Source organism: Apium graveolens, chromosome 4 (assembly GCF_009905375.1).
Source record: "Apium graveolens cultivar Ventura chromosome 4, ASM990537v1, whole genome shotgun sequence".
NCBI classification, from domain to species: domain Eukaryota; kingdom Viridiplantae; phylum Streptophyta; class Magnoliopsida; order Apiales; family Apiaceae; genus Apium; species Apium graveolens.
The window spans coordinates 191180924-191253012 of NC_133650.1; the positions used below are offsets into that span (position 1 = coordinate 191180924).

General features: G+C 37.0%; 2 protein-coding genes across 2 annotated transcripts; one reads left to right on the forward strand and one right to left on the reverse strand.

The window, feature by feature from the left end:
• The first annotated feature begins 5626 nt into the window (after window positions 1–5626).
• LOC141716991 (squalene synthase-like) lies at window positions 5627–27878 on the forward strand. The gene is made up of 13 exons (XM_074519122.1): window positions 5627–5812; window positions 5972–6014; window positions 6115–6204; window positions 6373–6448; window positions 6843–6912; window positions 6993–7136; window positions 25741–25845; window positions 26466–26612; window positions 26749–26827; window positions 27109–27197; window positions 27307–27398; window positions 27513–27564; window positions 27710–27878. Exons 1-12 carry the CDS (start codon window positions 5657–5659, stop codon window positions 27550–27552), a joined length of 1131 nt encoding a protein of 376 aa, XP_074375223.1. The 5' UTR covers window positions 5627–5656; the 3' UTR covers window positions 27553–27564; window positions 27710–27878.
• Window positions 27879–29196: 1318 nt separating this feature from the next.
• LOC141720508 (protein DETOXIFICATION 46, chloroplastic-like) lies at window positions 29197–41925 on the reverse strand. Its single transcript, XM_074522948.1, has 14 exons — window positions 41399–41925; window positions 41230–41324; window positions 39172–39280; window positions 38974–39029; window positions 32418–32473; window positions 31925–32063; window positions 31666–31803; window positions 31525–31593; window positions 31316–31426; window positions 30952–31080; window positions 30435–30512; window positions 29973–30044; window positions 29652–29714; window positions 29197–29555 (listed from the first exon to the last, which is right to left on the reverse strand). Exons 1-14 carry the CDS (start codon window positions 41811–41813, stop codon window positions 29454–29456), a joined length of 1632 nt encoding a protein of 543 aa, XP_074379049.1. The 5' UTR covers window positions 41814–41925; the 3' UTR covers window positions 29197–29453.
• Between the last annotated feature and the right edge of the window lie 30164 nt (window positions 41926–72089).

Here is a 72089-nt window from a genome sequence, read left to right on the forward strand (position 1 = left end):
TTTTGCTCTGATACCACTTGTTAAATATGAATACAACACAGAGGGGGGTGAATGTGTTTTGGCTTAAATGTTTACTTTTTGATCGACTTTTGGTTTAGCAGTTGGTTGTTATCAATGATTTTGTAGAATAGATGTTAAACATAAATAATAATGCAAATATGTAAAACAAAGATCTTCAAAACTCACTTAATTTTATATAAAAAATCAACCAGTGTTTTGCTAAAAAATCTCTAAGTTCTTGGTTAAGAACTTAGCTTCTTTCTTGAGAGAGAATACAATTTCTAATCTATTCAGTCCTATCCTAAACAAAGGACCTCAGTTAACTTTATATGATAGTTAACTTTGGTTTACACAGTGAATAATAAAAAGTGCTAATCATTTTTCTAACCTGTCACTAATCACTTCAATTTAAGGTAAAAGTGAGATTTCCATATCTAGATTAGCATATCTTCATCCACTGTGTATTGGTTGATCCTCCTTTATCAGTTAATCTTCACCATTAATCTTTCACATCTCTCAAACTGCTTTTTGTAGACTTGTCAATCCAACTGTGTGAATTGTTTGTTGATTTACAACCTTCGATATTAAACTGTTTTACAATTCTATACTTAGAGAAATTTCTTCACTTCGAGATCTCCAATTAAGCTGTAGAGAACTCGACATCTCGATAGGCATGTTGGCTTGTCGATATCTCTGAAATTTCATTGTTGACTTGACTTATCGACAACTCTGAGTTCTTTAGTGAATTTTGGTTTATCGATAACTCAGAGTTCTCTAATGGACTTTGGCTTATCGATAACTCAGAGTTCTCTAATGAATGTATACTTGTCGATATCTCTGAGTTCTCGAATGGGTATCTGACTTATTGATATCTCCAATAGCATTTCCCGAGTTCTCGATAGACAATTCCTGAGTTCTCGAATGACTTCTCTATAACACTAATTCTGTGACTTGTAGAGATCTTGACTTAGAATGTTTTTCACCAAATAGAATTATTCAACTCCAAGCTTCTTCATAATTCTTCTGAGGCATGACCTTCTTGATCTTCTTCCAGATAGAATTCTTAGGCTGGACACTGTTTAGGGAAAAATGCTCCAGTCTGCTCCATTTACATTTTACAGACATTAAGTGTTAAAAGTATAAATTACAGATTAAGGTTACAATACAACTAATCTTAGGGTTGTCAATATGACTTAGTCTTGTTTATGATACAGGCATGTCTTGCACAACACACCTTATTGTTTCAGTTAAGAAGGAATATGAAACCCATCAGGAATCGAGTGGTAAAGAAGCGGGTCAAGCCTCGGGATCCTCTCATACCCAAGGTGTTGATCCCAATCCAGGAAGAAAGCTTTGAGTTGCCCGAACAGGTGGAGTGTAGATAGTTAATGTGTATGTGTTTTTGAATAAGAGATGAACTTAGTTTAAAACTGATTAGAAAATGGTTTGTAATAAAGAGAGTTTGTGAGATTTTGAATTTGGGTTGAAATAAAAGTAGTTAGTGGTTCTTGTTTTCATACTTCAACCTAAAAAGATCATGGTTAGTGTTAAAGGGGTTTAGATTCATTTCTTTATTATTTATTAATCAGATTGTACTGGTTTGGTGATTAGCTAGTAACCCCCAGACTTATACCCCGGGTCTGGAGGGCGTTACACAAATGCTACCCAATATCTTACAGGGGCTTGCACGATAATAAGCACATGCTACCCAAAAGGCCAAATCATACGCACACTAGCCATGGCTATACGTGTCCCACAACTTTGGCGACACGCCCATACAATTTAATTACACCACATAGGAGGTGCCAAGCACGAGATTATCCACTCATGACAGATCTCTTACAAACTCCCAAGTCATACAAATATTACAATAACTCAAAACACATAATTAAATATCACACTCCCAAATATTTTATATCTTCAAAATCATATATCAATATATCAAAATAACCTCAAAACACTCGAATCAAATATCACAGAACTAAACATCACATAAAATCACTAATTACTGATAATGTCAAATCTGATCAGTTTCAAAGAATACCAAATCAATGCATAAAGAAGAATTCAAATGAAAAACTACGAAACACGAAAGTCGTAGAAAATTCTGAGACCTATGCATAAAGGTAAGACACGTTAAAAATGAATAAGTAACGAATTCAGAAATCATATAAACACGGACTGCAGAACATAATCAGCCCCTAATCAGTTCAGTATTTTACAATTTAAGGCATCTGAATTGTGGAATATGGCAGTGAAATGTAAAACAAATGTTGATGTCGAAAAGAGCTTTCCAGAATGGTACCGCTCATAATTTTGAAGAAATAATCAATTTACAATGAATTTGGGAAGTTAAGACGTACAAGCAGAACTTAACCCACCAAATTATAGAAAAGTCAGATTTCAAGATACTTACAAGCATAATTTTAGAAAACTCAAAGAACGAAAAACAAATATAATCAAATTAGCTTTCCAACGAGTCTAGAATCACAAAAATCCAATAAACATCGAAATAATTACAAATTTTACAAGAATTCAGAATACTAGAACTGAGGCACAAGAATTCGATTAAGTACAACAAGATTGACAAAATAACGAAAATATCCGTACCTCGAGATCTTAGTAACCGAGAATGAAAATCAATAAATTCAGAACCCCAATCACAAAAACCCTAAGGGGTCGTTTGGTTCAGAAGATGGTATGGGTTTGGAATAAGGAATCGGTTTAGGCTGGTATGAGGTTGACGAATCATTCCTCATATCATGTATTTGGTTCGGTGCTGGAATGAAATTTGTTTAATTTAAATATTTTTGATTCATTGATTGAATCAAACTTTTATATATTACATATTTCAAATTTAAGTTGTTATACAACTTACAAACAAAAAATAATTAAATATAAGTGATTAAAAAATTAAAAATTTTAATCTTAATGTTAATTTATAATTTTTAAAATAAATAAAATAAAATATTACTATTTTGTATTAATTAAAAATCAGCACAACTTACTTAAAATTAAACATGATAATTAATATATATGTTTTAAGATTGTATTTAACTTTATAAGTAATGAAATAATTAAATTTATTTTGATATTTCGTATCCCTCTCTCAAACCCACCTCCCCCATAGGGTATCAAATATGATTCCAAATGGGTATAAGGAATGTGTATCAGATTTTAAAAACAGTCTACCAAACACCATGTATAGGTTTGGAATGAACAAAACCCATACCTCAGAATTAGCCGAACCAAACAACCCCTAATTTCTTATAACTCCAAATCCGGAATCTTTGATTAAGCTTTGATAATCATCTCTTTCTCCTTGCTTAACTTCTCGTCTCCTTTTTTTAATCTCTTTCACTCTCTTCTCTTCTCTCCATCACTTTCTCACTTCACCTCCCTCTTTCATAAAAAAATAACGCAAACTCCCTTTTTTACAAACCCTCATTCTCCTCTTTTCTTCCTTTTTTCTCTTTTTTTTAATAAAAGCCTTTACTATTTTTTTAACTAACACTCTTAAAACAATATTCTGATTATAAATATAAAAATAATCTTACACAAATTAATTTAATTACAACACATTAATATTAATAAATAATTAAATCAAATAATCCAACTAAAAATAATTATAATCTATCGGGATGTTACACATGCCATATACGAAATCACGGAATGACTAAATAATATAATCTAACAAATGAGAACTAAATCGTTTTGAAGCACCATTTAGAAAATTCAATTTTATAAAGGTACGGATCACAATTTTTCTGTTTGAAACATTATCAAAACTTTCACGTATAAATCCCTTTAAAAACAAATTACAAATAAATATTTGTATAATATTTCTAAAAAAAATTAAAAAAAGAGTATTAGGTATGTAAATCTTATCAATAACATTCGATTCTAATTTAGTCAAAAAACGAAACATACTTAAACAAGATTATAGTTATATGATAATTAATATTAGAATATATCATCCTTTATAAATTGACAATCTATCATTTACATAAAAAATTAACATAAATTTTGATTTATTTTTTTAAAATTATAAATTTATTGTACTCATGTTATTTATTAAATGAAAATTATGAATTATAAAAATATTTTTTCGCACATTGCATAATTTTTAAGTTTGTAAAATCTACACATGAAATAAAATCGTAAAGTTAAAGTTTTCTTTTTACAATTTTTTGAAGGTATATACTTTCAAATCTATATATTCTTATATATCTTATTTACAAATTAAAGTACTAATTCAATCTTTTTAAATAAGGTATCAGAGTGATTCATTTTGACCAATATCCGATTTTATATCCGAGTAAAATAATTTGATATTATTCAAAAATCTAAATGATATGATTTGAAAATTATCTGAATAAAAAATTAAGTCGAAATACTAGATTTAATAATGACAAGATGTCCATTAAACTCGATTAATAGATTCTCTAACCCGGATATGATTTGAAACACGTTCTATTATAAATATGAATTAGAATAATGGTCAATTAAATATTTGTTTAGTTACGACAATCTTAAAGGATTATAATTCATAATTCATATTCAATTGTTCTTTTTTCATTCACTAAAATCAAGCTATATATCTTTAAGAAAAAATCATTTTAAAAATAAACATAACTGTATAATCAGAACTTAAAAAAACTACCATTTTAGATTAAAAATATTATATGCTTAAAAAACTTAAAAATAATATATTAAATTATAAGAGATTTTTTTTAATCTTACAAATTGAAAATTGAATGAATTAGTGATCGAAAATAAAATCCATCAAATTTGATTTGAACCGAATTCAATTCGATCTAAATACAATTTTCTTTATATTGGGCCTCCAAAATTACATGCAAACATATCACAACAGAAAATTAATCCAATTTTAAATCAATACGAACTGTCTAATCGAATAGCCATGTTTGTACCTGTGAAATTAGAAATGAATTTGAATGAAATTTTAAAAAAGATAGAAATTTGATGGAAAATCTTGGCCAACCAATAATCAAGATACATATCAGTGGGGAAATAAGAATGGTAAAAATAACAATTTTTGGATATTTAATTAACATTCTGTCTTATCCATATCTATGCTATTTATACATATTTAATCAGTAATTCAATCTTTTTCAAAGCAAGGGATCAAAGATTCTGTTTTATACACATTCAAATAAAATTTACAACTGTGAATTACTGCATATCTCTTCATATAACATATATTCCTGTTATATAGAATTAGAAAAGTATTGAGAGTAAAGTTGAATAAAATATTCAAATACTAGAACTGATGTATAATATGCGGGAGTAATTAGTACGCCTAGAGTATAAAACACTAAAAATGAAATATATTAAAAATACAGAAAAAGAAACAAATAAATAAATCTACCTAAAAAGAATACCAACAATATTATTTTAATGTACATATCACATTTTAGAATATTTGCAAATCTATATTTTTATCGAATGTTAAATTCTTAACAATTTCCTCACACGCCCACGCATATATTAGAAGAAGAAGACAATACGGAGAAGCATCAACCGCCAGCCACACTTTGTTTGAGAAAAGAAAATGGTAACCTTAAGCGTAATGGCCATGTCCAACTATTCAACAGCATTGCATAGGAAGATCTATTCCCCAGTAAGTCGTTACATGACCGCAGTGGCTGCATTGGCAAAACCTTCTGGAAAGACACTTTCAACTAGTACTGAGGACCATTGGAATTACTGTCATCAAATGCTTCCAAAGGTTTCGAAAAGCTTTGCTGCTCTTGTGCTGCAAATCCCTCAACCCCAGCTTCGCGATTCGGTAATACAAATTACATCACACATTATATCCCCCCCCCCCTCACTTGTTACACCGTTCTGTTTATAAATTTAATGTTTTGTTTGTCACAAAAGTTTTGTAACTTTTTTTTATCTTCATTCATTTCTAAATTTTCGTAACTATTCTTTTTCTTTTCCGCAGATTTGTAATATGTATCTTTTACTCCGTAATCTAGATACAATTGGTACGTGCCTACTAATCATTTGTTTCGTTAATATACAGTATATGTGTGTATATATAGTTCACTGAGAATTTATATATTAATCATTTTTACCCTTCTGTAGAGGATGATATGCAGATACCAGCTGATGTCAAAACACCTGTTTTGTCTGATTATCATCATTTTCTATCTGATAACGACTGGAAATTTATATGTAAGATATCTTTGCAATTAAGATTGAAAATGCTTATTACATCCTCCAAAGTTTATGTGCCCTAACAATCCCCGTTTATAACTCAAAAAAGATGTAGGAATTTTAGTATGTAAATTTTCTGTATAGTTGTGGTGATTAAATAGTTGTTATTCAATTTTTTGTATAAAGGTGGTACCAATGCAGATAGAGAACTCACACAAGGGCATCATCACATTCAAGCCGCTTTTATGAACCTTGACAGCAGGTGTAATATCAAGATCTTATTTATCTTATATTTTCTTCTTACCATTGAATTATATTCACAGATTTTTTTTCAATACTACTACACGAATTTTAAAGTGAATTTCAAGTATACTTTAATAATTCATTTTTAAAATTTTTAATTTTTATATTAAATTTTAAACATTAAGTTTTTATATAGAATAAAAAACAATTTAAAATAATTTATAAAACTATATTGAAACTTTAAAATAGGTGACAAATCCGGGACCCCAATATAAAAAATTTAATAGGATAGAGAAAGTATATTTTAATTTTAATGATTCATATGTACACAATAATTATAGCTCATAAAGCATGATATTTGATGTAGTTTTTTGAATTTACCCGATGATGTCTCTCTATCCATTATTTTGCAGTTCTCAGGAGATTATTTATGATGTTACAAAGAAAATGAGCCAAGGAATGGCAAAATTTATGCCCAAGGAGGTATACACTTAAAGCTTTGAGTTTATCAAATTTAATTTTATTTTACATATAAGTGTATATATTCTTATTGGTGTGGTCAGATAGAAACAATGAGCGAATATGAAGAATATACAATGTTCGTGCATGGCCTTTTTATGTCTGGGACGTTGAAACTGGGTCATGTCTTGATTGGAGAAGATTTAGCTGATGATTCACTCTCCCTTTCAATGGCTTGCTTGCATCAGGTAAGATTATTTATAATGATATGTGTAGACGACCCCTGTTATGTATTGTCAATATTTTTTTCGAAATATTGATTAGGACATGTGTTTTTTATATGATTCTATTATTTTAAATGGATAGGTTGATATAAATGAAAAGTAATCTGTAAATACATAATTAATACTGAATTAATTGTGTCCTAAAGTTGACTGGTTAAAACCATTGACGCCACGGCCCAAAGTAGGTCGTCACAGTCACGGCCCAATATGAGTTTTAATAATCCGAGCATACTATCACGGCCACGACCCAAACTGGGTCGTGTAACCCACGGCCCGAAATCAGCTACGTGATAAGCCCGCCGAGCAGGGACTGAGGTCCACAAGGAAACCTGCATCGAATCCAACATGTAAACGAACTCTCCTATGAAGGACCCAGAATCCACCGTCTAGGAGAGTCCTACTTACCATCCAAGTAGGATACTTGTCCACCAAGTCTCCTTACCCTAGTCTAACCCTAGACTCAACATCTATATAAAAGGCTCTACCCCCAACCTAGAACTACGTTTTTGGCTTGATTCTCTACAACATAGAGATTCGTAGGCATCTTGCGAGTACAGCTAGTCCCCACCACGAAAACAACCATTAAAGCTCGAATTTCAACAACCCTAACATTAATTATAATCACAACCCTAGTTTTTATTCCACAACATTTGGCGTCGTCTGTGGGAATACAACAACGACCATGATACTTACATGGAGCAGAAACAATGGTGGAACCGACAATCCCATCCCATCACAAACAATCTCATCGATAGTGGAGATACTCCTACACTCAACCTATACCACCACTCAAGGTGGAGGAACCCCCGTAGGGGCATCTGAGGCTTAACCTCAAGGGACGAATCCCTCAATCCAAGATCCTGATGATCCGAATCCACCATTCATTGAAGACATAATGAATGCTCATATCTCAAGAAAGTTCAAGACGACCACCATCAAAGCGTTGATGGTACCGGTGACCCAGCTAATCATGTCAGGTCGTTCTCTAACGCCCTATTGCTACAGCCCGTAGACAACGCTATTAAGTATCGGGCCTTTCCTCAGACCTTGTCGGGTATGGCTCAAAGATGGTACATCCGTCTACCCCCTAACTCAACTAGGTCTTTTAGAGAACTAAGACAAACCTTCATCAAGAAATTTATTAGCGGCAGAGTGCACAAGAAAAGTTCAGCCTCCCTCATGGGTATTGTGCAAGGAGCATAGGAGTTCCTGAGAGATTACCTGAATAGGTTCATGAAAGAAGCCCCGAAGGTCCCGGATCTTGACGACAAAGTAGCTATGATAGCACTACATCAAGGGACTAAAGATGAGTTCTTCAAGATGTCCCTAGCTAACCGCCCTTTTAATGCATGTTACAGCTCCAAAATAGGGCCATAAAATACATCAAGGTGGAGGAAAGCATGAGAAAGACAGTGGTAAACAATGAACCCATTCTCAACAAGAAGCGGAAGACAGACCAAGAGTACGACGCCAAGGAAAAGTTTCTCCTTCCAAAAAATCAAGGACCAAGGTTTACTGAATACACAAGGTTGAATGCGCCAAAGAGCCAAATACTGATGGAAATTAAGAAAGATAAAGATTTCAGATGGTCGAAGCCACTAAGAGGAGACCCCGAGAAGAGAGACAAGAACCAATTTTGTAGGTTCCATAAGGACGTTGGTTATGATACCAACGATTGTAGATAGCTCAAGGACGAGATCAGGTATCTCATTCGAAGAGAAAAATGCGGAAGATTCGTCAAGAACAATGATGGAGGAGGCCCCAAAAGGGATAACGACCAATGGGTAACAACAAAGGTCGAAACCCATAGCCCAGAAGGCCAGTGATCAACATGATCTCCAGAGGGCCTATTGGATTTTAATCGCAGCGGGGGCATGGCAAAACACTTTTACACATATAAAATCCAAATAAAAGCATATAAATCGTGGTAAAAATGAGGGATCGAATCTAACCTTTAAAATAATTCGGAGACAACGATCAGAGATCCTTAGCAGTTGCTCCTCAAGTGTGAAACACTCCACCGGTATCCACCAAGAAAACGATGTTAAGGAGGTGGAGAGAATTGGGTTTTCCAAACTTTTTGGGTTTTGGGGTTCGAATAAAAATAGGGTCTATAATAGTATATTTATAGGCAAAATTTTCAGCTGAAATTTTTCCATAAATAATATTATTATTATCCCATTTATTATTCTCATTAATAATTAAAACACCTTTTAATTATTAATCCTTTTTCTAAACACTTTAGAAATAATTCTCTCACTTGATTTAATTTTCAAAAATTAAATCCTTAATTAATAATATTAAGAACTTTTCTTAATTAATTTATAATCAATTAAATCTCATTTAATTAATTATTACATTTGCCAATTAATTATTTATTTTACAAATAAATAATTATTATCCATTATTAATTAATTCCTCCACCATTAAATCATTCTCTTTTTATGGTGTGACCCTGTAGGTTCAATATTAAGCCGGTAGTAGAAATAAATAATAATAAAACTATTTTATCATTATTTATATAAATTCTCTAATTTATTAAATATGATTAATTAATTAATCACATTTATTCTACATCGTGAGGGATACTTCTCAGCATATCGCGACTATCCGGATAATATGAATTCACTGCTTAGAATACCAAGAACCTATTCAGTGAATAGTTACCGTACAATAAACTCCTTCTACCCTACAATGTCCCAATTAAATACAAGGCATGGATCTCGTGTCAAGCCTATCTAATTTAATCACTTGCTTACCATTTACTATGCGTAGTTCTATGCAAATTAGAAACTCCTTTCTAATTTCATTCACTCTGGCCAGAGATTCCTGAACTAACATAAGTGGATCAGCCTTGAACATTCGCTTCCTTCACTGGAAGGGGTAGATCCTATATTGATCATACATTATCTTCGTGTATAAATTCCTATACCCAGTAGAGCCCTAATAATTGTCCCTGGAGACTAAGAACTAAACCAAAACATAGTTCAGTGTACACAAGATGACTATGATGACCTCAAGTCTAAGGATACTTGTACAACTATCACTATGTGAACAACTGCTGACACGTGAGTGAACTCCATCAGTTGTTCAGCTGTGCGAGTCATGTTCAGTGAACTTATTCTATAATAAGCACCTACATACTAGCTATAGTGTCACCACACAAATGTCTATGAGAACAGACATCCTTCATAATGAAGCAAGCATAGTATGTACCGATCTTTGCGGATTATTAATTACCAGTTAGTAATCCTATGATCAGGAACTATTTAAGTTTAGAGTTATCATCTTTTAGGTCTCACTATTATGATCTCATCATAATCCATAAAAAGCTTTACTCTAAACTATGGTATATCTTATTTAAACACTTAAATAGATAAAGCCTGTAATAAAAACAAAACAAGTCTTTTATTAATATCAATGAAATCAAAACAGATTACATAAAAGTTATTCCTAAATCCTCATACATGATTGGACTTAGGACATATTCCTTTCAATCTCCCACTTGTAATAAAGCCAATCACTCTGGTATCTAATACCCATCTTGTCTTTATGACGATCAAAGTGACTTTCATAAAGTAGCTTTGTGAGTGGGTCTGCTATGTTGTTATGTGTGTCAACTCTAATTCAATACAATACAAGAAATGTTACCGCGCTCCCACTAACCCTTTTGTAGACACATGGTTCATCTTCGTTTTTGATAAAATCAAACTCTTTGATTGTCTCATCAAAACGAATGTTCCATCTTTCGAGAAGCTTGCTTTAAACCACATATGGTTCGTAGCAGCTTACACACTAGGTTTTCATTTCTCTTGGAAAGAAAACCATCTGGCTATTTGCCAGATCTCATAGTCGTAGTAAGCAGCAATCGCAAGCAAAATCCGAACTGATTTTAACAGGGCTATAGGTAAAAAGTTTCATCAAAGTCAATCCATTGCCTTTGTTTGAATCCTTTTGCCAAAAGCCTGGCCTTAAAGGTCTCCACCTGGCCATCTGCTATAATCTATATTTTGTATACCTTATACATAGATTCCATTTCGGATTTCATGGCACTATGCCATTTCTCTGAGTCAACAATACTCATAGCCTCATTATAGGTTACAGGGTCGTCATCATCAATGATCGACAACTCATTGTCATTCTCAATGACAAGGCCATATTACCTCTCAGGTTGGCGAGACACTCTCCCTGATCTATGAATGGGCTGTTCCACAAAAGGTTGTTCAGTCAGAACAGGTGTTTCCACTTGAACCGTAGTAGTTTGTGTTTCTTGAACTTCATCAAGTTCAATTTTGCTCCCACTATTTCCTTCAAGGATAAACTCCTTTTCCAAGAAGGTAGCATGTCTGGAGACAAACACCCGATGATCGATGTAAAAGTAATACCCTAAAGTCTCTTTAGGATATCCCACAAAACTACATTTTACGGATCGATATTCCAGCTTATCTGGGTCAACTTTCTTGACATAAGCTGGACATCCCCAAATCTTAACGTGTTTAAGACTCGGTTTCCTTTCTTTCCATATCTCATACAGAGTTTGAGGAACAGATTTGGAAAGCACCTTATTCAGTAAATATGCTGAGGTTTCCAATGCATAACCCCATAGGAATACTGGAAGATTTGCATAGCTCATCATGGACCGAACTATGTCTAACAAAGTTCGATTTCTCCTTTCAGATACCAATCTGGAGGCGTCCACTGGGAGACTATACCATTTACTTTGAGATAATCTAGAAACACTCCATTAAAGTATTCACCACCTCGATCTAATCGAAGAATTATAATACTCTGTTTGGTTTGTTTCTCCACTTCATACTTATACTCTTTGAACTTTTCAAAGGCTTCAGACTTGTGTTTCATCAAACACATATCCGAATCTAGATCTATCATCTATGAAAGTAATGAAGTTTGAAAATCCACCCATGGCTTGCTTAGACATTGGTCCACATACATCTGTGTGTACCATTCCTAGCAAATTTGCAGTCCTCTCTCCATGTCTACTAAATGGAGACTGCAGTGCCACTATGAAGTGAGATTTTCATCATCCCTTTTCTTTTATTAGTTTGTTCAATCTGAAGTAAATTATGTCACATTTATACAGACCATTATTTAAAGTACCACGTCCATAAAGAATATTATCTCTAAGAATAGAACATTCATTATTCTCAATAATAAATGAAAATCCAGCCAAGTCTAATATGGGAATAATATTCCTCACAATCGAGGGAACAAAATAACAATTATTTAAAATAATAGTCTTGCCCGTAGGCATAAGTAAATGAAATGATTCTACATCTTCAGCAGCAACTTTTGCTCCATTTCCCATCAGTAGAATCACCTCATCTTCCTCAAGAGTCCTACTTCTCTTTGGTCCCTGCAACGAATTGCAGATGTCAGAACCATAGGCGGTATCTAATACCCAAGTAGAAATTTGATTTAATGACATATTCACTTCTATCATGAACATACCTGAATCAGAAGCGGTAGTCTCACTACCCTTCTTCTTCTTCAATTCTGCAAGGTAAACCTTGCAGTTCCTCTTCCAGTGCCCCACCTTGTTATAGTGAAAGCAAACAACTTTGCTCTTGGGGTCTTCAGCTTTTGGTGGAACCGGCGTTTTTTCACCTACTTTCTTCTTATTGGAAGAGTTCCTCTTCCTTTTCTTAGGATTGGAACCTTCACCAATTAGAAGAACAGAACTCTTCTTAGGGGGAAAATTCGATTCCGCAGTCTTCAACATGTTGTGGAGTTCAGGCAGGCTGACATCCAACTTATTCATGTGAAAGTTCACAACAAACTGCGAGAACGAACTCGGAAGCGATTTCAAGACTAAGTCTTGGCTCAGCTCCCCATCCATGGCAAAACCAAGTTATCCAAGACATTCAATCAAATTGATCATCTTAAGTACATGGTCATTCACCGATGATCCCTCAGACATCCTACAACCGAACAACTCCTTCGATATCTCATATCGAGCTGTCCTCCCCGCCACATCATACAACTCTTGTAGATGCATTAGGATAGTGTGAGCATCCATATGCTCATGTTGCTTCTGTAGCTCAATGTTCATGGAAGCTAGCATGATGCATTGAGCAACATTTGCATCATCTATCCACTTACGATACACAACATGTTCATCATTATGTGCATCACTAGCAGGTTCAGTAGGCTTAGGTGAGTCAATCACGTATTCCAGCTTCTCAATCCTGAGAACAATTCTCAAGTTTCGAAGCCAGTCAGCATAATTAGGACCAGTCAATTTGTGAGCATCCAGTATGCTCCTGAGTGATAGTGCAGAAGACATAACGTACAAAGTAAATCTGTAAATGATAAACACATAACAACACTTAGTAAATATTCGATTTCATTTTAAAACACTATATGAATCGGGTCTTTATTCATAAGTGGCTCCCACTAGTTTATCTAATTTATCCAAACCCCTACGTGAAAAATAAGCATTCATAATGCTAGTGGGAATAGAGATCCTATATTCCATTACACAACCCCGGCTGTGGCACGAAACGCCATGTAATGTTCAATAGGCAGACAACTCTTGTCAATTACATCTAATGTTATTCCCTAATCAAACTTTAGCCTCTTGAATAATTGAATCATGGCTGTGGCACGACAAACTCAATATTCTAAGTTAAGTCTAACCCAACATTCCGTACAATTGAATCAGTCCCCAAAGGCCCACGGTTGTGGCACGTAACGAACTTTAGATTCTTATTCAATGTACACATCTCTATGTAATAGACAAGTATTTTTTTATTTCGAAATCAAAGCCCTCGGCTGTGGCACGAAATGACAATGATTCAAAAATAAGAACTACTTTTCTATCATGTTGGAAGGCTTTGACCGACACAAGCCCGTTGTGTCATTGGCCAATTACTACTTGATATTATTTAATTTTAGAGGGATTATATTACGTTACAATCATAATCATATTATAAAGAGATTCTTCCTTTTAAATTAAATATTTCAAATTAATAATCAATAATCAGATGATTCCCTGATCGGGTGGAGCATTGTCAAGTGCGTCACTTAATAACCCTTTCTTACAGATAGAAATCTGTTGTTGACAGAATCATTCTTTCTCTCATATCGAAAATTCATATTCAATTACGTGTTTCATAAACACAAGAATCTCATGATTGTATTCATAATATTATTCTTAAGGTTATGAAACAATTTCACTATACTAGGTTGTCTAACAAACGCCTTATGTTCATTTAAGTTCACCTAAATCTATCATCGCATGATAAACAAAGCATATATCACATATATCAACATGAATAAACATCAAGGTAGGCATGTTATATCATCTAGCACATTAGTCTAAGCATTATACATCTCTATGTATCACATGAAGCATTTAAAAGCAATTAAAAACAGTTAAAAACAGCTTTAAAACACTTTCGGAAATATAAACAGTTCAAAACTTTTATATAAACTAAAATTGATCACTCTATTAGATCCGTCTCGGAAAAACGAATCCAACGGTATATTGCACGCCTAAAACGGAGTTACGAAACTCCCAGAAAATCAATTTTAATGTAAACAGTCGGGATGTAACGCATTACAGGAACGCGTTACAAGGCCTGTAACACATTCTGGTGATGCGTTACAGCCCTTTTAACCAATTAAAAGGTGTAACGCATTCCGTGAATGCGCCACAGGGTGTAACGCATTCCCGGAATGCGCGACACCCTTTTTTTTCTTTTTTTTTCTGCAGCAGTCGCCGTCTTTTTCCTCGGAAAACGAGCCGCCTGACACCACTGTTCTCTGTCTGCCTCCTTTTCCGTGCAGCAGTACAACACAGATAATACAACAGCAGATGCAAAATATATACTTACAATTTATATATATATATATATATATGATTATTTAATTATGAATTTAATTACAACAACTTCAAAAATTCATAATAAAAAATCTATACATCATAAAATTATGAAAAAAATACCCAGACGATCCACAACACTTGTAGAACCCAGATCAACATTCAAAATTATTCTGAGAAACGATTTCTCATCAGACAAAATTAATCCATGATATAACTTGTAAAAATCATAATTAATTCATACAAGCACATAAAATTCTGAAATTTTTACCACAGATCTATATGCATACGACCTATGCTCTGATACCATTGTTGGATTTTAATCGCAGCGGGGGAATGGCAAAACACTTTTACACATATAAAATCCAAATAAAAGCATATAAATCGTGGTAAAAACGAGGGATCGAATCTAACCTTTAAAATAATTCGGAGACAACGATCAGAGATCCTTAGCAGTTGCTCCTCAAGTATGAAGCACTCCACCGGTATCCACCAAGAAAACGATGGAGGAAGGAGGTGGAGAGAATTGGGTTTTCCAAACTTTTTGGGTTTTGGGGTTCGAATAAAAATAGGGTCTATAATAGTATATTTATAGGCAAAATTTTCAGCTGAAATTTTCCCATAAATAATATTATTATTATCCCATTTATTATTCTCATTAATAATTAAAACACCTTTTAATTATTAATCCTTTTTCTAAACACTTTAGAAATAATTCTCTCACTTGATTTAATTTCCAAAAATTAAATCCTTAATTAATAATATTAAGAACTTTTCTTAATTAATTTATAATCAATTAAATCTCATTTAATTAATTATTAAATTTTCCAATTAATTATTTATTTCACAAATAAATAATTATTAGCCATTATTAATTAATTCCTCCACCATTAAATCATTCTCTTTTTATGGTGTGACCCTGTAGGTTCAATATTAAGCCGGTAGTAGAAATAAATAATAATAAAACTATTTTATCATTATTTATATAAATTCTCTAATTTATTAAATATGATTAATTAATTATTCACATTTATTCTACATCGTGAGGGATACTTCTCAGCATATCGCGACTATCCGGATAATATGAATTCACTGCTTAGAATACCAAGAACCTATTCAGTGAATAGTTACCGTACAATAAACTCCTTCTACCCTACAATGTCCCGATTAAATACAAGGCATGGATCTCGTGTCAAGACTATCTAATTTAATCACTTGCTTACCATTTACTATGCGTAGTTCTATGCAAATTAGAAACTCCTTTCTAAATTCATTCACTCTGGCCAGAGATTCCTGAACTAGCATAAGTGGATCAGCCTTGAACATTCGCTTCCTTCACTGGAAGGGGTAGATCCTATATTGATCATACACTATCTTCGTGTACAAATTCCTATACCCAGTAGAGCCCTAATAATTGTCCCTGGAGACTAAGAACTAAACCAAAGCATAGTTCAATGTACACAAGATGACTATGATGACCTCAAGTCTAAGGATACTTGTACAACTATCACTATGTGAACAACTGCTGACACGTGAGTGAACTTCATCAGTTGTTCAGCTGTGCGAGTCATGTTCAGTGAACTTATTCTATAATAAGCACCTACATACTAGCTATAGTGTCACCACACAAATGTCTATGAGAACAGACATCCTTCATAATGAAGCAAGCATAGTATGTACCGATCTTTGTGGATTATTAATTACTAGTTAGTAATCCTATGATCAGGAACTATTTAAGTTTAGAGTTATCATCTTTTAGGTCTCACTATTATGATCTCATCATAATTCATAAAAAGCTTTACTCTAAACTATGGTATATCTTATTTAAACACTTAAATAGATAAAGCCCGTAATAAAAATAAAACAAGTCTTTTATTAATATCAATGAAATCAAAACATATTACATAAAAGTTATTCCTAAATCCTCATACATGATTGGACTTAGGACATATTCCTTTCAGGGCCAATGACCGTTGGAAGAACAAAGAATTCTCGAAAGGCTTATACCAGAGAGGTGATGATTATAGTCGGAGACGTACCCAAACGTGCCAAGTCTGAGATGTTACTGGAGTTCGGTGATCCCGACCTTGATGGTTTGAAATTCCCTCAGGATGATCCCCTAGATATCACCTCGATAATTGGTAATTGCCCTGTCAAAAGGGTCATGGCTAACAACGGAGCTTCCGTGGACATTTTGTTCCATGACACATTTCTAAGGATGGGGTACACTGACTCCCAACTGACCCCCTCTGATGCACCCATCTACTGGTTTAACCAAGTAGAATGTCAAGTAGAGGGAGCAATTCGACTCCCCGTGACTATTGGAGAAGATCCCAGAGAGGCCACGCGGATGCTAAATTTCCCGGCTGTTAAGGCAACCTCTACCTACAACGCAATCAGGGGAAAATAAAGATCCATAAATTTTAAGTCGTGCGCCCATATAGTACTCAAGTCCCAACCAGAAACGGTGTCGAAGAAGAGAAAGAAGATCATAACATGGCCCGAAGTTGCTATATAACAGCACTTAGGCTCGATGGAATCGGGGGGCATGTCCTCCCAATTGAAGACATGGATGTCCGAGAGAATTGTGAGAGTCGAGGGAAGCCAGCTAAAGACTTGGTCCCAATTTTCTTACACCCGCTAGACCATGATAAGGCCACGTACATTGGAATGTCCTTGGGAAGACCCCTAAGGGACTAATTAACAAAGTTCCTATAAGAGAACAATGACATGTTTGCTTTGAAAATGACCGACATACCTGGGATTGACTCCACCCTTATAACTCACAAGTTGAATGTCGATCCAACTTGGAAAATCGTGCAGCAGAAGAAGATAACCTATGCATCAGATAGGATGGAGGCCATTAAGTAGGAGGTTGAGAAGCTCCTTGAAGTTTAATTTATCGAGAAAGTGCAATTCCCCGAATGGTTGGCTAACCTTGTGATGGTAAAAAAACCAATGGAAAGTGAAGGATTTGCATTGACTTCACCGACCTCAACGATGCATGCCCTAAGTAATGCTACCCTATATCAAGGATTGACACCCTGATCGATGTCACTACTGGGCACGAGATGCTTAGTTTCATGGTCGCTTCAGCGGTTACAATCGGATTAAAATGCACAAGAATGACACTAGCAAGGTATCTTTCATTACTGACTTTGGTGTTTTTTTCTATCTTGTTATGGCTTATAAGCTAAAGAACACAGGAGCTACCTATCAAAGGTAGGTGAATAAGATATTCGCTCACCTAATCAGAAAAACCATGGAAGTCTACGATGATGTTATGTTGTTCAAAAGCCTAGCCAACGTCGATCACATTGATCACCTCGGAGAGGCATTCGAAGTGTCGAGGCACCACAAGATGATGTTAAACCCTGCTAAATGCGCCTTCGGCGTTGGGTCTGGAAAGTTTTTGGGCCACATGGTCCCGAAAAGAGGAATTGAGGCAAACCCCGATAAAATAAAAGCAATCCTAGACATTGAGCCACCCCACTCCATAAAAGATGTTCAGAAATTTACAGGGGGGATTGAGGCATTGGGAAGATTCATTTCGAAGTCAGGAGACACTTCTTTTTCAAAACTTTGAAGAAGGTGAAGAAGTTCGAATGGACTGCTGAAATCTAAGTGGCCTTTGAACAGTTGAAGGAGTACATGAGTAAAGCCCAATTTTTGGCCAAACCAAGTCCAGAGGACATCCTTTACATGTACCTTGCGGTCTCTGAGCAGGATATGAGTGTTGTTTTGGTGAAGGAGGAACAAAAGGTTCAAAAGCCTGTCTACTATGTAAGAAAAGTGCTCCGCGGAGCCGAGTTAAACTACTCCATCACTGAAAAGTTTGCGCTCGCCCTCATAATAGCCTCCAAGAAGCTACGACCGTACTTTCAAGTACACAAAGTAAAAGTCCTGATAGACCAACCCTTAAGAAGCATTCTTCACAGCCCTAGAGCGAGTGGAAGGCTAATCAAATGGGCAATTGAGTTGGGAGAATTTGATATCAAGTATAAGCCTCGGACAACCATCAAGGCTCAAGAATTATCAAACTTCATGGTTGAATGCCCCATTCATGACCAAGAAGTCGGGGTTCTCCAGTTTGGCAGAGGAGAGAAGGATAAAGAAGAAGACTTGACTCTAAAGGAGTATTGGGTTCTCCATTTTGGCGGAGCGTTCAAAAAAAATCTAGTGGTGCATTCCTAGTCTTGAAAAGCCTTGAGGGGTTCATGATCGAATATGATTTGAATTTGGAATTCCCAACTACGAACAACAAAGCGGAATATGAGGCTTTGATAGTCGGATTAGGCTTGGCTAGAGTTGTGAGATCCAAGAGACTTAAAATTTGTGGAGATTCCAGGCTCGTTATTTCCCAAGTCAATGGGGAGTTCGAGGCCAAAGATGATGCCATGGCCAAGTACTAAAGGTCGTGAAAGGAATATTGACTCAATTTGATGAACGGTACACGGAACATGTTCCGAGAGAGAAGAATATTACGGCCGACGCCCTTTTCAAGTTTGCCTCATCTGAAATTGAAAACTATCTAAGAAGTATCTACATCCAAGTTTTGAGGACCCCGACGATTCATGCTATAAACCTGATAGCACCAATTGGTTTAACTAGCTTCTAGATTGACCCCATCAAGAACCACCTTGATATTGGTTGGCTCCCGGATGATGCCCGGGAGCGCGCAAGTTATCAGTAAGAGCGTTGAGGTACTCTCTAATTGAAGGCCTTTAATACAAAGCGTCTTTCATAATCTCATATTTGAAGTGCTTAAGATCTCACACGGCAGAGGAGGCACTCAAGGAATCTCATGAAGGGATTTGAGGAAAACGCTTGGGGGGCAGGTCCCTCGGTCATAAAATAACCCGGTTGGGGTTCTACTGGCCTACAATACTAGCCGATGCAAAGGATTATGTGAAGAAGTGTGATAGATGCCAGAGGCACGCTCCTATAGTTCGACAGCCCTCAGAGAGGCTAACATCCATTAGGTCCCCCATCCCCTTCGTGAGGTGGGGAATGGACATACTAGGTCCCTTTCCTATAGCATCGGGACAAAGAAAGTTCATCGTGGTCGCCATTGACTACTTCATTAAGTGGATTGAGGCCAAGGCACTCACCAAGATAATCATCATACATATTTCTCAATTTTTTTCCTCATTTGCACATCCTCAAGAAAATAAGAAAGCAGAGGTTGCTAATTGAATCATCCTTGATAGACTTAAGAAGAGGGTTGAACGCTCAAGAAACCCTTGGGTGGACGAGTTGCTGCCAATACTCTGGGCATATCGTACTACCGCAAAGTTTCAACTGAAGCTACCCCATTTGAATTGGCCTACGGAGCCGAGGCATTTGTGCCCCTTGAGATCACCCACGGATCACTGAGGGTTGAAACATACGAACCTGAAACTAATGAAGAAGGCATGAGGCTCGCTCTCGACCTCATTGATGAAGTCCGAGACGAAGCCAACACCCGTAATGTAGAGCATCAGCACAAAGCCTCCCTCTACTATAATAGGAGGGTTAAAGAGAGGTTTTTCCATCAAGAAGACTTGGTTTTGAGGAAGATTGAGGCATCTGGAGTTGGCGAGAAAGGGAATCTAGACCCAAATTGGGAAGGACCTTATAACGTCAAAAAGACACCAGTACGAGGATCCTATATTTTGGAACCTTTGGGCGGAGATGAGGTCCCCCCCGGCATGCATCAAAGCTAAGGGTTTATCATGTCTAGCACAAGCAACTTATGTTTCTAGTACTTAGTAATATGCGTGGTAATAAGGTCGATGAAACCAGTTCTATTCTATGTAAGGGTTAAACCCATTTTTCAGGATATTATCTATCTATGCAAGTTTGTTTTGTCATCTTGTCTATCAATGATTTATGTATGAGCATTGGATAAGTGCAAGTCATGAAAGGCCAAATACCGAAAATAAAAGACAAGTAGATAAACAAGCTAATACTGCATAAAAGATAAAAGACCCCGAAGGATCACAAGTCGGTCCCGAAATATAATTAGGAAATAAATTCAGAATATCTTAAGGCCACATATGGCCACGAATAAATAAGTCTTAAATCAAAGCCACAAGAGGCGATCTAGGCCATACAAGGCTGGGAGATTACTCCTCAGAGGAGCTTTCTTCCTTCCTCATTTTATGCCGTCTTGGTGACCTTCATGTCATCTTCATCCTCATTGGTCTCGCTATCAGAGCTCTCCAAAGAGGAAGAGGAGGAACCCTTATTTTGAATCCTATTTCCCTTAACAGGATCACGGACCTTCCCATACAATGGACGTTTGGACGGAACTTTTCCACTTGGGCTTCCTCGAGCAGGGGTTTTCCCCTTGGCTTTGTCACAGACATGCGCTTTTCTCCTGGAGCCATAATGGCTTGAGTTGGAGCTGGAGTGTTGAGGAGCCACGATTGGACCTGAGTCAGGAACTTGGGAGACCACGCTAGTGTCGGATGAAGTCCAAGGAATAGGGAAGTCTTCTGGCTGAAAAACATCAGGATAAACACCATGTACCTTAGTAACGGCTGAATTCCAACCAAGCGACATGTTCACCGGACGCATCTCGTTGTCATGCTGATACATCAGCTGAAGGAAGTCATATATCTTATGGTAGAAATTACCTATCGTGTTCCACTTCATCTTATTCCTCCTTACGAGGCTGTCATGTTGCTTCTGAAGCGCAGCTTTGCTGTCCTCAACCACCATAGCCCTTGACTCCCACTACTGGGAATTCTTCGCCCACTTGTTCTTTGCTTTTTTTAAGGCAATATTCTCTGTCATCAGATTGCGTCCTTGAAGAGCTAAGGCGTTGAAATGATCATTGGTCTGAAAGAGAGTGGACAAGTATCAAGGAGTTAGTGAAGCCTATTTAACCAATCAGAGTAAGCTCAAGAAGAGCCCTAAAATATACTAGAAAAGTTTAAACGTGCTAAAGAATTTTAGCATACCTGGTATAAGGCATGAGCCCCCAGCATGTCCGCCTCTAGAAGCTTGTCGGGGGTGGTGACCTTGATCAAGTCAGGAGCTGTGATGGCACACTTAGACCAGTCTAGAGCAAGTTCCGGACTCCCGATCACAGAGTCTTGGATAAATATTCCCAACCGGGTAAAAAAGGAGTCTTGCTGTTCCCATCAGAACTCCTGACCCTCTTCTTCCCTCCAGAAGACTCCTCCAAGAAAACGGGAACCTTAGGAGGAAGACGGCTTGCTTCTTTAGCAGCTTGATTGAGAATTCTCCGAGTGGGTTTGATCCCCTTCTTGGTAAACTCTGCGTCTATGACATCAGCAGATGATAAAAAACAAGGAAAATATTGGTATAAGAACAAACTTGTTCAAAATTGAAACTAAATAAGTAAAATACCCTCAAGTGAAAGACCACTAACTCCGGCTTCGACTAGCGCTCTCTCGGTCAAAATGTGTCAAAGGTGAGTCCGGCCCTTGTCTCTAATAAGAGCATCTCAAGCATAACACTCGGGAATAGTAAGTTTCAAATGTGATCGGGATGATTAACTACATTGCCAAAACTAGGCACGAAAATGTCTCCCGAGTCACCGTCTTCTAGTTCAAGAATGAAAAATTTATTGTTCTAACCATGATAAGAATCCGGAAGTGAAAGTGAGTTGATAATGTTGTCTACTCCGGGTCTATGATTAATATGAACCCATCCAGCCCTTAACAAGGGAGACTTCTTGAATAAGAAAATTCTCCTAAAGATGGTAGTGCTTAAGGGAATCCCCAATTGATGGCATCTCATTATGAACACAATGATCAAAGTCCATGTATTTGGATAGAGTTGATAAGGATGAGATCTTATCTCTGAAAGCGGCTCCACGATAAAAGGATGAATGGGAAACCTTAGTCCCGCAAGGATAGAACTTCTGAATACACAAAAACGAGTTGGGCTCCAGTCATAGGTCTGGTCGTTATCAAGAGCCATACGAACTTTCATCCCGGGAGGGAAGCTATATATTTGTTTAATATGCCTGAATTCCCTCTTCCTGAGCTTACTAATGTGACTAAAAGTATCAAGGTGAACACTAGATGGGAATTCCTCGACCAAGTCTTGGAACATATTTGACGAGCTAAAACATGTCGAACAAGGTTTCAAAGACATAGAGCAATTGAGAAGCATACCTCGCTGTGAACTTGCCTTGGCTCGAATAGCAAGCATCTCAGATACGGAGGGAGAATGACCGTTGTTCCCACAATCATTCTTGTCGTTGTCATCGTAAGAAGGGTCGTTGTGTCTTTCAGAAATCTTCAAGGAGAGCTTGACTAAAGCTTAAAAAACTTGAAGAAGATAAAATTAGAGAGAACTTGAGAAGTTGAGAAGTGACAAGTGAATAAAAATGAATGCTTTCCCCTCCTTTTATAAGAAAAAGAGGTAACCACTCTGGTTGGTTCGCGTTTGTAGGTTGTTTACAGGTTAAATGCCTATAGATGACTAAAACTACCCGAAGAAAATAGAAAAAATGTCTAACTAACGAATAAAAGCTCTGTCAGGACAGAATCCAGGGAAACAATAGCTGAGTTTATGGAGACAGTCACGAGTACACTCAATTAAAGCTAAGATCAGGGGTTATTCTCTAATTAGGATTAACAACACTAATCTCCCTAATTAAGTAAATGAATTAGGAAACATGGAAATGAACTTCCAAGAAAACTGATTTTAAACATGGGAAAGCTTTTCAACTGTGGTAGTCACTGCGACCACTCTTGGAAGAGTGGACTCGAAAGAATAAGATTACATTTGAAGGCTTTTCAGTCGTGGTACTCAGCGCGACCACTCTTGGAAGCGTGGACTCGGAAGAGTAAGATTACATTTAAAGGCTTTTCAGTCGTGGTAGTCACTGCGACCACTCTTGGAAAAGTGGACTCGGGAGAGTAAGATTATATTTAAAGGCTTTTCAGTCGTGGTAGTCACCGCGACCACTCTTGGAAGAGTGGACTCAGAATAGTAAGATTACATTTGAAGGCTTTTTAGACTTGATAGTCACCGCGACCATTCTTGGAAGAGTGGACTCGGAAGAGTAAGATTATATTTGAAGGCTTTTTAGTCGTGGTAGTCACCACGACCACTCTTGGAAGAGTGGAATCAGAAGAGTAAGATAACATTTGAAGGCTTTTCAGTCGTGGTAGTCACCACGACCACTCTTGGAAGAGTGGAATCGGAAGAGTAAGATTATATTTGAAGGCTTTCAGGCTGAGTAAGAGATGATCATCCAACAAAAGGATAAGGGTTTTTCAAAAAATCAGTCAAGAAGACCATGATCATACCCCCAGCCGAGCTCGGGCATGAAAGACCCCCTAGGCCGAGTGGCCCCCAAGGGAGCCCCTCGGCCACTGTCTCCTAGACGAAGACGAAAAAAAAAGGGTCAAAATTTTCATCCAAGGGGGCACGGTGGCCACCCCTGGCCGAGTGGCCTTCAGGTGAGCCCCTCGGCCACCGTCGCCTAGACGGCGACGAGAAAAGAAGAAAAAATTAAAAAAAATTGAATTTTTTCAGGTTTACTAATTAGTCCTGATTAATGAAAATTAAACAAAAATTAGCCACGATTAGGGCCAGTTAGTCTCGATTAAGGTAAATTAGCGTGATATAGCTTATGATTATCCTATATTAAGGATAATTAGCAACTTGCGCTCAATAATTAACCCCAAATAGGGCCAATTAGTCGTAATTAAGGCCAATTAGCGTACTTTACTTCAAAATTTGGCTATGAAAAGCCCGATTAGCAGTCGTTAACCTGGAATTAGCCCCTCTTGGGGACGATTAGTCGTGTTTAAGGTCGATTAACCCCGATTAGGGTCTGTTAGTGGCTTTCACCTTATAATTATCCTTGATGAAGGTTAAAAGGTGATCACCGCCCGACGTTAGCCCCGATTAGGGTGGTTTAGCATTAAATGCTCTTTAATTAGCCTCCTAAAGGCCTAAAAACTGAAATATCACTTTAAAATGAATAAGTCATTATGAATGTATAGGCCGCTCCACACTTCATATTAAGACTAAACCCAAGAAGGGAAGAAATTAACTTCTAGTCGTGATTAGACCGTTATAACTTCTACGAAAACTCAATAAGTTTTATTGGAAGTTGGGGGCAAATGATATGGATGAAAAGTAATTCGTAAAGACACAATTAATACTGAATTAATTGTGTCCTAAAGTTGACTGGTAAAACCCGTGATGCCACGTCCTAAAGTAGGTGGTCACGGTCAGAGCCCATTAGTGGGTCGTGTAGCCCACTGTCCAAAACCAGCTACGTTATAAACCCACCGAGCAGGCCTGAGAATGAGGTCCACGAGGACACTTACATCGAATCCAACATGGAAATGAACTCTCCTACGAAGGATCTAGAATCCACCGTCTAGGAGAGTTCGGCTTACCATCTAAGGAGAAGACTTGTCCGCCAAATCTCCCTATCATAATCTAGCTCTAGACTCAACATCTATATAAAGGGCTCTACCCTCAAACTAGAACTACATTTTTGGCTTGATTCTCTACAACACAGAGTTACGTATACATCTTGCGAGAACAGTTAGTCCCAGCTGCGAGAACTGTCGTTAAAATTCGAAATTCAACAACCCTAACATTAATTGTAATCAAAACCCTAATTTTTATTCAACAACATAAGTAGAATATATTTATTTGCTATAATGTTCACAAATCTTGAGTTTTAAATGCTAGTTTTAATTCTCAACATTAATTATGTATATCTTTTTGTAACTACAGAAGAGGCACACCATTCACAGCTATTATGAGGACGTGACTGAATTACCGAGGAGAAAAATGTACTGGGTTCGAGAGATATGGAGTAAATACGTGAATAAACTCGAGGTTTTTTCTCTGCATTCTAAGCTGATGAAACTTTTTATAAATACATGAGATTCGTTTAAATATTATGGATCCATATTACTGAAAATTCGAAAGTCGTGTTTCAGTCTACAAATTCCGTACACAATATTTCATAAATATAGATTTCATATTTAATTAGTCATGCCCATGCGGTGACGTATGTAAAACATGTATATTGAAAATTTTATGGGATGACATGTTTTTTTTTTAATTTTTTAAATATAGTGATCTCACGCAAAGCGCAATAGATAAATGATATATTTTTTTTTGAATTATTATCTAAATATACCGATCTCGCGCAAAGCGCAGTAAATATATTTAAAGACGGAGTGCATGACAATTTTAATTTTAGTTTATAACAAATTGAATACTTTTACCTTATATGATATGTTACATAAAACTTAAAAGCATGTCATTAAAACCTATGTAACATGCATTGCTTCAATCCTCTCTCCTAGATCAACCTGACATTTATAAGACGTCCGTTATTTGTTCTAATGTATCCTAGGAGTACAATATTTCAGAAATACACATCTCCCTCTTAAAAATGTTGCTTTTAAGATATATTCTCATATGTTTTGTACAAACTTTATTTGGAGAAGGACTTCCAACACGAGGAAAACTCAATAAAGGCAGTTCAATTGCTGAATGAAATGATCACAAATGCACTGACGCATGTAGAGGATTGCTTGGACTTCATGTGTAAAATTAAAGATCCTTATTTCTTCAGGTTCTACGCAGTGCCTCGGGTATGTATCTACACTCCCTAGTAACCTGTAATGTTTCCATGACTGTGAATGTTCATCTATATTTCTTTTTCGTCACAAAACTAGAGATTTAACAAATGTCGTTGATTAATGTATTTCGTATATACACTTTAAACAGGTAGCTTCTATCGCAGAACTGGCTTTGTGCTATAACAACCTTCAAGTCTTCAGAACTCTTGTCAAACCAAAGAGTCCAGGTAAGATTAGAGTTTGGGATGAATTGTTGTCCGCAGAGTCCTTATAATTTTGTTATCTTAGTTGTAAAACTTCCAGGTGGTCTCTTTCTGAATAATATTGAAATTGTGAATGGTTGAGTGTATTAATTAATAAATAATTTGGAAGGTTTAATTTATGTTATGATTGTTTCTGTACTACTCAACAATTTCTAGTAACTTTCATATATAAATTAATGTTTACTGTCTTTTTGTTTTTCTGTTACTTTTCTAACTATGATGAAACTCTTGTTTTCTTTGTCCAGATCTTAAAGAAAGAATATTTGACAGGACAAATACAATGGCAGATGTGTATGGTGCTTTTTATGATATTTCATGTCTTCTAAAGTCCAAGGTAAAAAGCGTAGAACTGCGGGTATCAAACTAAATGTGCCTCTGTATTACTGTCTAGATGTTCACATTTCATTGTGCTTATGAGTACTATCAATGTGAAATCATTGTAGGTGAACAACAATGACCCTCATGCTGCAGAAACTTTAAACAGACTTGAAGCAATTAAGCAGAAATGCATGGACTCTGCAACCTTAGCCACAAGGTCAATTTAGAGAAATGCACATTCTTTCTAATAGCAGATTACTATCATTCCTCCCTTCTTTCTCAGACCAAAATCAATTGTAAATATCTAAACCTTTCCATTTATGTTTTCCAGAAAATCTGTGATCTTCGAGAGCATTGAAGATATAATATAGTTCTTTTATATGGTGAGTATATATTGCTTTAATCAACCTTCATAAATTTAGGATACCGTAGAGATAGCTGCATTAGCATAAACTTTCTATCAAGTCTGTGGAATTCACATCATGTTTTGGTAAAGAATTAATCTATCAATTAATACTTTCTGTGCAGGATCGTATCTTTCCAAAATCCTCTGGCGGTGATCATGAATCTGTTCTTCATTCTAAGCACAATTGATCTAGCGGACTACAGTCTTTTATTTTCATCAAGTTAGGTTTCAAGTTATCATCCGTATTTTTGCTTGCAAGTGGAGTTTAATATAGCATGCATGTTGCATGAGTAAGCTAGATTATTTGTTGAACTTGTATTTGGTTATTAGAGACTGCAGTATGACTTATTGATATAATCAAATATATATGCACATTTCAATTTTTCATCTCTTTTCTCATTTTCCTGCACTTTAAAATTGTTTTTTTTTTTTTTGCTAGTGTTAAAGATCATATAGTAGCTATTCAAGTTTATAGCACTGATTTTGTAATTACAGAATCGAGAGACCTGTATTGGTGCAACTCTAACTTGGCCATATTGAAATCTAGATTTGAATATTGTCTAGTTGATGACAAGTTTTATATATGATAATCGTGGGCATTCTATACCCAACTCACGAGCTTTTGAAGACCACTTGAACAAATAAATGCCATTCACAGAAAATATGTTTTATGTGCGCCAAGAGATCCTTGAGAGTGTATAGGCGCCCTATCAAGTAGAATGTAGAACATTTGATCAATTACTTCATAAGAGGTGGCGCCTGTGTACCTTTTTACTTGGAAAATATTTCATGTAAAGCTCTCATTTGCGCCTAGGCTCTTCAATAGTATGCTACTGCAAACACACAGTTTCCTTTGAATTTTTACTCGATTTACTTCCATGTGTTTCTCCCAAGACTCCCTTGAACACCAGTAAAACATTCATGCCTTGGAATGTTCTCCAACCTGTTTCTTTGTGCTCTCTTCTCGTACGTGACACACTAACATTTTCATTTCATAACAAATGCATATACTAAATATGATTTATTTCCTCAGATACTCAATTTCTTTTGTTAAGATGCTGTTATATATACATAGTAACTCATAGTCTTCCCATCTTTTTCTTGTGTCCATTGTTAAGATGCAGTTATATATATACAGTTACAATAAAATCTTCCGCTCTTCACACTGAATCAATATCAGCTTCAAATATTTTTAACCCTTTTTATTTCATTATTGCCCGAACATATTGATGAACTTCCACTACAAGAAAAATCGATTCAGACAAAACTTTTGCATTTTTGTTTAATTAAGTGGAAAACTATTGAGCATCAATGTTTAATCAAGTAGAAAACTGTTGAGTATTAAGACACCGTTTCTCAGCGAATGATACAATGGTCAAGAAGACGTTGCAAGGACAATACACCGATACTTTTAAAACACAGTTAGCTGATATCTAGTTGAATAAGGGTTATTGAGATGTTGGTAAAATGGTAGTTAGACAACCTTCCGTAAACTGTTATTAAATCAGTTTAGACCAGTGTTTTACCCGTTGTGTAGCAGAAAAAAATATTGTTGACTATCGAGGCGCTGCCATCTCTTAACAACTCTGACAATGGAATGCAACCTTAATACTTCGACTTTGTTTCTTTTGAAGACCAACTAGATTTCATATTTATAGGCAAGCCCAAAACATAATAACATACATTTCAGAGATGAAATTTTTCTCAACCATATCATTAACTGACAAAAGCTTTGCTAAAGCTACATGATACAGAATGATACCCCGTGGACTTACTCTGTGACACGTCGAGGCAAAACTATAATGAGAACTTGGAATTCTTCATTCACAATAAGCTGATCAGGCAGACAAGAATTTAGAGCTACAGTTACGCAATTTCATGCTTGAGTATATTAACGGGCATTAAATTGTCAGAGTATAGTATCCCCCTAGGTAAGTTAAGTCGTCTTAGTGCACTACTGAATCGGCACTGAAAATTAAAAAAGAGTATTGTATAGAGTACATGTTAATTTATATAATTAACAAGTAGAATATAAATTAAATAATTTTATGGAATATAAATTACCCATTGAAATGCTGCTAGTGCCCACCAGCAACCTGGCAAGCCAGTTCCTCTACCACTCAAGATCTGCAACAAGTGCGAGGGCATTTGAGTTTCTCCTTTTTATGGTGACAACAGTATTTAGAATAGTTTCAAAAACAGAGGAAGCATCATCAATGGCTTCTATAGATTTTATAGCTGTAGGAAGTCACTGGTTGCTTTTCTAAGGATCTTATATTACTGGAGTAGACTATAGTTTCTAGGATGCTTAAATAGAACAATTACGGAATAATAAAGAAATGAAAAAAAAAATCATACCATAAAGAAATGAATTAAAAATCATACCAATAGGAGGAGAGTACCAACTGCAACAATCACACCCATTGACAAACTAATATATATCAAATCTCGTCCAGCCTGCAGATGAGCAGAAGAATACTGATGCTTGAAGAAAGATTTTCATTATTTTAGACTATTTTGTCAATAAAAGATAATCCACTTTGTTATAAAATAATAAAGACCATAATTGGTAACAATGTTAAACCGTGCTTGGACTTTGTCAAAAAAATACTTTGATATTTTTTTTTGCTAAATAAAATTCTGTGAAAACTGAAGGTTAAACAAACAAATTAGGGTAGTTTCACTTTCACTTGTATATTAACAATTTATAACCTTATTTTGTACGTTACGAGTCACGACTTCTAAGAAGACCATTATACCCGGATATAAGAAAAATAGTAGGTACTTAAACCTTATCATAAAATTCAAGTAGAATTTATCTGCAAATGCTTGTGTAAAATGACTTACCAACAGTGTCCCTTCAAGGCTTGAAGTACAAGGAGTGACACACAGCGCAATAAAGAAAGGAAAAAGCACTTTATGCATCTGCAGGGAGTCGAACAGGAAAAATGAGGTGAAGGAAACTGATTGTTCGTGGGTTTTACCTACTTAAAAGCAAATAAAAACATGTCACTTGTATCTGCTTTTACTAAATCTAGTTGTCCGTGATGATGGGAATAATAATCACATGATAAGCTGAATAACTGAATGATCATTATCTGTGCATGACAACTAGTCAAGGATGAAGATACCTCTTTCATCTGAAAATACAAGTCCTACTCATATGACCTAACCTCAAGGGGCTCTGCTTTAGGCAGAACCCAAAGAGCAAGTGTGAGATAATGTAGGTTCAGTGTTTAATATCTCTTTGACCTAATGATTTTCTCGCGTGTCAGCATTACATAGTTTACTATAATATGGTGATAAAAAGGAATTAAAATCTCATGAAAAGTGTTACCAAACTGAGGAATGAAATTGAACTGACCTCCTTTATGACTTCAGCATCAGGTGAAAATGCTTGGGGAAATAACAAGGGAACAAATGTTCCTATAGATCCTAATATCGTTCCACTTAGTGCTCCAATGACTAGAAGAGACTTTAACAGCATACGTGCCTGTTTGGTACTTCCAATTTATTAGATTCTTCATAGAAACATCAAATGACCAACTGTTTTGTAACTAGAAATTTTCCTTATGAAAATGAAAGCATAAATATCATCAGCCGTAGCAACTATACTGCTTCTACCACTACCCTTGCCACCGGTTCCTTTACCATTCACTGAAAATCCTCAGTCATGTAAAAACCCTTAAACACTTAATTGGACTTTTTAAAATGTAAATATCACCAACCCTTGACAAATTTCGATTAGTTCCATGTATCAGCTCAGGCATGAATGATTGAGCAGTTTGAGATAGAGGTTCTGCCCATACTGCACACATGCAGAATATTTGGATCATGACCTAGAAAGATTCGCAATTCTTCAAGGTAAGTGTGCCTAAGCTTCATATAAATAGAATTCAGAAGAAGCTCAGAGAAATGCAGCATAACAGTAACTGACCTGATGTGCAGCAACTGTTTGTATACCAAAAGAAGTAGCAAAATACACCAGAAGTGAGTAAAACGTCACCTAAGAAAGTCAAAATGTAGTTATCACGGCTTATTAGACAGAGCAAGAAAAACAAGAAATATTGTTACAAACCTTTGATATCATTGTGACAAACACCGGTGCAGCGAGGCTGTATATATGCTTCAAATCATTATATGACGGAACAGAGAAAAGATAACCATTATATCCTTTCTTGTTAAGTGCCTCAACCATCATATAAGCTGCAATAACCTATAGTTTATTCAAGTACCGTAAAAGTGAGGAAGTTTGCAGTTAACTGTCCAAAGTGAGAAATTTTCAATATAAGTTGTTTGATACGGTAAAATTTAAACATAATGCTTAATCACCGTACTTGTGATGCCATTGTTGCCCATGCAGCTCCCGCGATACCATAGCCTAGGAATGTGCATAAGACCACATCGCCAATCCCATTTACAGCACTGGCAACTGATAAAGCCTTTAAAGGTCCCCAAGAATCTTTCATGCCGAGACTGAACCAAGACATATGATAACTAGTAAATACGCCAGTCTTAAATATTCATATATTTGGGGTTCTGAACACCATGAATCCAAAAACTGACACTGGTGTAACCTTAATTCTGTATTTTATAGATGAGATTAGCCATTCTTCAGAGTATAAAATATAAAGGAATTAATCCTTGAAATGTTCAGGTGAATTCTTCACTTATACCATACTGAATCTAACCGCATCTCATGTGCTCAAATTAACAACAGTTACAGTCCCATGGAACAGTTTGCAGTAAAAGACTACAAAAGAAGCTACTTTATTGTGTGCATTCTCTACTTCAAAATGATATCATGCAAACAGAGCTACGAGTATGGACCTTGCACTCTGAGCAACGCATCCAATGAGCACGGCAGGCCAAGCGAAACCTCGAATCTATGAACACGATAACAAAAGTAAAACAGTATATTTAGAATTAAGTAGAAGTAGGCAAAAAGGGGAAATTCGATATCTAGAAATTTTCAAATTGATTGACAGATATATCCTCACACTTTAACACTAGGCTCCCTCTATTTTTGCATGTTTGAACTTAGCATCTCCATTATTGTTGAATAGGTTTCTAATTTCGTAAATACCATTGATTTTATATGTGATCCAATCAAGGCCACCACTTAAAGCCTTTCGAGACTTGACAACTTAACAACTACTGATAAAAAAACCATTCATACTTGAAAGATTTTGAAATCTCAATTGTCTCCTAGTTTGCAAGTTACAAACAGTACTTCTTGCAGATACAACTTGTAACATATATATTTTTCAAAATAATCATAGAAAAGTGTTTGATAGAGCACTTTCAGGACTTTCCTGTGTGAAAACACAAGATGAAAGAAGAAAGGAACGGCTATCAGAGAGGATAAGAATTTTATAGTCAAAAACCAGAATAAATAGGGTTCAGCTATACTTCATAATTTCTCTTGGTTCCTGCTATAATTACAATAATTCATGTGCTCTGATGAAATACATTTTGAAGTAAAATGAATCTATATTTTTACTAATTATCTAGCTTCATGTGTCAACTTTAGGAGTTGTTACTGTCCCATTTCTGTCTTGTGATTGATTTATGGCTGATAAGTGCTATGGATTCACTACGATTTACGAGACAGAGATAAGGATAAGGAAGAAATTGTACTGAATAATATAAATACAAGATAGATTTGCTACAATTCGAGATGTAGCCTCTCCTACAGTTAACTCCCACAATAATCAACCTGCCTATAATTGTAAACCCTACTTCCTTTTATCCTCCCCACTTTCTCCTAACAAAAGACTATTCTGCCCTTCTTTAAAAATAACAAGTCTTCAGTCCATTTGGGCTTCAATAGCGTGGGCTTTCTTACTCTTGGACCTTCTCACATATGTGAACAGTATAGGTGGCTGGCCTGGGTTTATAGCATTACCCGCGGCCCATACAGCCACCTTGTCCTCAAGGTGGAAAGAAGGGAATCTACTGTCCAACTCTACAAACTGCTCCCAGGTAGCTTCATACTCCGGTAACCCCTCCCATTGAATTAGCACTTCCACAGCCGCAGAGGGAGTTGCTGTGTTTTTTCGCACCCCTAGTACCTTCTGAGGAGTGCCTTCCCAGACTAGTGTGGCACTTATATTGGGAGGTAGGATTGATGTAGCATTGGATTGACCCACTGCTTTCTTTAATTGAGAAACATGGAATACGGGGTGAATTCTCGAAGTGGGTGGTAGCTGCAGTTTGTATGCCACCTTACCTACACGCTGGATCACATCGAATGGGCCATAATAACGAGGTGCCAGCTTGGCACAAGCTCGCGTGGCTACTGACTGTTGCCTGTACGGTTGCAGTTTGAGGTAGACGAGGTCTCCTACCTGGAACTCCAATTCTCTACGAGACTTATCCTCTTGGTTTTTCATACGCTGTTGAGCCCGTAATAATTGTACCTTCAACTCATCAATAATAGCATCTCGTTCCTGTAACTGATCTTCAATGGCAGAGAGCCCTGTGCTTCCAGGAATGAATTTGATTAATGGTGGGGGATCTCTACCATACAAGGCCTTAAAGGGAGTGAAACCCGTAGACACATGGTATGAAGTATTATACCAATACTCCGCCCAAGATAACCAATTTTCCCAAGTTCTTGATTTGTCATTAATAAAGCTCCTCAGATAGTTTTCCACACATTTGTTAACCGCCTCTGTTTGACCGTCGGTTTGTGGGTGGTATGCGGTACTGTGATGCAACATTGTACCCTGTAGCCTAAAAATTTCTTTCCAAAAGAGACTGAGAAACACCTTATCACGATCTGATATAATAGTGGTGGGGAAACCATGGAGGCGTACCACTTCCCGAATAAAAACCGAGGCAACTCCTTGAGCTGTGAATGGGTGTTTTAAGGGCAGAAAGTGTGCATATTTCGTGAGACGATCGACTACCACCAGTACCGAATCCCAACCTTGCGATTTTGGTAGCCCCTCGATGAAATCCATCGACAACTCATCCCAAACAGTTGACGGTATTGGTAGTGGGTTAAGGAGACCCGCTGGTTTGAGTGCAGATGACTTGATTTGTTGGCACACCTTACATGCCTGCACATATTGGGTCACTGCCTTCCTCATGCCCACCCAGAACCAAGTGGATGCAAGACGCTGATATGTCTTGAATTCGCCTGAATGGCCCCCCATGGGCGTATCATGATACGTGTGCAATAATTTGGCAATGAGAGAACACCTTGACGGTAATACAATTCTTCCATTAAACCTTAAAATCCCATGCTCCAAGGTGTATCCCTTGGCCACCACTTGTCCTTTTTCCAAATCTGCTTTGAGTTTCTTAATAAAGGGATCTTCTTTGATAATTGCTTGTACCTCCTCCCAAGGTGTGCCCCCAGTAGTGATTAGAGTACTAAGTTCCCCAACAGGCCCAGACTGTCGAGAGAGGGCATCTGCCACACGATTCGAGGCCCCAGACTTGTAATGAATTTCAAAGTCAAAGCCCATTAATTTGCTGACCCACTTCTGGTATTCCGGGCCTACTTCTCGTTGTTCCATCAAAAATTTCAGGCTTTGTTGGTCGGTTCTCACAATGAAATGTTGCCCGAGCAGGTAGTGTTTCCATTTGAGTATGGCTAGCACAATCGCCATTAGTTCCTTTTCGTATATGGATTTAAGTCGGGCTCTTGTTCCTAGGACCTTGCTGTAATATGCAATGGGGTGTCCTTCCTGAAGTAAAACAGCTCCCAACCCAAAACTAGAGGCGTCAGTTTCCACAATAAAAGCCTTGTTGAAGTTGGGCATAGCCAGAATAGGAGCTTGCGCCAAAGATCGTTTCAATAGCTCGAATGAAGCTGTAGCATTTTCAGTCCACCCAAAGTGATCCCTTTTCATCTGGTCCGTTAAAGGACGAGCTATTGTTGCATACCCAGCTATAAATTTTCGGTAGTAACCCGTTAACCCTAAAAAAGAACGTAACTGTTTCAAATTTTTGGGTTGTGGCCACTGTAGCATTGCCTCTATCTTACTTCCATCGACTGCAACCCCCTGATCTGAAATCACGTGTCCCAAATATGCTAACTGAGTCTGCCCAAACTCACACTTATCCTTGTTGGCATACAGCTGGTGCTCTTGTAACGTTTGTAACACCGTGGCCAAATGTCGCTGGTGTTGTGTTGCATCAGGACTGTAAACCAGAATATCATCAAAAAACACGAGGACAAAACGACGGAGATAAGGCTTGAAGACGGTGTTCATAAGGGCCTGAAAGGTAGCAGGCGCATTCTTTAACCCAAAAGGCATTACTAAGAATTCGTAATGCCCCTCATGTGTTCGGAAAGCCGTTTTCGTTACATCACCTGCCTTTACTCGAATTTGATGGTAACCCGACTGGAGATCTAATTTAGAAAAAAATTTAGCTCCATGAAGCTCATCTAATAGCTCGTCAATCACCGGTATTGGAAACTTGTCAGCCACTGTTACCTTGTTCAAAGCGCGGTAATCCACGCAAAACCTCCAAGATCCATTTTTCTTCACTAAAATCACTGGACTGGAGAATGGGCTATTAGATGGTTGGATAATTCCTGCGTGCAGCATGTCCCGCACCAAAGCCTCAATTTCATTCTTTTGAGCCTGGGAGTATCGATAAGGCCTCACGCTCACTGGGTCTGTTCCTTCCTTGAGAGTGATACCATGCTCGTGTCCCCTCGAAGGTGGCAATCCCGGAGGCATCTCAAAAACAGTCTCATAATTCTGCAGTGTAGTGCTAAGAAAGACAGGGACTTCGTGTTTGCCTTTCTCTTCAGCTCCTGGCTGTTTATTAGCAGACAGCTCGTTGAGCTCAACCAGAAAACATTTTCCTTCTTTCTTTAAGGTTTTGAGCATGGCTTTTAGAGATATTAACGAACGCCCCAAGCTTGGATCTCCTTGAACTGTCACTTGTTCTCCACCCACCATAAATTTCAATGTTTGGGTCTTCCAATTTGTTATCACCGTACCCAATTTCTCTAACCAAGCTACACCCAAGATCACGTCGGAATTACCCAAATCCAACGGCAGAAAATCCTCCACTACGGTTATAGTAGGCAAGTGCACCATTACCCCCTTGCATTCTCCTTCTCCACCTGCCATTTCCCCATTTCCTAACGACACGCCAAACTTCCCTGTTTTAAACACTGATAACCCTAGTTTTTTAACCGCATTGGTGGATATAAAATTGTGGGTTGCCCCAGGATCCACCATTACCACCACATCTTTGCCCAGAACCTCGCCTCGCAACTTCAGAGTTTTGGATTAGTGATTCCCACAACCGAATTTAAGGAAATTTCAGGTGGGATCTCTTCATCTTCACTCGGTAATACAACCAGACCCTCCTCCCCCAACTCATCATTTCCCCCTTGCTCAGTCTCCCCAACCTCACCCTGCATTAAGATGACACTCAACTCACGTTTCTTACAACGATGACCTGCCGACCACTTTTCCTCACACCTGAAGCATTCCCCTTTTTCCCATTTCGCCTGTAATTCCTTCTCAGTTAATCTCCGAAACTCCCCCATCGGTTTGGCTACTGGTAAATTACTCATACTCCTTCCAGACGGACTAGAGGGTGAAGAGGATGACTGGGAATAAACTGACACTAAACGACTACTTGAACTGGGAAAACTGGACTGAGATTTAGATGAGGTTGAATACCACGTACCTGATTTGAATGGATTTGTGCTCACACCACTCGCTTTACGGTTCCCATTACATCTCAGCTTCTCTTCTACTTTTACGGCCAATTCCAAAGCATGGTCCAAATTAATCGGGCCTAACACACGCACTTCTTTTTTAATCTCATCCTTTAAACCGTTGATAAATTGGGCCAGTGCAATCTCTTCCGGAACTCCTGTTAGAGGGGCCATCAATTCAATGAAACGCCTTCTATATTCCACTACATCTGTTTGCTGTTGGTGGTGGAGCCACTGTTCTTGTAAGCTACCCATAGATGATGGTCGGAACTGCAGCAGCAACATGGACTTCAACTCTGTCCAATTCCGGATGAGACGACGCCTGTCTTCCTATTGAAACCATAGTAACGCATCCCCATCTAATGATACCACCGCCGCTTCCAAAGATTCCTCTTCTCCCAATCGGTAGAAATGAAAGTAACGCTCTGCTCTCAAAATCCCGCCATCTGGGTTCATTCCATCGAACACCGGTAAATCCAGTTTTTTCACCTTCCAATTTCCTCCCACTGGGTCACCAAACCGACCCGATCCAAACCCGAATCCACGGCCCGACCCAGTCCCTGACCCGAGACCCGATCCATAACCAAAACCCTCCTTTCGACACCCTTCCCTGCTGACCCATTTAATTGAGTCGCCTCATTCACCTTCATGGACAACACCGTCAATCTCATCTCTTCTTGGAATTGCTCCTGTTCCTCCTTAGATCTGTTGATTCTTATCTCAACCCGCTGCATAGCCTGGTCCAACGTGACAGATAGATGCTCTATAAGGGAACTTTGTAGGCTTCTGGTCGCATTATTAACGGCCGTTGCTACTTGTTCCCCGAGGGTTGTTCGTAGCTCTTCGATCCCCTTCTCAAGCTGCTCAATACGAGCTTGATTAGATGGCGGCGCAACCATTTCTCCTTGGATCTACTGCTCTGATACCAATTTGCTATGGATTCACTACGATTTACGAGACAGAGATAAGGATAAGGAAGAAATTGTACTGAATAATATAAATACTGGTTACAAGATAGATTTGCTACAATTCGAGATGTAGCCTCTCCTACAGTTAACTCCCACAATAATCAACCTGCCTATAATTGTAAACCCTACTTCCTTTTATCCTCCCCACTTTCTCCTAACAAAAGACTATTCTGCCCTTCTTTAAAAATAATAAGTCTTCAGTCCATTTGGGCTTCAATAGCGTAGGCTTTCTTACTCTTGGGCCTTCTCACATATGTGAACAGTATAGGTGGTTGGCCTGGCTGGCCTGGGTTTATAGCAATAAGCTAAAGAAATACGTACTTGCCTTATTTTTGTATGAGATATACTCCCTAAAAAGGAGTTCAATATTAACCTGTGTTCCTTTTATATTGTTTGTTTGGGTTGGCAACCAACAACCATTACATCTTGTGGAGAAATATTGATATTTTTATTTATGTTTGCAAGTAGGTTAGGAGTTGAGAGTCTTGAGACTAGATTAAAGAAAAAACATCAGATATTCAGATTAAATTGGCAGGAAACACTGGCACATCCTTGTGTAATTTATACATGTCAACATTTGTTGAATTTATAAAAGTTTATGAGTTCCTTCATAATCAAAATATTCATAAAAGAAAAAGCTTGGCGCTGCTTACAGTGCTGCAAAACTATAGAAATCAGACCAGAGAGAAAGTAACAAGATTTTAAATGTAAAAGGAACCTGAACATATGTGTTTGCTGCAGATATGATATCCACATTTTTGGCACCAGTAAAAGCTGGAAAACGTATAGCAAATGTGTAAGTCACAGGCCACAATCTGCTAATTAGACATGCAAAAGATAAATGCATCATGAAAGATAACTAATAGGGTAGGGCCTGAAACTCCACTAATCTATAGTTCAGGAAAAGTCTTCGTACCAATTAATGCCCTTGCTCCCAAAAATCTCGTGAAGAGAAACATTAATACACCACAAGCCAAGCCAAGAAACAGCAAGATAGAAATCTGATGCTGCACATCGTCTTTATCCTGGACTGGTCTCGGTTAGTTGAGCAATCAGAATTGTAAGAAAATAAAAAGATCTATTCTTAGACCACAACACTTGGTTCACTGAACTATAGAAAAAAGGAACTAGGAAGGGAACTTATTAACACATTCCAGCATGCCTTTCTCTACCTACATAGTATATCTTTAATTAAAAAAATGTTAAAATGAAGCACTGCCATAAGACCAGAAATTAAAGTGAAAAACACAGCATTAAGACTAATAATCAAAAAGCATTGTATTCAAATGTAAATTACCAACCCTGCTGAATGTGCACGAACTGAAAGGGGAAAACTGGAAGACTAAATTAATATGATTAGGTCATAAGTCTGTCAGCATAATCCAATAGCAACCAACCAAACAAGCTCAAAATAAAAAGGGGTCAATACATGTAATGCCGCATTTAAGACCATTTGTAATATCCCGTATTTTTTAGAATTAGATTAATAATTGAATAATAGAAAAAAATGATTAAAATTAGATAAGGACTGGGATTTAAAATTGAATTAGAGTTTTGGGCCTAAAATTTGGATTTGTAGGTTAAGATATATGGTTTTGTATCGTTATAAATACACCATATTCGTATTCCTTGTTTTTATCATTAAAATTCGTAGGACTCTTCTCAGCAAAAATCAGCTGTTTTGTAAAATCCGTAGAAAATTCATCGTAAGTAAGAATTCAGTGATTCTGGACTTTTCGGAGAGGTCTTTTCGTTATCTTCAACTTTCGTGTTTCGTATTTCTCAAGAAAATGTCGTTTAGATGGTCAAAAAGGCTATATTCAGATCTGGTCAAAATTTGAGATAAGTTTTTGATCGATCTTTAGTGTTTTCAAAATTGTGTGTTATGTGTATATATTTGATTATCAAAATATGGGCTAAGTGATGATATATTTGAAAGTATTATGTGTTATAGAATATGTATCGAGGTGTATGTATGGTGTCTAGACGATAATTTGAGATCTTTGATTTGTGCCATGGTTTGTCAAAATGTCAAATAAGAACTTAGGACCGTAGTCACCGGATTGTAGTGACAGTTTTTTGAAAATTTAGGACCGTTATCACCGGGTTGTAGTGGTCGTTGCATGGATTATGGATTTTGAATTATTGTTGTTTATGTGGTATGTGTTTTGTGTGCATCGAATAAGAATAAGAATATGTATCGAAAGTGTTTGTTTCGTATATCGTATCGTATAGAATGTCGTATTTTGTTATATGTGTATATGTGTTGTTTGGCCTACTAGTTGGATCGATTGTTTTCTTGCTGGGCTTCGCAGCTCATTCTTACAATTTCAGGTTTCGCCTAAGAGTTCGAGTTGAATAGCATTGGAGTTCGAGGATCTTAGTATTGGAGTATATTAAATTTTGGGCTTCCGTTAGCTGCGCTTTTGTAATTGTAATTTGTATTAGTTTTGATTTAGATTTAATGGTCCGAAAGTGCAGGCCGTTACACCATTCTTACCAGACGTAAGACGTCTATCCAAACATTTTCAGGTGCTTTCAACCATTTGTGGCCACAAGAAATTTGTGGAGGGGAGCTAAATTCCTTTTAAGGATTTTCTTAGAGATGCAATATTTGATTTTTTCAAAGTGACAATTTCAATTGCTTTTTTTATTTAAAATCGAGAGTGTCCTGATGATGCATCCACTGCCCTTGAAACTAAATTGCCAAAATTAACTAAGCTCTATACTTGATCTAAAATCAAATAATCCTTTCAGGTCACTTTTAACATCTCAAAGAAGATGAGTAAGCTACATTCTTGAAAATTCGGCACCAAATTTAATTAGTACACCCTATAAGGTTGCTATCTACAAATTTCTATCTTTCTTTGTTTATAAAAAAGATCACCTGACTTGCAACTGTAGCACTTAAAAAGAATTTCAACATTACTACAATGCAAAGTTATGTTCGTGCACACCGATAAAGAAAACAAACCTTTCTGGCAAGAGCAGTGGCAACAAAATTCGAAGTAGCAACAGAAAGGAACATGAACAAGTAACTCATATTATCACAAAGTACAGTTCCAGGACCTGCAAAGCAACACATATACATAAACAACACAGTCATACACTCACAAAATGCAACCATAAAGATAGTGAATTACCTAAAGCAGCAAGCTCAATAGAACTAGACTGACCAATAACAACAGTATCAATTAAACTCATCAATGGCCCACATAACCAAAGCCCAGTTGCAGGCCCAGAAAACTTGACAATCTCCCCCATTTGTTTCCAAATGCTCTCATTTTCACCAAACCCCTGGTGATCAATTTTTGTGGGTTCTTCTTTGTCTTCATTAACAAGTGAACTTGAATCCAAATTTACACCATTTTCACTCAAAAATTCAAAACCTTGAGTCACAAAAAATTCTTGGCCAGGACTAGTACATTTATATTTTAGATTGATTCTTTGTAGTGGGAATAAAATTGGGACACGGTGAAATGATTGTTTGGAGAAAAGGGATGTGTGTAATTGTTTGAGATTAGGGTTTTGAAATATATTTAGGGTTTTACAATCCATGTTTAGAGTTGTTACTGGGTTCAGACAGGAACAACAGAAGACTAGTCACCAGTTAATACCAAGCTGACTGTACAATCAAAATATCTGCAACCAGTGTTCCAAAAAGGTCCAAATGCAGACCGGTAGGTAACAGACCCAAACAGGACGAACTTTTTTAATTTCCATCATTTCGGAAATCGAAACTACTATGTGAATTTATAATTTATCGGCATAATTTTAAAAAATCTAATAATTTATCGGGAATTTATCATGAAGTAGTCAAATATTTTTAATCAGTTTTTAGGTTATTTTTGACCAATTTCTACGACCATGATTCAAGCCCATAATAAAATTTACAGATAATGATTGATGGTAGATATAAAAAAAAAATCTTTTCTAATTTAGTTTTTGATATTAATTTGCAAATAAATATAATTTTTTATATACAATTTACATTTAAAAATAACTCAATATAATTTCTTATAATATTTTTTATAAAAATATAAATAAAATGTAACCCGTGTACTTTTATTTTATCTGTCACGTTACATAAAAAATTATACTTCAAAAACTACTATTTTCTAAATTTATTTCCCATGTTAATTTACAAATAAATATAATTTTTTATATACAATTTTGATAGGGTATAAAAATAACCATAATTGCGGAATTAATTAATTAGACAGATTTGGTCAAAGGGAAAAACCCAATTAATGAGGCTCAAAACCTAATCATTTATTATTTTTCTGATTAATAAAGGGGCTAATTGAACAGGCCAATCAATGTGTTCAAATAAGTAACTACTTCTACAAGAAGTAGCATTCAAGCAACCTAAATTCGGAAGGAAACTAGTTCCTGCTTTCTAGGACTTCAAAGTCCAATCAAAGAAGGAGACTTGTCCACCAAGTCACCCAATTCTACCATAATTTCTAGACCCTCGGCGTCTATATAAAGGGTCTTACCCCTTCAACTTCAGGGGGGACGTTTTTCTGGATAAGAGCTCCATACGTCACCACTATGAAACCACGTTTTGGAAGACATCGTTAAGCATCACAAAGCCGCAAAAGAATCATACAAGCCACGAGGCCATTACCTGGAACAACGTTTTAGACATAGTCCTTAAAGGACATTAAAGTCACTACGTCCTTGGTGAGCTCTCGCTGCCATAGCCCCGAGAGAAAGTATCACCAAGAACTACATTTTGGCTTGATTCTTGGCATACGCCGAGGTACGTAGGCATCTTGTGAGGGCAGATTCAAGCCACGAAACACAAGTGCAACCATAATGCTCGAAACTTATCAAACCCTAACAGTAAATACACGCAATAAATAAATAAATATTTTTTATCCATAACATTTGGCGCCGTCTGTGGGAAAAAGACGACAACCATGAAAGCACGAAGAAGTACCGAGAAACCACCTGCTGAGATGCGCAACGTCGCATCCAACGTTGAGATTCCACCACAGTCAAACCTCAATATCTGAGGGACTAATCTCTCAGGGACGAGATCCCCATTACCCAACCGTTGATTAAAAAACAACGGTCTCCAACCTCAAGGGATGCATAATTAAGAAAAGAGTCCCAAACTATAGATGATGTTCTCACTAATGAACATCCGAATTTTAGATGTTAATAATTGTGCTTCCCTCAAGGGTGAATGATCGCCCATCTTATGGGATGTGAAACTTTAAAGAGGAACGCAACATCGAGTACGTGAGGAGTACGAACCTCGCTATTTGTAAAGGCCAACCACTGAAGGGAGAAGTTACGATTTCAATGATCCCCGTATCGAGGATATTGATTGTTCATATGAAGAGGAGATCGCCCCGAGATGGGAGCGGCCGAATAAGGAACCTACTGTCAAAGGTCGTTTTTAGCCCCAATGACGTGAAAGGATGAATCCCCAAATAATAAAAAAGAGGATCCGTGCACATGAAGTACACATCCAAGAAGACCAAAAAATTTTGAATCATAAAGAAATCACGATCTACCAGCCACAACTCAAGTTATTGCTTCCACCATATCACAACTTTAAATCACAAAATCAAGAAGCCGGTCCCGTAATTATGGGATTCCTTGTGACCCGAACGCTGATTCAAGGGACCGATACCCAATCTCAAGCAGTGAAAGACCAAAGGGTGAATCCCCAATCACATTTCAGATGTTAATAAATCATATTTTCATCTAGGAGGAGCGATAAGCTACCTGATTAAAGTAAACTTCAGAGTCGACCGCATTAGAAGTATGAATTCTGGTATTTGCAAGGGCTGAGCCCCATTTGTAAATGAGTCTGAGACTTTTTTATCCCAATACCTCGGAAAGTGATAGTCTGTAATATCCGGGAAAAACGTGTAATTATTTTTATCAATAAATGATTATTATGTAATTATTACGTGAATTTTTGGTGAATTATTTGATGATTGATATTGTTAAGTGAATGTTCATATGTGGTAAAGTCTAGGTATGGTAATTTTATTATGTCTAGAATAAAATATAGATAATTAAGGTATTTTTCTGGTAATTTTTGGGGTATCATATGATTTTATATTGATTTATGAATTTATTAATTATTTTCTGAATGATTACAAAATTATTTTATAAAGTCGGGAATCGTCCAACCTCAACCGTTTTTACGTTTTTACAACCCGAAATTCTTCCGAAAACTCCTTCCAAACCTAATCTGGTAATTCCGGACATTTTTCATGTTTTGACTTTTTCGATCCGGATTACGGTTTGACCCGTGCGCGGCCCGGCGCGATATTTTCGATACGCTAACCCTTTTCGATAACATTATCTTTGTACAAATCATTTTATAAAAGCCCGGTTTTGATAATCATCCGAAATAGGATAACGTCTATCCAAAACAGGATAGTGCTTATCCAAAACAGGATAGTGCTTATCCAAAATAAGATAGTGTTTATCCAAAAAAGATAATATTTATCCAAAACAAACGTATTTATCGATTCAACACGATCCAGAACGTACTAATATTCTCTAAATATAAATAGCCCTTTCTTATTTCATTTTCACGCGCAAAATCATAATCAGACAGTACAAACCCTGAAAAAATAGAGAAAACTTTATAAAAACACCGTATTCTTGAAAATCAATCGCACAAACGAAGACGTTATCGAACTCCGATTCGGGCATGCAATATATCAAAACGAAACTCTTGAAATCTTCTTTCTGAATCAACCATTTATTTTTGCCCAGAAATCAAGGTATATTTCTGATTTAATTATTTAAATTCAAATTAATTATGGATTAAAATATGAATGTTTATTCTTGATGTTTTTGATATGATTTGATGATATAATTGTGTAGATCTTTTCTTCCTAGTGAATTTGGTATATTATATGTCAAAAATCGAGTTCAATAACATGCTTAAATTGATGTTTGATTCTCTGAATGAAGAACTAGGGTTGATAACTTTGAATGTTCTTAATTGAAATTTGGGTATTTCTTTGTTTGGGGTTATTCTTTGAAATTGATTGCATGGATGTGTAGATCGTTTTACAACGAATCGAATGGTGTATTCGAAATCAACAAACGATTCGTGGAATGATTCGATTGAGCTTCGCCGAAAAACGTAGAGTATGACGGCGGAATTTTTCAGTCGATTATTTCGTGCAACTCGTTAGTTGTTTGACTGTTTTGCTACTACAGATGGAGTCCTGGGAGTATAACCTTTATCCCCTGTTAATTTGGAGCCGTTATGGGCTAAAAACCAGGTCGCGGAAAAAGCTTCCCGCCGGCAACCATGGTTTTCCGGTGACCGGGGACGACGACTGTAGAAATTACAGTTTAGTCCCCAGGCTTTTGCAACCTCTCTAGTTTCAGTATTCTGTTTTGAAAATTTGTAAAAACCAGACTGTAGTTTTGAAAATTTCAAAAGTTGGATTTCTGTTTAGTATATTTTAAAAATGATATTTTTATTATTTTAAAAATCAGAAAATTGTTTATTTAATTAATTTAAATGTAAAAAAATTATTTTAATTATTTATCTATTTAAAAATAAATCTGATTTACTTTATTAATTAATTTTAATTAGTTGTTAATTATTTTAATTAATCAATTAATTTAATAATAATTGATTTATTAATTTAGTTAATTATTAATTAATTTTAATTAATTTAGTAATTGGATTTAATTATTTAACATTGATTTAAAAATTTTGAAAAATAGTTTTGAGCTTTAAAATATTATTTTAAATTATTTTCAAGGCTCGATAATTATTATAAAATTATTTTTAATGTCAGATTCGGGTATTCGAACCCTATTATTTAATTATAAAATGATTCAGAGTCCAATTTTAATTCCGAAAAATGTTCAAAATTTTGTATTAAATACCTGAAAAATTATTTTGACCCCGAATTTTCTTTGAAAAATTATTTGGATTGAATATCTTACGTACTATGTGTTATATGTGACCTGATTGCTGTATAAAATGATTGTTTATGCATTGTTTGACTATTTCTGCTGTAACTTACGTCGGATTTGGGTGAAACGAAGGGTAGATAGAAGCTTGTATCGAATAGAATGAGTTGAGAAATAATGTTGATGAGTATATGTGATGTCTAACAGAGGAAGCGAGACGTAGAAAAGGAAAACAAGTGGTTAGTGAGTGGCAACCAATTGACCAGTGTTAGTGAAGTGAAAGTGAATTGATAAGGCAAGTGTCCCTGAACTTTCTTATGGTATACTTGTGAATACTTTTGAACTCTTTTCATTATGTTGCAATTATTCCCAGTAATTTATATCCTATTTTGCAAGTACTTTGAAGTACTTAACCCTAAACCCTGATTTTTATTGATCTTGAGTCGTGAGCCTGATTTCTTGTAAACCCTTGATTATTGAATTCTTGGATACAAACAACACATATCCGATGCTACTCCACAAATACATATCTACCATATACTGATCCTTGATATGAGATTTCTTATCAAACAAATCTTTATGCCTTGTATAACAGAAGACCATTCCTTGTAACCTTTGCATCCTTGGTCTTCTACACTTTGATTTTTTCCTTGAATTGAAAGTTTATCCTCTTGTTTACCTTGTTATACCTTTCTGGTGTTGTGAATCACCTTATGCTTCAAGATAAATGTTATTTATGATTCAGTTTATTGAATTACATTATTTATCATGTTATTACTGTAGAATTGGATTGTTTTTAAATATGGACCAGATTCGTGGTCAGACCAGATTCGTGGTTGTATTAGGACAATGTGTGCCTTGGATCCAGTATATAGAGCAAAGCTGGGAGCCTTGCTCGGGGTAGTGCATGACTGATTAACATCCTAATCTTGGTTTTTAAAATAAAAGTGAATATCCAATTCTAATCATTGCTTATCAGGAAACTTGATTCCCTATATCATTTCAATTGATCATTATTAAATCTCAGTGCTATCATTGTGACTTGCTGAGCAAGTTAGCTCACTCTTGCGAATATGTTTATGTTCTTTTCCAGTTAAAAAGGAATTTGGTGATGGCGAGGATCCCCAGTCGAGTGTGCCAGCTAGGTTTACAGGTTGAAGTGGAATGAGCTAGTGGAAGTTGTGTGATTTAGTGTGTGCTAAAAGTTTGTAATAAAGTTTGACTTCAAATGTAAGATAAATAAATTTGGGATTTGGTACGTTTGTAATAAATAAGGTTGTGGCTTGTGGACATACTTTAAACTGTTGCGATCCTTGATTATGGTAAGTAAGGTCATTGCATATATTATTATATTCATAAACAGGTTTAAATATGGTGTGTGTATGTATTGTGGGCCCCAAACTTCTGACCCGGGTTTGGAGGGCGTCGCAGGTTTGGCATCAAAGCTAAGGTTTAAAGTCACTACCACAATCCTAGATTGTCGGGAATGGGTAGAGGGTTAAGATTAGTATTAGGAAATAAAGAAATAGAACGTTGAGAGGTTGAGTGTGATTAAATAGTAGGTTTTAATATGATTCGTGGCAAGATTCGAGATTCTTATCTAGAAGCGTAAATTTTAGATAGCGGTGATGGTAGATTCCTTTATTTCGATATCATTTGATCACTCGGAGTCGTCAGTTGGAGGACCGTCAGCTGATCCACGCCCTGATCTTCTATCGGTGTCAGCTATAGTACCAGTTGCGATGTTTGCACCATTACAAGCTATTCCATTTTGTGGTGTGAGACTAGACTTCATGGAGCTACTTGTGAGTATGCAGCCCCAGATGCTCTTATGGGGTGGACTAGAGAAGCATTTGAGGGTTTTGAAATACTTGGTGGACCAGAGTTTTCATAACGTTAAACGACAAGAATGACGTGATAAGTGATATATGTATAAGGATGTATAGTGTGTATTATCGGACTTTTGGTAGGAGAACGAATAAACTAGACTTGCTGAATAAGGAGTAGACATGTTGTACCTTTGCCATTAATAAAATGTTTTGCGCTTGCACCACCAAACTTTGATATATATCAGTACCTTTCCTTTCCAGCATTGTCATTTACTTTACCATACTTGTTTTATCTTACTGCACCGGTTATGAAACTCTTGTGATAACATGTACCCTATTCCCCTTAACTGTTTACATTCTGTAAAGAAGCATGCAATTTACTTAGTTCAACTATTGAAAATGTTTTCAAAAAGTGATATTTCTGTTTTACAAAATCTTTTCACAAAAAGGAGTATGTTTTAAAGGCTAAATAAATTGTTTGATTCTTTACAGAAAATGTCTACCAGAAGAAATACCCGTTCCACCAACCAGAATAAAGAAAACAACAACAACAACACCCAAGACAATAACAACCAGAATGCCAACCCAGGTCCCGTAGACCCAACTGTGGCCCAGATTCTTCAGATCTTGGCTCTATAAACAGTTCACCTGACCCAACAACAGCAGAGGCATACCAACCCTCGGGTAACCTTTAAGACCTTTCAGGCGGTGAATCCACCCGAGTTTAAGGGTTCTGTAGATCCTATAGAGGCAAGAATCTGGTTGAAGGAAATTGAAAAGGCATTTTCCTTAGTCAAAGTGAGAGAGGAGCAGAAGATTGAGTTTGCAAGTTACTACTTGAAGAATGAAGCCACCTACTGGTGGGAAACTGTTAAGATGTTGGAAGGTATGGATGATGTTATGTGGGTTAGATTTAAGGAGTTATTTTTAGAGAAGTATTTCCCTCAGTTTGTTCAGGATCAAATGGAGTTGAAACTTCTGGAGCTAAAGCAGGGGAATATGTCAGTGGCGGATTATGAAAGTAAGTTTGAGGAGTTGTCTAGGTTTGTGTCATCATATGTGGACACTGATAGGAAGAAAGCTAAAAGGTTTCAGCAAGGACTCAAGCCATGGATCTGAGGGAATGTGGCCATATTTGAGTTGGACAAGTATGCGGGAGTTGTGCAGAAGGCTATGATTACGGATACGGAAAGTGAAATATCTCAAAAGGAGAAGGAAAGTAAGAAGAGGAAGTTTGAGGGAGGTAGGACAGTCCCAAGCAGGGAAGTTTCTAAATTTTAATCAGAGGAAGGGCAAGTTCCAGCCCGGAAGAAATTTTAACAGACAAAATGCAGGCAACGGAGGCCAAGGTAACCGTCTAGCCATTGGGAACCAACCCATCAGGCAGAGGCCAGTTGTAACAGACTGTCAAGTATGTGGAAAGAAACATGGTGGAGTTTGCAACAAGTTGAATGTGGTCTGCTACAGATGCAGCCAGAAGGGGCACTACTCAAGGGAGTGTTGTAATTAGCCAGCCAGAGAGCCAGTCAACAAGGACCAGCCTACCAAGAATCAGGCAGGCAAGGTTCTAGCAATTGGATTTACTTGTTTCAAGTGCAGGAAGCCAGGACATATCACAAGGGATTGCAAGGCACCAATTCCAGTCAACAACACATTACGTATTATGGGAGCTACTCCAACAGTGAATGAACCTCCCAGAGCTAGAGTTTATGACATGTCTGTGAAGGATGCTATCATGGATACTAATGTTGTGGCAGGTACGCTGACTGTAAACTCCTTATGTGCTAAAGTGTTAGTAGATTCGGGAGCAACTTGATCATTTATTTCTCAAAGTTTTGTTGATAAGTTAAATTGTCTAGTTGAATTGTTAAGTGAGATTATGACGGTAGAATTAGCAAATCAGGAGCGTGTATATGTTAACCAAGTGTGTAAATTGTGAGATTGAGATTACTGGCCATAAATTTGATGCTGACTTGATTCCCTTTAAGTTAGGAGAGTTTTACGTTATTTTAGGAATGGATTGGCTATCTAAGCACGATGCTCAGATAGACTGTTGTAATAAGAAAGTAATATTGAAGATGCCAGATGAAAAAGTGGTGACGTTCAGAGGCCAGCGACAAGCGAAGAAGTTCTTGACAATGATTCAAGCTAAGAAGTTACTACGACAAGGATGCGAGCATTTTATCGCTTATGTGATAGATAGAAGTTAGGAGCCAGCCAAGCTGGAAGACATTCCAGTGGTAAATGAATTTCCAGACGTATTTCCAGACAAATTACCAAGACTTCCTCCAGATAGAAAAATCGAATTTGCAATCGACTTGGCACCTGGAACAGAACCAGTATCTAAGGCCCCATACAGAATGGCGCCAGTGGAAATGAAGGAATTGGCAAAACAACTACAATAATTATTGGAGAAAGGAGTGATTAGATCCAGTGTATCCCCATGGGGTGCACCGATACTATTTGTTAAGAAGAAAGATGGAAGCATGAGGTTATGCATCGATTTTCGGGAACTTAATAAGCTTACGATCAAGAACAAGTATCCATTACCTCGAATTGACGATTTGTTTGATCAGCTGAAAGGAGCTAAGTACTTATCTAAGATTGATTTGAGATCCAGATATCACCAATTAAAGATCAAACCTGAAGATATACCAAAGACAGCTTTCCGAACAAGGTACGGTCATTATGAATTCTTAGTGATGTCTTTTGGGTTGACTAATGCCCCAGCTACATTTATGGACTTGATGAACAGAATTTTCAAGGAATATCTGGACAAGTTTGTCATTGTATTTATTGATGATATTTTGATTTACTCAAAGTCAACGGAAGACCACGCGGAGCATCTTAGGATAGCTTTGGAAATTTTGAGAAGGAAGAAGTTATATGCAAAGTTTTCGAAGTGTGAATTTTGGTTACAAGAAGTTCAATTCTTAGGACATGTGGTAATTCATGAAGGGATCAAAGTGGATCCAGCGAAGATTGAAGCTGTTATGAATTGGGAAAGACCAAAAACACCAACAGAGGTGAGAAGTTTCTTAGGACTGGCGGGATATTATCGACGATTTGTTCAAGATTTCTCGAAGATTGCGACGCCTTTGACGAAGCTTACCAGGAAAAATGAGAAGTTTATATGGAATGAGAAGTGCGAAGAAAGTTTTCAAGAATTGAAGAAGAGGCTATTCACGACACCTATTTTATCACTTCCAGATGATCAAGGGAATTTTGTAATCTATAGTGATGCTTCTCATAAGGGATTAGGTTGTGTTTTGATGCAGCATGATAAAGTCATTGTGTATGCGTCGAGACAACTAAAACCTCATGAGCAGAAGTATCCTACTCATGACTTGGAACTAGCAGCGATATTATTCGCCTTGAAGATTTGGAGACACTACTTATATAGAGAAAGATGCGAGATTTATACGGATCATAAGAGGTTGAAGTACATATTCACGCAAAAGGAGCTTAATGTGAGACATATGAGATGGTTGGAGTTGATCAAAGACTATGATTGCACGATTAACTATCATCCAGGAAAAGCGAATATGGTGGCAGATGCATTAAGCAGAAAGGAAAGACTGAAAATGTTGACGATACCTGAAGAATTATATAAGGAATTTCAGAAATTGGACTTGGAAGTCAGAATTTGCAAACCTGGTGAAGCGAAGATGTACAGTATGACTTTTCAACCAGAATTGCTAGAGAAGATAAGAAAGTGCCAAGAGGAAATAATGGATCAGGATATCAATCGGTTGGTTGGAGAAGAATTATGCACTCAGAAGGACGATCAAGGTATTCTCATATTTTCATCCAGAATTTGGATACCACCAGTGGCAGAATTAAAGAATGAAAGTCTACAAGAAGCACACAACTCAAGGTATTTCATTCATCCGGGATCCGGGAAGTACCAAGATGTACAAAGATTTAAAAGAAAATTATTGGTGGCCAGACATGAAGAGAGAAATTGCGGAATGGGTTAACAAATGTTACACGGGTCAGAGAGTTAAGGCAGAGCACCAGAGACCGAATGGATTATTACAACCACTAGAGATCCCAGAGTGGAAGTAGGAGCACATTGCTATGGATTTTATAGTTGGCTTACCGAGGACGAAAGCGAACCACGATGCTATTTGGGTTATAGTGGACAGACTAACCAAATCAGCGCATTTCTTGCCTATCAATGAAAGATTTTCACTAGATAAGTTGGTTCACATGTATTTGAAGGTAATAGTAATGCGTCATGGAGTCCCAGTGTCTATCGTGTCTGATCGTGATCCACGATTCAATTCAAGATTTTGAAGAAGTTTTCAAGAATATCCGGGACATGACGTGTAATTACTTTTATTAATAAATGATTATTATGTGATTATTACGTGAATTTTTGGTGAATTATTTGATGATTGATGTTGTTATGTGAATGTTCATATGTGGTAAAGTCTAGGTATATTAATTTTATTATGTCCAGAATAAAATATAGATAATTAAGGTATTTTTCTAGTAATTTTTGAAGTATTATATGATTTAATATTGATTTATGAATTTATTAATAATTTTCTGAATGATTACAAAATTATTTTATAAAGCCGGGAATCGTCCAACTTCAACCATTTTTACACTTTTCGATCCGGATTACGGTTTGACCCGTGCGCGGCCCGGCGCGATATTTTCGATACGCTAACCCTTTTCGATAACATTATCTTTGTGCAAATCGTTTTATAAATGCCCGGTTTTGATAATTATCCGAAATAGGATAACGTCTATCCAAAACATGATAGTGCTTATCCAAAACAGGATAGTGCTTATCCAAAACAGGATAGTGTTTATCCAAAAAAGATAATGTGTATCCAAAATAAACGTATTTATCGATCCAACACGATCCAGAACGTACTAATATTCTCTAAATATAAATAGCCCTTTCTTATTTTATTTTCACACGCAAAATCATAATCAGACAGTACAAACCCTGAAAAACAGATAACACTTTATAAAAACACCGTATTCTTGAAAATCAATCGCACAAACGAAGGCGTTATCGAACTCCGATTCGGGCGTGCAATATATCAAAACGAAGCACTCGAAATCTTCTTTCTGAATCAACCATTTGTTTTTGCCCAGAAATCAAGGTATTTTTCTGATTTAATTATTTAAATTCGAATTAATTATGGATTAAAATATGAATGTTTATTCTTGATGTTTTTGATATGATTTGATGACATAATTATGTAGATCTTTTCTTCCTGGTCAATTTGGTATATTATATGTCAAAAATCGAGTTCAATAACATGCTTAAATTGATGTTTGATTCTCTGAATGAAGAACTAGGGTTTATAGCTTTGAATGTTCTTAATTGAAATTTGGATATTTCTTTGTTTGGGGTTATTCTTTGAAATTGATTGCACGGATGAGTAGATCGTTTAACAACAAATCGAATGGTGTATTCGAAATCAACAAACGATTCCTGGAATGATTCGATTGAGCTTCGCTGGAAAACGTCGAGTACGGCGGCGGAATTTTTCAGTCGATTATTCCGTGCAACTCGTTAGTTGTTTGACTATTTTGCTACTGCAGATGGAGTCCTGGGAGTATAACCTTTATCCCCTGTTAATTTGGAGCCGTTCTGGGCTAAAAACCAGGTCGCCGGAAAAAGCTTCCCGCCGGCGACCATGGTTTTCCGGTGGCCGGGGACGACGACCGTTGGATTTCTGTTTAGTATATTTTAAAAATATATTTTTATTATTTTACAAATTAGAATATTGTTTATTTAATTATTTTAAGTGCAGAAAAATTATTTTAATTATTTATCTATTCAAAAATAAATCTGATTTATTTTATTAAATAATTTTAATTAGTTTTTAATTATTTTAGTTAATTGATTATTTTAATATTAATTTATTGATTAATTTAATTAATTATTAATTAATTTTAATTAATTTAATAATTGGCTTTAATTTTTTAAAATTGATTTAAAAATTTCAAAAAATAGTTTCGAGCTTTAAATATTATTTTAAATTATTTTCAAAGCTCGATAATTATTATAAAATTATTTTTAATGTCAGATTCGGGTACTCGAACCCTATTATTTAATTATAAAATGATTCAAAGTCCAATTTTAATTCCGAAAAATGTTCAAAAATTTATATTAAATACCTGGAAAATCATTTTGACCCCAAATCTTCTTTGAAAATTTATTTGGATTGAATATCTTAAGTGCTATGTGTTATATGTGACCTGATTTTTGTATAAAATGATAGTTTGTGCATTGTTTGACTGCTTCTGCTGTAACTTTTAATCCGTACGTCGGATTTAGGTGAAACGAAGGGTATATAGAAGTTTGTATCGAATAGAATGAGTTGAGAAATAGTGTTGATGATTATATGTGATGTCTAACAGAGGAAGCGAGACGTAAAAAAGGAAAGCAAGTGGTTAGTGAGTGGGAACCAATTGACAAGTGTTAGTGAAGTGAAAGTGAATTGATAAGGCAAGTGTCCCTGAACTTTCTTATGGTATACTTGTGAATACTTTTGAACTCTTTTCATTATGTTGCAATTTCCCAGTAATTACTATCCTATTTTGCAAGTACTTTGAAGTACTTAACCCTAAACCCTGATTTTTATTGATCTTTAGCCGTGAGCCTGATTTCTTGTAAACCCTTAATTGTTGAATTCTTGGATACAAACCACACATATCCTATACTAATCCACAAATACATATCTACCAAATACTGATCCTTGATATGAGATTGCTTATCAAACAAACCTTTATGGCTTGTATAACAGAAGACCATTCCTTGTAACCTTTGCACCCTTGGTCTTTTACACTTTGATTTTTTCCTTGAATTGAAAGTCTATCCTCTTGTTTACCTTGTTGTACCTTTCTGGTGTTGTGAATCATATTACGCTTCAAGATAAATTTTGTTTATGATTCAGTTTATTGAATTACATTGTTTATCATGTTATTACTATAGAATTGGATTGTTTTTAAATATGGACCAGATTCGTGGTCAGACCAGATTCGTGGTCGTATTAGGCCAATGTGTGCCTTAGATCCAGTATATAGAGCAAAGATGGGAGCCTTGCTCGGGGTTAATGCGTGACTGATCAGCAGCCTAACCTTGGTTTTTAAAATAAAAGTGAATATCCAATTCTAATCATTGCTTATCAGGAAACTTGATTCCCTATATCATTTCAATTTATCATTATAAAATCTCAGTACTGTCATTATGACTTGCTGAGCTAGTTAGCTCACTCTTGAGAAAATGTTTATGTTCTTTTCCAGTTAAAAAGTAATTTGGTGATGGCGAAGATCCCCAGTCAAGTGTGCCAACTAGGTTTACAGGTTGAAGTGGAATGAGCTAGCGGAAGTTATATGATTTAGTGTGTGCTAAAAGTTTGACTTCAAATGTAAGATAAATAAATTTGGGATTTGGTACGTTTGTAATAAATAAGGTTGTGGCTTTTAGACATACTTTAAACTGTTGCGATTCTTGATTATGGTAAGTAGGGTCATTGCATATATTATAATATTCATAAACAGGTTTAAATATGGTGTGTATATATGTTGTGGGCCCCAAACTTCTAACCCAGGTTTGGAGGGTGTCGCATAGTCCATCTGGTAAGAAGACCGAGCTAAGAAGGAGACGACCAAACACAGAGCCCATTGTCAGAATACGTTCACGATCTCGAGGGCACGAAGGGACGATTTAAGATCCCCAAATTCAAAAATAGAATCCTCAAGTTTAAGGGTTGAATCCCCAATTTCAGATGGTTGTTGAGATCTTAGTTTTACCAATATTTTTCTTTCCCGAACCATGGATGATCTGGGATATGGATTTAAATATTATAATCAAGGAGCGGAATTCGGCATCAACCGTGCAAAGGCTATACACTCCCTTACATTCAAGGATTGAAATACATCAATTACCAAATTTATGATTATTCCAGTCCCTATACGGTGGATGATGAAATCTGAATTGATAAGGTAGCCACTCCAAAAAGGTGACGTCCAGGAAGTGACCAACTGAAGGAGGATGTCCCAAGTCTCGAGGGCCTCATGGACTGGAAGCTTATGATGAGGAAGAGCGAATTTTCGTCTAATCAAACTTGTGATTTAGTGGAGTAAAAGAAACTTGAAAAGGGAGTAAAAAAACTCGACTACATGTAAAATTTGGAAAGCCTGGAGCCCTGAGGGTCGATTCCCCGATGAAGTTCGTTCGAACGGCCTTCCATGAAGGAGGAAGACGGAAATTCCAGGGGTTGATCCTAAAGATTTGATGCCCCTTAAAGGTCTGAATGATCCAACGTATCTCTATACTAGAGAAACTATGAATACCTATATTTTAAGGGAGTTGAAGGTACCCCAATCTGGGCATATAATGGATTCAATAATCCGAATAGCCATGTAAGAAAGTTTTCAACCTCTCTACTACAACAGTCATGATTGATAAGGAGCATGACACTTTCCTAAACCCTGGGGGGCATGACTCGATTATGGTGTAAAAGTTCATAAGCTACACTACATCCCCAAGAACATGAAACGAGGATAAAAATAATCTTTGTATGACCTATGCCGATTCAAAGAAAACCCATGTCCAACATATACTTGAGTAATAGGATGACAGTGATAGTCCAACAAGGAGCCTAGGATGTTAACTTTAAGTTATCATTGGCTGAAACCAATATGAAAAGCATACATAAATTACAACAGTGGAAAGTAAAAATAACACAACATGAAGAAGAATTAGACCCTTGATAGGAGGCAATGAAAATAACGACTAGAAGTAAAAGAAGGATCGAAAGCGTGATGCTAAGGGTAGGTATCCCTGATGGAGACTCGTCCCCGAGAAAGAACAATAGAGAACCGAAGTTCATCAAGTATGTACGTTTTAATGCTCCAAGAAGCCGAATCTTGATAAACATGAAAAAAGATGGTCGATGGCTAAAGCCACTACGCGTAAATCCTGAAAAGAGGACCATAAATTTATATTCAAAAAATTTAACGAAGAGGACATCGACGATTATCGTCAGCTAAGGAATAAAATTGAGTTTCTAGTCCAGAGAGGAATACCGAACAGGTTCACCAAGATAGTCAAGGAAGTAATAAAGTGAAAGATTATAAATAATAAGAGGGGAGAACAAGATACTACAGAGAAACACCTCACCCAGTACTGGTTATCAAAATGATTTTTAGAAGGCTAATGATCGATGGGACTTCAAGAAGCTCAATGAAAGCTTGTGCCCAAAAGGTAGTACACCATAAGGAGAGACAGTGGAAATTGCCACTAATTTTGATGATTCTGATTCAGAAGGGATGAAATTCCTCCATAAAGACCCGATAATCGTCACACTATGAGATAAAACTCTGAAAGATTCTTGGCAAATGGGATTCGCTGATTCCCAAATTTCCTTTTATGATATGTTGCCACGATTAAAGTCCCAATTGAGTCATGGGGCAAGTCCTCTAAAAGAAGACATGTAATTCCGAAAGACCGAAGAACAATGGGGAAGTCCAACAGCAGATATGATTCTTATCCATTTATCACCTGAAAGACCAAATAAGATGATAAGCCTGAATTTGACCTTGAGTTAGTTACATATAAACTCGATAATGATGGTAACCGTAGTACAATGAAGAAAATGAAGAGGAATTTTTACCCTTGGCAGGCGAGAAACCACAAAATTATAAGCTAATTATGAGGACGATATTTCTAAGGTACCACTCCTCATTAACTTTGTAATATTATGTATCTTTTTTGATGATTTTATTTTGAGAAATTAGATGCCACCTACCAAAGGTTAGAAAGTAGAATTTTTTGAGCATCTCTATTGAAAGATCATGACATTCTACAGTATAATAGAATTAAGAGCCTAGACAAGGAAGGATACATGAAACACCTTCGTGAGGCATTTGAAGTGCTGATGCACCATAAGATGATGTTAAATCCTACAAGGTGTGCCTTCGAGGTAGGATCTAAAAATTTTTGAGCCACATCTCTGAGTGGGGAATCAAGGCCAATGTTGATAAGAATCTTGTTTATGGAAACTTCATCTTTCATTAAGAACAAAAAGAAACTAAAAAGTGTAACTTAGGAGAGGTTCATCTCCGAATCCAGTGACAAGTGTTTGCCCTTCTTCACGGCATGGAAGAAAGTAAAGGATTCTTCATGGGCCGATAAAAGCCTAGTAATATTTGAGGAATTGAAGAAGCAGATGACCGGAACTCCCGAAGAAGTACTGAATCCATGTATGGAAAACACAATTACGTAATTGAGATTTGTCCCTGAGAAAAAAGACATAAAGTTCAGCAACCCACCTACTGAGAAATTGAAGTACAACCATGGTGCTAGGAAATTAAAACATATTTCCAGGTGTGTAATATGAAAAACTAGTCATCGAGAGGGTACAATGCACAACCCTGAGACTAGTGGAAGGTTATTTAAGTGGACAATTGAGTCTGACGAAATTAGTATAAACATGTACCATGTTAAATGTTCGAGATTTGACTAACTTCATTGTTGAATGCCCTATTGACAACCAAGAAGTCGGGGGGCAGGAAGACATACCCCATGAGGGGAAAGAGATGATACTCAAGTGATATTTGGTTGGAAAGAGATGATACTCAAGTGATATTCGGTTCTCTATTTGTGATATTCGGTTCTCTATTTTGATGGATCGTCAAAAACAAAAATAAGTAGTGCAAGATCATGATGGATCTATGATAGAATTTTTCCTGATATTGGATTTCTCAAATGACGAACAATAAAAACAAGTATGAGTCCTTGGTGGCCAGAATTGTCTCAGTTGAAACCCCGAGGGTCAAGAACTTCAAAAGTTTGCGGAGACTCAATTTGATGATTTCTCAAAGTAAATGGGGAATTCAAAATAAAGCATGGGACAACAATGAAATATGAGAAACTTGTGAAGCCACGACTCAATTTAATAAGGGCTACATCTCGAGGGAGGAAAACATGAAGGCCGTTGCCTCAGAAATAGAAAGTTACACGGGAAGTTTTTACTTCTAAGTCATGAAGACCCAAAAACTAATACAAAACTGATAGCACCGATACGTGTAAGGACTTGTTGCCTAGGTGACTCAATCCGAAACTAGTCGGTGACCCGAAGATGCCATGGGAGGATGAAAAATGCTGGAAAAGATTTGGAGTTTCAATATGATTGCAAAGACTTTATATAAAAAGTAATTCATGATTTCTTACTTGAAATGCCTGAAACCCCGAAAAACGGAGTTAGCCTTGAAGGAAGTACATGAGAAGAATCGTATACTACGCTCGGGGGGCAAGGCTGTCGCTCAAAACGTATCCTATTTAGGTTATATCAGTCAGAGATAATGAGAAGAAAATATGATGGATGCTTGAAGCACACACATAGCCAACGCCCAAAGGCAGTTCCTGATAATAACCATAAGCTACTTCATGAGGTGGATTGAGGATAGGCATATAGCTATGATAACCACCAAGCAAGTGACACAATTTCCGTGAGAAAGTGTGATACACGAATATGGACTACCACAAATCCCAGTGGCAGATGATGAACATCAGCTCAACAACAAGGATTTAAAAAAATATAAACAAATGATTATGAGGAGAATAACCGTGATTCCTACTTCATGCTTGTCCAAAGTGAATAAGCAAGCCGAGACGGCCATGTAAATAGTCCTTGATGGACTGAAGAAGGGGACCGAATATTCGAGAAATGCTTCAGCAGACTATCTACTGTTAGGCACAAAACATGCGCTAATAATTCACGCAAGTATACGCGTTCGCAAGTAATATAGAATGATTTCTAGTTCATTCCCACAGAGACTCTGATTAATTATATTTAATTAACACTTACTCACCAATATATGATTACTCTTCAATGTCAAGACAATAACACTTAAGGTTGATTAACTAATTATTAACTATGAAAATTAAACACTTAAATTAACACTTGAATTAAAAATATTAAACACACATGAGATCATAACATCATTCAATAGTCATTGTTATTACCCTTAGCATGTAACAGTGATGATATTAATCGAACAACACGAAACTGATAAAAGCCAACTTTCGTTGCACAAGTACCATTCTACCAAGCATCCATAATTAAGATAGAAGTTGAATAGACATCAATTATGTTGAGACCCTATATGTCTACAGAATTTGACAACATAACGATTTAAGCGCAAGTTATTCATTATGATTACACAGGGCAAGTAAAACGGTTAGAGTTACCCACTAATCATGTATACAATACATGAACCTATGTTAGTATGGCAAGTTCAAAATCTCAAGATTCACTATCGCTTCACAAGAGATTAACACGCTATCTTATATGTTCGCGACGCACGTAAGACGAATAAGCACAAACTATGCTAGATATCATACAATCATCACATACCAATGTATTAAACAATTAACTAAAGAAATCCATAGTAAATCCGCTACGACCCCATGATCGCAATTAGCCCATGATAGAACTCATCGTCACCATGGGTTCATATGTAAACATGATAATAACATAACGATATAAACTAAAAAATACTTAATAAAAATAGAGACGTCATAAGAGTATTAAGGTTTGAAGTAAAAAAAACTAGCATCCACTGATACAACGAATTAAAAGAATCACAAGATAAACGTATGCTTCCTCTTCTTCATTGTTGCGTGCTAAACGGTCTTCTTAATCTTCTCTCCTTGTTACTTGCTCCTTGCTTGTTACTTGTTGTTGTGAAAACGTCTTCCAAGATTACTTATATAAGAGTCCACAAGAAACAGCAGTTGTAGAAGCCCAATAGAAGTCAAATTAGAAAATCCAGAATCTGAAAATCCGACCCCAGGTGGCCACCTCCAGTCCCACGCGGGCGCCTGCTCTCCAGGCGGTCACTTGCAGTCTCTAGGCGGGCGCCTGCATACCTTCTGGAAAATTCCACTTCTTGCTTCTGATTTTGCTGATTTATTCGCACAACTCCCCGCAACTGGTTCCAAGTACTTCCCTAGGCTTATTATGATGAAATCCCCCTAATTACGCAAGTTATACCATGAAATGCAAAAATACTAGAAAAACACATCAAATACACAAAATACTTGATTTTAAGACACCAATTCAAGCCATTACAAGATGTTCTAAGTGGTATAAAATGCCACTTATCACACCCCCAAACTTAAATCGATGCTTGTCCTCAAGTGTCACAGACTCAAAAATAAGTGGCATTCCACTTCTTGCTTCTGATTTTGCTGATTTATTCGCACAACTCCCCGCAACTGGTTCCAAGTACTTCCCTAGGCTTATTATGATGAAATCCCCCTAATTACGCAAGTTATACCATGAAATGCAAAAATACTAGAAAAACACATCAAATACACAAAATACTTGATTTCAAGACACCAATTCAAGCCATTACAAGATGTTCTAAGTGGTATAAAATGCCACTTATCACACCCCCAAACTTAAATCGATGCTTGTCCTCAAGTGTCACAGACTCAAAAATAAAATAAAAATATGCATGAATGCAAACTACATGAATGCAGCGATCCCCATCGCGATGACTAAACCAACCAACACATGACATCTCAACAAATGTAATTGGGCGATTAAAGATCAATCAAATCATGCAAGCTAACATACAACTAGAAACGTAGTGTGTGCGAATGCTTAATAGATATGCTTCGAAACTAGATCAATTATTATAACTCAATTATCCTCAAGGCAATGACAAGATAATACGAAGAATATATTCTAGACACAAAATGACTTATAACACTTCAAGACCACTGGAGCTTATTACAGAATCATGCTTTCATTCAACACAACAAACAAATGCTTATTTGATCATGCAATGAGTGAGGTCCACGAAAAACTTATGCAATGGTACCCATTTAGCGAGCGTTAGGTTAGCGAATCCCAGACTGTAAAAGCCTTAGGTCACTAGGCATAAAGTCCCCTAAGAAATTAATAACTTGAATACCAAAGAGCTCACTCGTGATCAATTATGCATTAAACCATATTTTTTTCTTTTTTTCACTCTTTTTTTCTCTCTTTTTTTAAATTTATGAGCAAGTGCGTTTCGCTCCATCTTGCTCAACCCTAGACTACTCGCATACAATACGAGCCGGCTACTAGCCATTTGACGCCTAGCCACAACTAGCAATGAATTCCAATTTTTACTCTAATTTTATATTTTCATGCCTTTTATCATTAAGAGCCTATCATATATTCTAAGTATAAGCAATAGATTAACCTAAAAAACCATCAAACCATGACAACAATCTAGTCCTTAAGCATACTTTAAGACTTAGTAAAATTACAAGTGTTTCTAGCATGCATGCCATCCTAACAAGATTCAACATCACGCTAACGCTATCACTACACTCGCATCAATATCACATATCAATCAATAAAGCAACAAAAAGGGATCATGGTATATGCATGAGCTATATGACATGATAAAACTAAAAAAAACTATATGACAAAATATGTAACTATTTGAGCTAAGCTACATGAAAATATAACTATATGACACACACGCAAATATGTTCCTTAACTACCACCCCCAAACTTAAAATCTTCACTGTCCCCAGTGAAGGTAATAGAAAGGAACACAGGGTATACCTACTCAGAGAAATTATCATCATCATCACCTTCAGAGGGTGGAGTGTCTGGAGGCGGATAAACAGAGTCCTCACCTAAAACAGGCCACTGGATGTCAGCTCCAAGGCCTCTAAAAGCAGTCCCAAGCGATAGGGTGAGCTCCTGCACAAACCTACTCTGTGACTCATACATCGCATCCATCCTCCTGGAAAGCCTCATGTACTGGACATCAGCCATACCCGAACCATCTCCTCCCTGGCCTCTGGAAGAACCTGTCTCCCCCTGAGCCTGACTGGACCTAGCCATCGTAGCACCAGCTGCTGGACGTCCTCCTGGGAGATGATATTCTAAACCATGCTCCTCAGGCTCTCCACCCATCCACTCCTACATCGCATTCAGCATCGATGAATCAATAGGAGCGGCCGACATCTGCAGCTGCTCATAAGAACGCCAGTGGACTCTAACTGCCTTGCACAGCTTCGTGATAATAGAGGCATACGGGATGTTGTAATGCGACTTCCCCCTCAAAAACTTCAAAATCCCTTGGTAGATGAACTCACCAAGGTCCACATAATACTCCTCATTCAAAATCCCCCACAACAACCTGGCTCTCTCAGCTGTAACCTCATGTGCATGCAAAGAAGGCAAATATTAACACAAATAAATGCATTCCATGCACGGGCATACATGTTCATCGTAACAGCCGGGAGAGAACGATAATCGTTGGATCCCATCTTAAAATTCCACACCGTGCTCGGCTGACAGAGAGTAGCAATAATCAAATCTGAATCAAAATCCTCAGGGGTCTTCTCATTCCAATTCTCCTCCCGGGGCTTCCCTTATCATGCCCAATAACACGGCGAATTGACGCAGGCTGATAATCAACAGTAAGCCCATGAACAACAGAATACCCATTCTTGTCGGCCTTGGCATTCGCATAGAACTCGCGAACAACACTCATCGGGACCGCCTCAGGTGACTCGTAAAAAGTCATCCAACCCTTCTCTGCAATCATCGGCAATACCTCACCATCTCTCCCCAATGGCAAAAACCCCCTCTCCTTCAAATTCGGCTTAGTCAGAAGCCTAGCATACTCCTCCTCAGCAGCCCTATCAACCAATCGGGGCCTCGCAGCAGTACCCCTTGAAGAATCAGTAGTCGGAATGGTGTTGCTGCTATCTACAGTTTGAGATCTCTTTGGGGCCATTGAAACCAAGAATAAGAGTTATAGAGTTGTGGTTTGTGTGTAGGAAAGAGTTCGTAAGTTAAAAGTATAATGGATGTGTATGGAGAGGTTGTGTGTATATATAGGGTAGGATTAAGGTTATAATTAGATTATGAGTGGGGTTGTGGCTAATTTGTAGGAAGAAAATTGTGGGTAATGGGGTTTGTAGTGTTGTGGTTGTGTTTTTATATTTTTTTCCTATTTTTTTATTAGCTGAAAAACCGAATTTTCAAAACTCAGGTCCGCAGGCGGTCTCCTGGAACCCGCAGGCGGGCGCCTGCCTGCAAACGGCCGCCTGGAACCTGCAGGCGGGTGCCTGCAAGGTCCCTGGAAAAAATGTTTTTTCAGCCAGCTTTTTCTGATTTTTGTTGGGTTTTTGGATAGAGTACTAAATTCTAAGGGTTCCTATGGTCTCATATCTTGGGTTGCCTCCCAAGAAGCACTTCTTTTACATCATTAGCTTGATGTAGAGTAGTTCGATCAAGTTGACAATAAAATGACACTAACCACTTCTCGGTTTTCCATATCCCCATAATAGTGCTTCAATCTCTGACCATTTACTTTGAATGCTTGGCCCGGATCATTCTCAAAAATCTCCACCGCTCCATGTGGAAACACAGTTTTGACGATAAATGGTCCAGACCATCTTGATTTCAACTTTCCAGGAAAAAGTCAGAGACGAGAGTTGAATAGAAGAACTTGTTGCCCCAACACAAATGACTTAGGAGATAGCTTCCTGTCGTGCCACCTTTTTACTTTTTCCTTGTACATCTTGTTGCTTTCGTAAGCTTGAAGTCGAAATTCATCAAGTTCATTTAACTGAAGCATTCGCTTCTTCTCAGATGCATCTAGATCAAGGTTTAACTTCTTCAATGCCCAATAAGCCTTATGCTCAAGCTCCGTAGGTAAATGACATCCCTTACTATAGACAAGTTAAAACGAGGACATCCCAAGTGGAGTCTTGTATGCTGTTCTATAAGCCCAAACAGCTTCATCGAGCTTTAAAGACCAATCTTTCCTAGAAGGACAAACAACTTTCTCTAGAATGCGCTTAATCTCTCTATTAGACACTTCAGCTTGACCATTAGTTTGCGGATGATAGGCAGTAGCAATGCGATGATTCACATTGTAGCGTTGCATCATAGAAGTGAACTTACAATTGCAGAAATGCGACCCCTCATCACTTATGATAACTCGTGGCGTTGCATCATAGAAGTGAACTAACAATTACAGTAGCAAACCTTGTGAATATCTGCTTATGAAGAAAACTCAACACTACCTTTGCATCATTCATCGGTAGAGCCTTCACTTCTACCCATTTCGAGACATAATCGACTGCCAGCAAGATGTACTGATTATTGCAGGACGAGATAAATGGTCCCATGAAATCGATTCCCCAAACATCAAAGACCTCAACTTCAAGCATCACATTTAAGGCATCTCATCCTTTCTAGTAAGACTCCCAACTCTTTGGCAACGACCACACCTTAAAACGAACTGATGTGCATCCTTAAACAACGTGGGCCTAAAAAAACCTGCTTGAAGAATACGAGCTGCTGTCTTTTCACCACCATAATGTCCGCCATAAAATGTGGAATGACAGTCTCGTAATATCCCCTTCGTCTCACAGAATGGGATATATCTCCTGATGATCTGGGTAGCTCCTTGTCTAAACAAATATGGTTCATCCCACATGTACCACTTCACCTCATGCAGAAACTTCTTCTTTTGAGCCGCATTCATATTAGGAGGCATTATATTGCTAACAAGATAGTTCACAATGTCTGCGAACCATGGCTCTTCCTCTTGAACTGCTAATAACTGCTCATCCGAAAAAGATTCGTTGATCAATGTCTTATCATGTGAAGTAGAATCGGGATTCTCCAATCTAGAGAGATGGTCAGCTACTTGATTTTCAGTACCTTTTCGATCCTTGATCTCCAACTCAAATTCCTGTAGCAAGAGCACCCAATGAATAAGTCTAGGCTTCGAATCCTTCTTTGAGACCAGATAGCGAATGGCAGTGTGATCAGTGAACACTGTCACCTTTGTCCCAAATAGATAAGATCGAAATTTTTTGAAACCAAAAACTATAGCCAATAGCTCCTTCTCAGTAGTGGTGTAGTTCATTTGAGCTCCATTTAGAGTCTTACTAGCATAGTAGACCACATAAATGATATTATTCTTACGTTGCCCAAGAACTGCTCCCACTGCATAATCACTTGCATCACACATCATCTCAAAAGGTTCTCTCCAATCAGGTGTCATAATAACTGGTGCAGTTATTAAACTCTTCTTAAGAGTCTCGAATGCTGCCAAACATTCATCATCAAATTTGAAAGGCACATCTTTCTCGAGCAAGTTGCACAATGACTTAGATATCTTAGAGAAGTCCTTGATGAAACATTGATAAAAACCCTCATGACCAAGAAAACTACGGATTCCCTTAATAGAAATGGGTGGCAGAAGATTTTCAATGACTCCCACCTTGGCTTTATCCACCTCAAGGCCCTTGCTAGAGACCTTATGCCCAAGAATGATGCCTTGTTGCACCATAAAGTGACATTTTTCCCAATTGAGCACTAGATTAGTTTCCACACACCTTTTTAGCACCAAATGGAGATTATTCAAACATTCATCAAACGAATGTCCAAAGACGGAGATGTCGTCCATGAACACTTCGACATTATTTCCAATCATATCAGAGAATATTGCCATCATGTATCTCTGAAAAGTGGCAGGTACACCACATAAGCTAAAAGAAACTCTTCGAAAAGCAAACGTGCCAAATGGACAAGTGAAAGTAGTATTTTCTTGATCTTCCGGTGCAATGTAAATCTGATTGTAGCCCGAATAGCCATCCAGAAGACAATAATACTCATGACCAGCCAACCTGTCAAGCATCTGATCAACAAATGGAAGAGGGAAGTGATCCTTCCTCGTGGCTTTATTCAACTTCCTGTAGTCCATGCATACCCTCCATCATGTGACTGTTTGAGTGGGAATGAGCTCGTTCTTCTCATTTGCTACCACAGTAGTACCTCCTTTCTTAGGTATATATTGCACGGGGCTCACCCAAGAACTGTCAGAAATAGGATATATGATTCCTGCATCCAGCCACTTTAGAATTTCTTTCTTCACCACTTCTTTCATGATAGGATTAAATCTTCGCTGTTGCTCAACAGTCAGCTTGCTACCTTCCTCTAGCAGAATTTTATGCATGCAGTACGAAGGGCTAATCCCTTTTATATCTTCTATAGTCATCCGATGGCCGATTTGAATTCTCTCAAGATCCTCAAGAGCTTGTCCTCATCACTACCTGAAAGGTCAGATGCAATAATAACAGGCAAAGTAGATGCATCACCTAAAAAGTATACCTCAAATGTTCAGGCAATGGTTTAAGCTCCAAAGTAGGTGCTTCCTCAATAGATGGTTTAAGCTTTCCCTCAGTATTCTTGAGATCAGTATTACCAATAGATTCAAATGGCATGTCTAGCTTTTTCTTCCAAGGAGAAGCATTTAGATATTGTAACTGCTCATTGCCTTTCTCATCATCACTGTCAAATTCCCCCAATAAGGCTTTTTCTAAGGCATCAGACCTTAGCACATGATAAAGTTCTGAAGTAATTGCAGAATTAATCAAATCCACCTTGAAGCACTCCTCATCTTCTGTAGGGAATTTCATCACATTGAATATATTGAATATTATATCCTGATCTTGCACCCTCATAGTAAATTCACCTTTTTGCCTATAGCCAAGAAAGGTCTTCCCAAGATTATGGGAATCTTCTTATCTTCCTCAAAATCCAGAATGACAAAGTCTGTAGGAAAGATGAGCTTGTCCACCTTTACTAACACGTCCTCCACGATGCCTCGTGGGTATGTAATAGAACGATCAGCCAATTTTAGAGACATGTAGGTGGGCTTCGGATCATGCAAATTCAGCTTTTTGAAGATAGACAACGGCATCAGATTGATGCTTGCTCCCAAATCACAAAGGCACTTGTCGAATGACAACTTGCCAATGGTGCAATGAATGGTGAAGCTACCTGGATCCTTAAGCTTTGGAGGTAACTTTTATTGCAGCACAACACTGCACTCTTCCGTTAGAGCAACGATATCAAGTGTTGGATCTATCGAATCTTGGCCCTGCGTTTTATGATATTAATTAAAAAGAGTATGAATAGACCATTAACCTTAATCGCTACGGTGCAAGCGATTCAAATCCACGTCTTCTACTATATTCCCTAATTCTCCTTGGACGAAGTATGGGTTTCGATCTCCCAAGGTGTACCTCTCTCAAAGCTCCGAAATTCCAAAACCCTAGCTAGCTCCTTGAGAAAAATGGCTGCCTCTCTCAAACCCTAGGATGTGATTTCGTTTTTGTGTGTTAACCCTAGCTTCAGGAGAATGAGAATATTTATAGGCTACAGTAGGGATCATGGACCATTAGGTCAGGCCTTCTAATGACATTCTGGGCCAAGCTCAATGTCATTAAATATTAATTCAATCCACTAAAGAATTAATATTTGCATTACCTTTCCTAATTCCGTAAATTAATTATTTAATTCGGCTCCCATATTAATTGCTTAAAAATTCCCCATGTTTAAGATATCGCATGTCCATTAATTAAATTAATTTTTGACAATTAGTTTAATCAATATCTTTTATCCTTGATCATCCACTCAACCTTATAATTATGCAAGAACAAATCTGCCAGCAGGATTAAAGCATAATTATCTTTATGAGCTTTCAAGAGGACATCATCACCCAAATATATTTTTCGGACACGGTTTCCTTTTATAGTTAATATCCCACTCTGTATATAATGTCATTGCCCAATACATAAATTTTGTAATTTAAAATAAATTACTTAATGTATGAATCAAGGCATGTGCATTAAATACAAGTGTCAATTACTACATCTGGATTAAGAACCTAAGCAATAATAATATTGTAGAATATTAGTTCTTCTTTATTGTCAGAATAAAAGAAACAATTATTCTACTATTTTGATCTCGTTCAATATACACAAAGTATACAAGTATTATTCAATAGTCAAGATAAACTACTTCTAAATAATACTTCAGCCGTTCCAGTGGTTTGTCTAATACCACTTAGACTGTGAACCTTTATTATATTATATAAGGAGTTTGAGAATCTAATCTTCTGCTATCCCATTTGATACTAGATTGTCTACAATATATAATATACAGACTATGTGAAACATGCAATCAAGATTCTCAAATAATTTATTATTAAAGTATATACTATAAACGAATATTCCAGTATAAACCCTAACAATCTCCCCCTTATACTCAAGATATTCTTTGAGTATATCAGTGTTTATTACAAGCAATCCACTACCAACTATATAACTATGTGAACAAGTATCTGACTCCTATCGCTTCCGTGTGCTCCTGAAAAGCCTTAGCTGGTAAGCTCTTCGTGAAAGGATCTGCCCGGTTATCCTTTGATGCTATATCAGCCACAATGATATCTCCGCGCTTAACGAACTGCCGTATGAGGTGATACTTATGCTCTATGTGTTTTGCTGCCTTATGGGCCCGTGGTTCCTTGGTATTTGCCACAACACCATTATTATCCCAATAAATCGTGATCTTCCGTGGCAAATTAGGAACCACATCCAAATCCAACAGGTAGTTTCGGAACCATATAGCCTCTTTGGCTGCCTCAGAGGCTTCCACATATTCGACTTCCACGGTTGAGTCTGCAATGCATTTCGGCTTCATACTCCTCCATATTACGGCTCCACCTCCCAAAGTAAAAACACATCCCGAGGTGGATTTTCTCTTATTTTTTATCTGCCTGGAAATCAGAATCAGTATAACCCAGAGGCAATAAATCAGAGGACTTGTAAACTAACATATACTCCTTAGTCCTTCGCAGGTACTTGAGTATTGTTTTTACTGCACTCCAATGTTCCTATCCTGGGTTTGACTGGTATCGGCTAACCATGCCCACGACAAAGCAGATATCAGGCCTCGTACATAACATAGCATACATTAGGCTTCCACATGCCGAAGCATAAGGAACTGCCTTCATGTTCTCTATCTCCTTAGGCATCGAAGGGAACTGACTTTTTGATAGAGAAATTCCATGTCTGAAAGGTAAATTACCCTTCTTGGAGTCCTTCATATTAAAATAAGCTAATACCTCATCTATGTAGGGCTCCCAAGATAAAGCCAACATTCTTTTCTTACGATCCCTTATAACTTTGATCCCAAGGATGTATGCTGCTTCACCTAAGTCCTTCATTTCAAATTGTTTGAACAACCATGCCTTTATTGAAGACAACATCTTAACATTGTTTCCAATGAGTAAAATGTCATCAACATATAGTACTAGAAAAACCACTGCATTTCCCTCATATCTCGTATACACGCATGCTTCGCTTAGACTTTGATCAAATCCATACGACTAGACTGCTTGATCAAAACGAATGTTCCAATACCTAGAAGCTTGTTTAAATCCATAAATAGACCTATTAAGCTTACATACAAGATGCTCTTGGCCTTCTTTAATGAATCCCTCTGGTTGCTGCTTATAGATGGTTTCTTCAAGACTTCCATTAAGGAAAGCTGTCTTGACATCCATTTGCCAAATCTCATAATCGAGATGAGCTGCAATAGATAAAAGAATACGGATTGACTTAAGCATGACTACCGGCGAAAAGGTTTCCTCATAATCGATACCTTCTTTCTGAGTATATCCTTTTGCAACAAGTCTTGCTTTCCAGGCTTTCACCTTTTTATCTAATCCCCTCTTTCTCTTGTAGATCCACTTACATCCAATAGGTTTTATACCTTTGGGTGGTTCCACGAGCTCCCAGACCTGATTAGAATACATTGATTCCATCTCAGATTCCATCACCTTTTGCCAAAGATCTGCATCTTTATCTTTTACCACCTCTTCTATGTGCGGGGATCATCATCATGTTCACCAGAGACCAAGTCTGAAGACTCTCCCAAAAACATGAATCTATCAGGCTGTTGAACAACCCTCCCACTACGACGAGGCACTGGTGCGGTATTAGTTACAGGATGTACATTTTGTTGTGGTTGTTCTACTTGTACTATAGCTTCATGGGTATTATCTGTCCCTCCCACTAGTTCCTCTAAAATGACACTACTCATGGGTTTGTGATTCATTATATAGTCCTCCTCTAAGAATCTTGCATTGGTGCTAACAATGACATCCCGATTCTTCGGACTATAAAATAAATAACCTTTCGTTCCCATGGGGTATCCTACAAACAACTTTACTTCTGTATAAGATTCTAACTTAGTCGCGTTCTTGTTCAGCACATGTACTGGACAACCCCATATCCGAATGTGTCTTAGACTCGGTTTGTCCCCAGTCCACAATTCTAAGGGGGTTTTAGGAACCGACTTAGAAGGTACTAAGTTCAGAAGATAAGGTGCTGTCTCTAAGGCATGTCCCCAAAACGACTTGGGTAAATCCGAATAACTCATAATCGATCTAACATTCTCTAAAAGAGTCCGGTTCCTTCTCTCTGCTACACCGTTCTGCTGGGGTGTGCATGGTGCAGTTAACTGGGATTTTATCCCATTTTCTGATAAATATTCCCTAAATTCTCCAAGCAAGTATTCAACACCATGATCTGATCGTAGTGACTTGATACTTTTATTAAGTCGCTTCTCTGTTTTAGCTTTGTACTCTTTGAACTTATCAAAGCACTCAGACTTACGGCGCAACAAATAAACGTACCCATATCTAGAATAATCATCAATGAAAGTGACGAAATACTAATAACCACCTCTTGCTTGGATATTCATGGGTCCACATAAATCAGAGTGAACCAATTCTAACACTTCTTTGATTCTATTCCCCTTTTCCTTGAAAAGCCTATTAGTCATTTTACCTTCCAAGCAGGAACAAACTGGAAATGGCTCCACTGCCAATGAGCTTAAAGGCCCATCTACTAACAGTCTTTGAATCCTCTTTAAGTTAATATGACATAATATCAAGTGCCAAAAATATGTTTGGTTCAAATTAGAAGGTTCCTTTTTTTTAGTAGAGGTAGAAGATGTGTTGTTCAATTCCCTATATTGCAGTTACAGTGCAGGTTGACTAGGATTAATTATATACAAATTGTCTTGCAATGTACCAGAACATATAATTCATTTATTCATCATAATAGAAACATTACGATCCAAACAAACATTATAACCATCCAAAGCAAGTTTAGAAACCGAAATTAAATTCCTTCTAAAAGAAGGTACATAAAGACAATTAT

Bases quoted from the DNA above. Each gene is read 5' to 3' on its own strand.
- LOC141720508 (XM_074522948.1), bottom strand. From the start codon at position 41,813: ATGGATTGTAAAACCCTAAATATATTTCAAAACCCTAATCTCAAACAA. The intron at 32,474-38,973 runs GTTCCTTTTACA...TCGTGTTCATAG, and splicing joins CAGCAAACACATATGTTCAG to ATTCGAGGTTTCGCTTGGCC. The intron at 30,045-30,434 runs GTAAGTCATTTT...GCTCATCTGCAG, and splicing joins GCCTTGAAGGGACACTGTTG to GCTGGACGAGATTTGATATA.
- LOC141716991 (XM_074519122.1), top strand. From the start codon at position 5,657: ATGACCGCAGTGGCTGCATTGGCAAAACCTTCTGGAAAGACACTTTCA. The intron at 6,205-6,372 runs GTAAGATATCTT...TTTTGTATAAAG, and splicing joins TAACGACTGGAAATTTATAT to GTGGTACCAATGCAGATAGA. The intron at 25,846-26,465 runs GTTTTTTCTCTG...TATTTGGAGAAG, and splicing joins AATACGTGAATAAACTCGAG to GACTTCCAACACGAGGAAAA.